Source organism: Scardinius erythrophthalmus (genome assembly GCF_964197995.2).
Source record: "Scardinius erythrophthalmus genome assembly, chromosome: 25".
NCBI classification, from domain to species: Eukaryota; Metazoa; Chordata; class Actinopteri; order Cypriniformes; family Leuciscidae; genus Scardinius; species Scardinius erythrophthalmus.
This window is the reverse complement of record NC_138245.1, coordinates 2,981,312-3,034,543: the sequence shown is the minus strand read 5'-3', so window position 1 is coordinate 3,034,543 and position 53,232 is coordinate 2,981,312. Positions and strand designations below refer to the sequence as shown.

The following is a 53,232-nucleotide window of genomic DNA, read 5'->3' as shown; positions in this document are numbered from 1 at the left end:
CACTGTGACCTACCCCTGCACTTGATGGCCAATTTCACAGGTATTTTGTGTATTTTCAAAATACAAAATACTGTATTTGTATTTAAATACATTTTTTTCACACAGTATTTTGTATTTGTATTTTAAATACATTTCCATGTATTTATGCCCATCTCTGCCTACATTTTTGATCAGGCTATATCCCTGTGTCCCTGTCTCCCAGCCTCTCTGTCATTATAGATAGGAACCGTCATTTTGAGGGAAATGTGTTCAAAAGTCTGAAAATCTGTGTGTAACTTTAAGGGACGTCACTACCAAACACCTTTTCTGCAATTAAGCAAACTTTTTTGGGGTTAATTCCATCAAATGTAGTTTTTATGTGCGTACGACTGTTCAGAACTGTGCTGGTTAATCATGTGCTGGCTATCATCTTTGAGTTAGGCTCAAAAGTATCTAAAATTGTCACTACCGAAACTGTCATGACCGAAACATGTCATCATTGTTTTGATAGTGACAAAAGGGAACACATAATCATTTATTTGGGGGAAATAAACAACATTTTTGTACAATTATGAAAATCATTAGTATCTGAGTATGTTTTAGTGTTTTATTATGCGAGTTAAAATCCTGTAATGTGATGTGGTCACTACCAAAGCATTACTGTCACTACCGAAAATGTGCCGTCACGACCGAAACATGGATGTTTGGTCTAAAATAAAGTATACTGAATTATCAGTTAAGATGTTATTATAGTGTTTGATTCAATGTATATTCAAACTAATGAATCCTTAATTTTGAAATCTGTATGATTAACTTAATGTCTTTTACAAAGAAAGATTGGGTTCAAAATACAACAAATCTTATAAATTACACTTGAAATATTGTTAAAATTGTTATTGATTTACCTGTGAAAACTTTTTTTAAATAGCAAAAAAATATATTTACAAGGTAGATGTAAACAAAATATGAAAAGGTCAATATAAGCCTTCTTATTAAGTTATTTATTATTGTGTTTCGGTTATGACAAATTTGGGGAGAGGAAAAATATTCCAAAACTTTCTGAAAATACAATATGATAATTAACTGCACAATTACTAGAAATGTGTACCTATTATACAATTTGGATACATGAAAAAATAAGTTTTTTAAAATGTTTCCAACTCTGACTTTGAACCAATTCTGTAGAATGGCTCATACAGCAGAAACTAATCGATGTCTTACATGCAGAGATCAGGGTTATTATTGTTAACTGAAACTAAAAGCATAAAAAAAAAAAATCTTTGTTACTTGAAATAAAATAAACCATAAAAAACTTAAGTTAATATTAGGTAAACACGATTTCTCAGTTTCATTTATCTTGATAGGCTACTAAAATAACCAAACCTGTAATAAAAACTATTTAGACCTACTTTTGACTTCTACAAAATGTACTTACGATCGAAGGTACTCGATGAATCTTTTGTCCCTCTTGTGGTGAAAAACAAAACTGCATGTATTTTGCAGAAGAACATTGTTGTGGTTGTGCTTCGGCTCTGAGCGGATGAATATGATTCTCCTGCTGATCATAAACCATTCACTGCCTGAGATATAACCAGTTTAGATGAAAGATCTGAAGCTGAGCTGAAGAGTTACTGTAGTTTTACTCATTAATAAACTCCAGCACAACAACCATAATGAGATGATCTTCACAACAGATACTGCTTTACAGTGAACTCTCTGACAGTTTATCTGTTATATGTGTTATCTTACTGACCTGTAGAGTAATAAAACACACGTCGCTTGCACAACATCACAAACCCCTCAGTTCTCCATCTCCAAAAGCCAAGCCGATGCTGATTCTTGTTTTATTACGAGCTCGGTCTCGTTATCTTTTCTACAGCAGACTCTCCTCTGTTCACACACACACACACACACACACATAGGATCTGATGTTGATTCTTGTTTTATTATGAGCTCTGTCTCATTCTCTTTTCTCCAGCAGACTCTTCTCTATTCACACGCACACACACACACACACACACACACACACACACACACACACACACACACACACACACACACACACACACACACACACACAGGATCTGATGTTGATTCTTGTTTTATTATGAGCTCTGTCTCATTCTCTTTTCTCCAGCAGACTCTTCTCTATTCACACGCACACACACACACACACACACACACACACACACACACACACACACACACACACTCACTCAAGTAACCTAGACACATGTACGCAATTTCCCTGTGAAAACCATCCTGTCAGGTCGACATATAAACGCTTATAATAAGCTTACTGTAGTGAATCAGGGTAAGACATAAACATGTTTTGGAAGAGGGTTGATGATGTATTGACTCATTATTTCAATTTAGTTGATTTTGAACCAAAAAAGTTACAAAATGTACCTTTAAAATGAGAAGAAAAAATACAAATAGGCTAGAAATAAAATAACACTGGCAGATATTCTACCCCGGTTTTATAACTTCTACATATGTGTGAATGTCAGATCAGCACTGGTAATGCGAGAGCATCAGATGTGTTTAATGTTTCAACAATCACACATTATCTGATGTGTTCTCAGTCCACAGGTCTGCTGGCAGAACAGTAGATGTTCAGCATGCTGATTATATTACTGACAGCAGGAATGATGTGAGGAGTGATTGATGTGTGTGATATAACACACAGCTTGAACTGATGAGTGATGTCACTTCCTGCCGTGGCCTAAAGGCCTAAAGACAAAGACACACAGTGTAAATGTAGAATAGGGGTTTACGTTCTCAGCCATAAACCTTTTCACTGCTATCATCAATTTAAAATCCCTCCTGAATATAATGAGATCTGCATCTAACCTCCTCTTTTATATGCGCTTACAATCTAGTTATTTGCACGGAATGATTAATATTAATGAAGACATTTAAAGCTCATGCATAAAAAATTACCTCCTAAAATGGGTCAGCCTCCTTTCATTGGAAAAACTGGACGCCTGAGCCACTGAAGAACAGGCTAATATCTCTCTGTCAGGGCATTGAAACGCGGATCTTTCTTGCAGATGCAAATACAAAAATGATATTTGCCGTCGTCTCCAGTTCAACTACCCAACTATGACGACTTCCGCTTCTGAGAACCCCGGGGGCCGGTTTCACAAAGATAGACTTTGACTATGGCTTAGATATAGTAGATAGTCAGACTTCAGATAGACATCTAAATCAGACCGTTGCACAAAGCACTTAAGACTCTGACTATCTTAAGTAGGACTACACTGCAATGCATTCTGGGTAAAATAAGACACTTATCAAAACAAAAAACATGGCGGTAAGCGCATTCAACCGCTCAGTGCAGTTTACCCCGGCGGAAAATGTGTTTGTTGGAGGAATATAACAGTTACAAGGACATTTTACTTGGGAAATTTAGCGGAGAATGTAGTAACAAAAAGAAATGTTTAAATTATGAGCCATTTTCCCTTTTCTTTTGGCTGTTTGTAATGTAACTGATTGTTTCTGTTGGTTGCCAAGGTAACAGAGTCTTAGACCTAAGTTAGCCTGGGGGTAAGGTGTCTAATCTTTTTGGTCTAAATTAAGTCAGTCTTAATTTTTGCATTAGACTAGTCTATGAGCAAATTTTAGACTTGTCTAACACTATAGACCGGTCTAAAATAGCTTTGTGAAACCGGCCCCGGAAATGTGAAAAGGGTCCATTTGTTTATTTCACACACATAAGCTGGCAAATAAGGTCACAGTTTGTCATACAGATAGTTATTTATAAAAAAAAAAAATAATAAAAAAAACCTACACATAATAAGTAGTGCCTATGAATTTGTAATATTGCACATTATCCAACATTGATATTCAGATTTAAAAAAACAAAGCCAACTAAACTAAACAAGAAACAAAATGACTGTTCTGAGTTGTGGACATCAGTCTGCCTTTATCGTCCTTTTTTAATCACATGTTGAAGAATTGCTGATTCACAGCGCCACCTAGTGTTCACTCACAGAAGTGCTTAAAACCAGAGATGCTTTCTTTGAGGATCAACAACCTCCTCCACAACTATTCATTCTTATACAATTAAAGAAATGAAATAAATACAAATGAAGTGTAACATTTATTCAAGGACAATAACTCTAGATATAGCTTTTGTTTAATTAAGTTATATTGCAATAGAAAACACAACCTACATCAAATAAAGAATGTCAGATATGCACTGCAACTGTCCGGTTATGTGTCAAAGGTGCACTTACAGTAGTGTTGTTATTGGTTTAAAGACGATGTATATTTTTAGACCTGACCTCTCGTTTCGATCATGTGCTCTTCCAGCTGTAGATTCAGAAGCGCATTGATGGCCTTCCTCGGATGCCATTTACTGATACACAAATCTCTGTCGGGCAAAGGTCAATGCAAGAGTCACATAAACAATGATCACTCAAATGTATCCTTCTCTAAATATGCAAACTTTAAGAGCATAAATAACTTTGTGGGGTGAAACGAGTAACATCGGAATCGAATAAAGATAAGTGCATTATACAATAACTTGCCAAGTCAGCTTGTGCATTACATGATCACTTTAATGTCTATTGCACATATCACACCTGGAAAAGTTGTTAGACACAACAGAAAAAAATGTACAAAACCTCATTGGATAATTGGTTACACTTTTTCAGGCTTTGGGAGTTAGATTAGGTCTGATGCTGTAAATGTAAGTGATTTGCTATACGATGGACGATTTATTGGTGTTGTGCCTTACTGTTATTCTATGTTTGTTTGATTTTTAGAGTTATATGCTATTTATGTATTGCACTTTTTTTTTTTGTGTGTGTGTGTGTGTGGGGGGGGGGGGGGTTGAAAGTGCTTTATAAATAAAATCTGAGATGAGTTGAGTTGAGTAAACATTAATGCAATATGAGCAAGATATATTTTTTTACAACATTTATTAACTTTTGTTAAACCACAATTGTTCAGTGTTTGTGTTAGTTCACCGTGCGTTAGCAGATACAAGTTTTGATTTTAAAGAATGTATTAGCAAATGTTGAAATTAACGTTGCTGTATGGCTCATTGTTAGTTCATGTTAACTAATGTTAACAAATGTAACCTTACTGTAAAGTGTTGTCATATAACCCAAATAAATGTTTAGTGTAGAACTCATGCAAGACAATCAAATCACACACAACAAGACCGTCTCAAAGAGATGCTAATGATTAAAATAGCGCTCACGGACGAGCTCTGAGTTCTAAAGGAATTGAAAGAATGTGCATGAAGTTCGTTCTATTTTTGCAGAGACAATTACAAAAGTCTCCTGCAATAATCACACTGAAGCGATCAGCTAATTGTTCTTGGGTGGTAGTCAGTCCTGAAATTAGAGCCATTTTAATGGAGTAGTTCACTTCAGAATTAAAATTTCCTGATAATTTACTCTCCCCCACGTCATCCAAGATGTTCATGTCTTTCTCTCTTCAGTGGAAAAGAAATGAAGGTTTTTGAGGAAAATATTCCAGGATTTTTCTCCATATAGTGACTTCAATGGGGTCCAACGGGTTGAAGGTCCAAATGTGAGTTTCAGCTTCAAAGTCTCGACACGATCCAGCCGAGGAATAAGAGTCTTATCTAGATAAACCATCGGCCATTTTAAAACAAAATAAACATTTATATACTTTTGAACCACAAATGCTCGTCTCGCACTAGCTCTGCGATGCATTGCGTAATCAGGTTGACGGTAACCTGACATATGCAGAAAATGTAAAGTAGTGTGAAAAACTCCATCTCATTTTCTCCAACTTCAAAATCGTCCGACATTGTTGTTTTAGCTTTTATCTATTATTATTTTTCCAAATGGCGTTTGACTCAGTCTTTGCACGTTTGCTTTGTAAACACTAGGTCGGTATTTCCCGCACGTCACGCGTGACTTTTCAACATGATTACGTATCGCAGAGCTAGTGCAAGACGAGCATTTGTGTTACAAAAGTATATAAATGTTTATTTTTTTTAAATAAATGTCCGATGGTTTGTCTAGATGAGACTCTTATTCCTCGGCTGGATCGTGTCGAGACTTTGAAGCTGCGCTGAAACTCACATTTGGGCCTTCAACCCGTTGGACCCCATTGAAGACACTATGTGGAGAAAAATCCTGAAATGTTTTCCTTTCCATTTCTTTTCGGCTGAAGAAAGAAAGACATGAACATCTTGGATGATGTGGGGGAGAGTGAATTATCAGGACATTTAAATTCTGAAGTGAACTATTCCTTTAATGATAACTTCCAACTTCGCATGCTTGTGCAAAAGCGTGGCTCTATAAGAGATCCATCAGATGATGTGTAAGTTTATATCTCTGCAACGAGGTGAGAGTCAAACGAAATGCACCAAACTATCTTCACACTCTCTAGGCACCGTTAATTTATACGTCTGGCAGGTCAGTTTATAATTACATCCAGCATTATTGTCCCAGTACTCGGATCCTGCAACCCGGAAGCGGATGGCGAACTGCAGCACGGCTCCGGGAGTCATGATGAACGGAGGGACAGGCAGGCGAAAACGAAACACATCAGACTCCGGATCAGACCCGTCTCTGTGGACAGTGGAGATCCAGCTCGCTTTACTCTCCGCACGGCTCTTCCAGTCTGTGAACGAGTAGATCACCGTCACCTCTTTCTCATACGCCAGATTCAACACCTGCACAGTTCCTATAATCCCCAGCTCGGAGTAAAACATCTGCTCCAAGGAAACTCTCTGCTGGATCAAGCGCTCGAGGAATCCAGACTCGGCACTTATATTATCAGGGAAGGCCGGTTGGAAGTAAGGAAGCTCCAGCTCCAGCTTTTTGCTGGATGCGAGCTCAGAACTGGCCATAAGTCTCGTGATGACGTGGACCGGCACTCGCGGATCCTCGCTGGCCGTGAAGAACTTCACATCTTCCAGCTCGAGCCCTAGGGAGTCCACGAAGCGGACCTGCATGTTCCTGCACGAGTGCGCGTCTGTGGAGGACGAGAGGGATCTCGCACGTCTCCTCATAATGGGCTTCGGCTCCGGCTCGCAGGACGGCCTGCGACGGCCCACGGGACACTGAGCAGGACCTGGGTTTGGGCTCGGGGGTCGTATTGCCACCGGGGTCCTGTGTGGAAGTGAGTTGGAGATGTTCGGAAGGTGAAAGCTCTTGACAGGTCTTGATGTTTCATTAAAAACGCTTGTGAACTGCAAGGCAGGTCCAGATCCATGCGGATGAGACTCCATTCTCACTGTGCTTACTATGAGCAAAAGGAGAATATGTAAGAAGATATGCAATACACAAGTTATGTAGTTTCACGTATAAGTCACAGATGAAAATATATGAGTGTTGCTGTACTTGACAAGTAGCAGCTTTCCGGAACGGAAATATTTTTTAGGCATTTCTGCAAAATATTGACCACTCTTTTTTGACAACTATAAAGTGTACAAATACGGAATCTGTTTTATAATTTAAATTTTCAGTTACACTTTATTTGAAGATGTCTTAACAGTGTAATTATACATTTAAGTACTGAGTAATATTAACTTAAAGCTGCAGTCCGTAGTTTTTCCTCTTTGTCGCCATCTCTGTTCGAAATCTGCAATTGCAGTTATTCGCGGAATTATCAACATTACGTGGGTTGTGTACGGTATGGATACTGGATACTTTTGGAAGTATGACCAACATAAGAATTTACAACACCAGAAAATGTCCTCTGAACAAGTAAGTAACATCCACTTTTGTTTTGACCAACTAAGGGGAAAATCACAGAAAATTTGCAGTAAATCGCGCAGATTAAATCTATCGATCGCTTCCCAGCAAGCAATTTCAAGTCATTTCACCATCTAGGTTAACTATAGACCTTATATTGTCCGGCTAGTAACACACTTCTAACCAGAATAACCTTGAATTTGGTTACATGTCGTTTTTGCCAAAATAATGGCAAACTTAAAGACAAGACATTCAGAATTTTTTTTTTCAACTTTGCCATAAAGTGTCTAAATCCTTTTTGGACACACTAGCCTAATAATTTCTTCATTATGCTATATTCACCTAGCCTAGAAATCTAGACGCACCCTAGCGGCAGCAAAATTTATTTTGCAGCCAGTGTAGTCTAGCAACTCTCCGTTGACTTTCGAGCTGGAAAAACCAAACTCTAGTCAGGCCAATCACATCGTGTATAGAGTCGGTGGGCGGACTTTACATAATGACGGCAGAGTTGCGACGGTTCCGTGTGAATTCCCTGCTACTTGAAAACAAAGAAGAGCTGCTGCTGCTGGCGAACAGCGGTCTTACAAATCGGCTTTGGCCGCGACTCTGGAGGACTTGGAGTTAAGCTTTTCTTTGAGAAAAGAGCAAAGAACTTGAATTTGCGAATTTGAAAGACAGCCGTTTATCCCGGCCCTCGGATTGAGCCGTGACATTGGTGAGTTGCTAGCCTGGCAAGCCAGACCTACATCAAGATGTTAAGTCTGGCAACTCACCATAGACACGGCTCAATCCGAGGGGCGGGATAAACGGCTGTCTTTCAAATTCCCTCTGCACTCAATAGGACAGCGCTACAACCAACCAGTAGCCTAGAAATCTAGACGCACCCTAGCGGCAGCAAAATGTATTTCGCAGCCAGGGTAGTCTAGACACTCTCAATAAACCTTCTAGCTACAAAAACCCAAATTGGGTCAGGCCAATCACGTCGTGTATAGAGAAGGCGGGGCGGGCTTAACATATGACGACAGAGTTGCGACGGCTGCCACTTGAAAACAAAGAATGGCGGCTGCTGATGGAGAACAACGGTCTTTCGAATCGGCTTTGGCCGCGACTCTGGAGGACTTGGAGTTAAGTTTTTCTTTGAGAAAAGAGCAAAGAACGGCACTTAAGTCATTCTTAAAAAAAGGAAGATGTGTTCGTCGGTTTGCCGGCCAGATATATGGCAAAAGTTGAATCTATCAACTAGCTCCGCTGTAGGGAAAACGCTCTGGTTGGTTGAAGCGCTGTCCTATTGCGTGCAGAGGGAATTTGAAAGACAGCCGTTTATCCCGCCCTTCGGATTGAGCCGTGACTATGGTGAGTTTCCAGACCTAACATCTTGATGTAGGTCTGGCTTGCCAGGCTAACCAACCAGAGCATTTTCCCAACAGCGGAGCTAACGTTAGTTGATAGATTCAACTTTTGAATCTGGCCAGCAAAACTACGAACACATCTTCCTTTTTCTCAAAGAAAAACTTAACTCCAAGTCCTCCATAGTTGCGGCCAAAGCCGATTCAAAAGACTGTTCGCCAGCAGCAGCAGCCATTCTTTGTTTTCAAGTAGCAGGGAACCGTCGCAACTCTGTCGTCATTATGTTAAGCCCGCCCCGCCTACTCTATACACGATGTGATTGGCCTGACCCAATTTAGGTTTTTACAGCTCCGAAAGTCAATGGAGAGTTGCTAGACTACCCTGGCTGCAAAATAAATTTTGCTGCCGCTAGGGTGCGTCTAGATTTCTAGGCTAGTGAGTTGCCAGACCTAACATCTTGATGTAGGTCTGGCTTGCCAGGCTAATGTTCACCTAATACTAAAGCCTAAAAACATAAACGCGTAACATGTAACGCTTAGAGGAGAGTGGGGCACAACCTAACATTTTTTGACTTTCTCAGTTTGTGTAAATTCACTTGGGGTTCAGAGTATGAATTTTTTTCAACATTAATTTCACAGTCTACAATTATGTGGTTTTGTTTCATTAATACAGTGTATACTTTTTTCTTGATTTACCCCAAAAGAATGGAAGTGAAATGTGACAACATGCCCCATAGGTTTGTAACATGACCACCATATGACAGATTAAAATGTTATCTGATCTAATAAAAAAATATACAAGACAAACTAAAATATTTTGTCAATAAAATCGAATTATTAACTTTTTCATATAAAATAATGCATTTTTTAAATAATTAAAAATAAAGTATTTTTTTAGTGGCAACAAACACACCACAAAAAACAACTATAGGCTACAGCATAGTTCAAAACATAGGCTAATAATAATGAATAATTTCTGAATATTGACTCTCAGGGCCCTATCTTACACCCAGCGCAATGCAGTGCAAGGCGTGATGCAAGTGTTTTTTGTTAGTTTCAGCCCGACGCAGTTTTCATTTTCATGTCCTGCGCCACGTTGTTTAAATAGCAAATGCATTTGCGCCCATTTGTGCGCCCATGGGCTGCTGGACTGAAAATGAGGTGTGTTCTGGCGCACTGTGGTCAGGTTGCTATTTTGAGGAACTGACATAGACTGAGCCATTGACCAACTGAAACCTGGTCTAAAGTCAATGGTGCAATATTTAATTTTTTGTTATTTAAAGAGCACATTAGTAATGTGCGCCTATAGGCGGGTCCACAATGCGCGTACACTCTGCTTATTACACACACAGGGACGCACAGCAGCACACAAACATGCCGAATATTTAAAATAAAAGGATTACAATGTAAAAGATTATTATTGTGTGCATAAAGATATGGTGGAATCTGGCTTGTCCCGTAGATGTTCTGCTTGTGCACTTTTACCTCGCGCACGAGCAGATCTGTTTGCGCTCTGGAGACGCATTCGGTCTTTCCACTATCAAATTCCGTCATGTATTATAGCAAATCCGCCATGGCGCGAGCGCAACTGGTATTTAAATGGAATGAGAGATGATACCCTAATTGGTTTAATGCACGTAAATCCCAAAGCACACTCATTACTCATTATGAGAATAGGGACAACCCTTTTAGACCATGCGCCGGGAGCGCCGACCATTTTTCCCGTCGCTAAACTAGCAAAAGTGGATTCGGACACGCCTTGTGCCCTGTGCTTTAGACCATGCGCTTAGATCGTTAAAATAGGGCCCTCAGTCTTTATTCACCCTTTTCCTCAATAAAATTGATAAAAGTATAGAACAGAATATCATAGTTCTAAAAGGGGCACATTTGTAACACAGTGTGACAACATGCCCCACCAGCACAACTGGGATTTAAACCCGGCTAGTGTCTTCTGCTGGTTATATCTGCATTAAAGAACTACTGTATCTTAACTGTTAAATAACAAGATTAAAATAATATCAGATTTGTCAGATTTTAAATACTGAGATGAAAAATTAACTTCAGTAAGAAATGTACTTACTTGCTATGCTTAAATAAATGTTCAGTGATATCTTCCAGACTTATTTTTAATTTTGACGATTTTTTTTTTCTATATAGTGTTGATATGGCAACTAGTAAATATCCACTAAGTTTCGTCATGCTAGTGTATGAAAAGTTTTAAAACCATGTGTGTTACCACGAGCTTACTTCTGATTTAGGCTAGTAAGCAAAGTTGACAGGTCTCTTATATATATATATATATATATATATATATATATATATATATATATATATATATATATATATATATATATATATATATATATATATATATATATATATATATATATAGCCTATAATCAAGATGTTCAATGTAAATCTCTAGATCTGGCAACAGATTCTTACCTCAGTTACGGCAACTTTACGAAGAACGACCTCGGAAAGATTAATAAACACACAACATATTATAATTTTAAGGTGGAAAAGACCTCTGCACCCAGAGTGTCTGTAATAACATACGCAGAGATCAAGCACCTATGACATTTAACTGATCTCATAGGAGGAGTAGTCGAAACTATCACACCAACGATTATTATTAGACCACTGTACAGAATATGACATTCTCACGTCCTGCATGTAGCCTGTAAACAATGCATAAGCTAACACGTCAATCTACATTCACGAGAACTAGAACTGCTCAATATCGCGCTTCGGGTTGTATTTTTGTCGCGTCGCTCGTTTGCAGTCCACATAGTATCGTGTAGACTACAGCGACCCTGAGCCTGTGACACTGTATTATAACTACATTTCCCACACAACAATGCGCCCTTCAGCATCCTCACATCTGGAAAACACGCCTGCGTAAATCCTCATTCACAGGATTCAGGTTATTAACCGCATATCGATTAGATCAGTGCACGAGACAGAATCGAGAACGCCTATATCTGTCCGATGAATCTCATTACACACAGGCTCTCCGGTGTTGTGCTGAATTATTTACTACAGAACGGGACAGATGCACAGAGGATTAAAGGGACAGTGGGAGTAAACCTCGCATGAACGAGAAAAAATGGACGAGCCTTAAATCAAAAGACTCCGTGGCTTTAATACAGGAGAATTCACCCGTTCAGGAGAGTGATGGGAACAGTCTTACAGGAGAGCACTGTCCACAACAGTCAGGATAAGCTTCGTTCTTCAGATAGAGCAAAAACTAAAGCTTTGGGACATGCACCGAGGTAAGAAGAATAAATAACTGTAGGCTAAATTAAATTCAGGTCAATGTTTTATTTACCTGCCAGGTCATTCATTAATGATTAAATAGATAGGCTATAAGTGGCAAAACATCTTTACATTTTTAACCTCATTCTTGGTGATTTTGAATGTATGGGCTGTACTTCAGCAATCATCCATTTATTTCTGATCTTGACCAACCTCACTTTTTCATTGAAAGCAAGAAAACCACAAAGGTGCCTTTGCATCCACCACTGAATAGTGGCATCAGCCTGTCATCTGAACCTGTAAGTATTTGTGTGTAAACTTAAATAATAATGATATAATTATATAATAATAATAATTCTATTTAATGCAATTTGATGCAATTAAATTCACCACACACTTTTCACGTAGTGTGTAATAGAGCTGTATGTGAATGTAAAAGGTCTGCAAAGTGCAGATAAACCGAGTTAGGCTATTAGTCACATGACTAATCATATATTATTATAATCATGTATTTATTTGGTTTCATGTTTCATCTGTGTTCTGGACTTATGCAATGCACCCACTTATGTCATAAATTACACATACTCCAGTTAACTCGTATAGTAACTGTTGCTGACAGTGGAATCGCAGCTTGATTTTGGCCTCTGCATGATGTTAACACTGGCCCGACAGTGGAAAAGTGGCTAAAAAGCAAACCGATTCTGAACTGAAACGAGTCGTCAGTAACTCCAGTCTCACTTCCTGCTGAATCTGCGTAGGTTTGTAACAGATTTGCATAATGCCAGTCTATGTTCTTCATTGGCTGCCGTGAACAACGTCTACTTTGACCCTCAAACACTGTAGTGTATCTGAGACTGGAAGAGTTTGGTTTGTGTTGTTCATGTGGAGAAGACGCTGTTTCTGCTGACAGAGCAAATCCACTTTGGCCACATTACAGCTGGTATTAAGAAACATTTTGGTTGATCGCATTACAAGGGTCGACACTAAATGCAGGTGTAAACGGGGTGTAAAACGTTTTGAGCTTGTCCACTTTCAGCCACTTTCCAGAGGTAGTTGAAAACGCATTCGACCGGATTGCTTTCATAGTGTAAACGCTCATGTGTTCAAACAGCCACAAAAGACTGTCTTCTCTGACCGAATGCGTAAACTTTATGGGAAGCGCATTGGCTTTTGTCGGCTGGAGACCCAAGTTTGGTTTGAAGATGGAAAACGTACCAAGCACAATGTTCTCTCACCATTCCTGATTTCTAACACACACTCAGCGTGTCAGAGTAGAAACGAAAGTACGTTTTCCGTTGTCTCCAGTCGCCTATTCAAATGTGAATTGAACAAGCTTATTTTGTCCATTAGATCGAAAGATCTGATAAAAAACATGCATTTACCCACCCATAGACCCTCCCCTCGAAGAAATCAGGACAGAAGTGGTCGAAAGCAGACAGAAGAAACAGAAACGTGTCTCCCTCATCTACTTGTGATCCGATCCACCAAAACGCTTCTTAATACCAGGCCAAAACAGGGCCATTGATACACTTCTAAAGGATGAGATTGCTACGGTAAAACTGACACCATCAATACTGTTCGTATCACTGTGTATCAAGTGCTGAGGAAGAGCTGAAATTCAGATATATTGACGGGCGTTTGGTTTCCAACACAAGCTGTAGAGGTCGACCAATCACAACAGACTATCTGACCAATCAGAGCAGAGCATGCTCTCGGAAAGGCGGGGTTTAGACACTGTATTTGGATCCGTATTTGGGGCACTTTAATAGAACATACCAGTAGATATTAAACACATCATGTGAAGTATAAGTGCTTTTTTCCCTTTGTGTCTACAGGACTCTCAGCAAAGGTTAAGAAGGACAAGACCTGACACAATGTTGATCATGGCGAACACCACACACAGGTTAGATATGGCACATTGATCAAATGTTGTATTTTACAGTCTACATGTTACTAGAATGAATTATTATAATAAGACAAGAACTAGTGGTTCAACGGACCACAAAACTCACGGTTCGGATCATATTACGTTTTTTGAGCCTCGGATCGGATAATTTTTTCGGATCAGCAAGAAAAAATGTAATTTTGGGGATGGGTAACTTTGCTTTCCATTTATTACTTCAAGCACACTTTAAGTAGGTACTCCAATACCACATTAAAAACTACTACTCTAACTAATAAAGTTCAGACATTATTGAAGGCAAGTGACTAAAAAATAAGAACAAATACATAAATCACAAGCAACTGTAGTATTGATTTTAGGTACAGAAATGTAATAATTAAATGTAAAATAACACTATGTTCACTGTATACATTTGATATAGATTAATCTATGTTAAATCTGTGTAGTGTAGTGTGATTAACATCAATGACATATAGACAACAGCAGATGTTTATAGGCTACTGTCACTTTAAGACCGAATGCACGGATCCATTATAATGATGCACATGCTTCTCTTGTTCTCTTTCTCTTGAGACGTAACTGACTTTGTTTACAAGAATGGTATTTTGTCATAATTTTGTGTGTATAAGTGCATGAAGATGCAAAAGAGGAATCAGTTCGGAGTTTGTGTGCTCTCTGAAAGTACTGAATTAAATTCTCTTTTGCCTCTTCTAGCACTGGAATGGTTTAAAATCGACTGAATGTGCAATCTAGCAAGACAAAACACGTGCAAATTATAAGACTATGGCGGTTAAACTTTAAATTAATCCGCAAATCACATGCGTGCGTGCGTACGGATCACGGATCAACAACAATCTGTTTAACCCCTAACAAGAACATGTACATTATTCATGTCAATACATGAACACTTTAAAACAAAGTGTGTCCAGATGTTATATCATTTTCTAAGACTTGACTTTTGGTTCCTCAAGGCAACACACCTCCAAGATCAAATCTCACGCGACTTCCAAAAATGGACAAAAAGAGAGGCGACAAAAACAAAACAGCAGTGGTGCAAAAGAGATTGGCAATGGTGGCAGAGGTAAAAGCTCAAGCGTAAGGCCTGTGAAAGAGCAGAGAGAAGACGAAGATGAAGGCTGCACGCTGCAAGGTAAACCCAGAGAAGAGGACAGCGCCAGCGACCTCTCTGATTCTGAGCGATATTCAGTGTTTCCCGCTGAAATCTCTCCGCCTGACCTCGACCTGCGAGCAGAAGTCATCGATCCGTCAGACTTTCAGACCTCCAGACCTGCACAGGACAAGTTCAGACGATCCTATCCCGATTTCCTACCGCCTCCTTTCAATTCTTGGAGTCTGAAGCAGTTAGCAGTGTACTTGAACACCGACGGCAAGAGCGTTCCTCGGCCCAAGCCCGTCGGGAAGCTCGAGAGATACTTGGACCGGCTACTGCAGATTGAATGGCATCAGATCCAAAGTGTCCAAGAAGACAGTAGCAAATCCAACACCCCGATGCCTAAAGTTCGCCACTCGTCTTCTCATCTCAGCCTCAGCTCTCCGAAATGTATCCTCCAGTGTCAGCGCGCGTTCCCTTTAGCGTTACTCTCCTCTTTAGCCACCCGTCAGCTTTCAAGCTGCACTTGTCCACAATGCCAGAGCCAGTATCTCATCTTGAACGGATCGTGCCGCTCTCATGCCTTCCATCACCACACACTCCTGGAGAAGAAGCGTCAGGCCTCAGGTTTGCCGAAACGCAGCAGCAGTGAAAGCAGAGCTCATCCGACGGAGTCGAGACACAGATCCCGGGAGCACAGACTCAGCGATCCTCTGAGCGAGAGCAGCCACTGGAGGCGCATGCAGGCCGCCGGGAACATTCGCAATCCGGCGGGATTCACGTGCAATCCTGACCGGGCCACAGCAGCCGGTGTGTGCGATGTGAAGAAGAGAAGGCCGGGGGAAAGGAGTCGCTCCTGTGTCGGCGTCAGGGAGATCGGCTCTACGGCGCGAGGACGTGGTGAACAGTGGAAGAGCTGCGAATGCGACTCCACACTGTCCTGTGCTGCAAGTGCAGAGGCTTTACAAACATCCAGAGACTCTGCAACTCGGCGACTGACCGGGAAGCAGAAACACGTCGAATTTGTCACAATGTAACTGGCCGGGAAAACACTTTCTGTAAAATGAATGAATTTCAATGCATTTGATAAGAAAATATCAAACCAGGTTATGTATTTTCTGAGAAATCTGTGCAATGACATTTACTGTAGGCAACTGATAACTGTGTTATTTTAGTTAACGTATGAAGTCAGATCATCACATATATAGACATGACGTTTTGCAAACAGAAAGTTGTCTTCATTTCCAACAGTATTGATTTATCATTTAAAACCTTATAGTGAGATGTTTTGCTTTAAAGATTGTAAATGATATTTGGTTTGATGTTTTTTTTTTTTTTTTTTTCTAATGCAATGGCACTAAGGGCCCTATTTTAACAATCTGAAACGCAAATATCAAACGCGAAACGCAAGTAACTTTGTGGACAGATCTCGGCGCTGTTGCTATTATACCGGCGGGATAATGACTCTTGCGCCCGACGCAAATCTAAAATGTGTTGGTCTGAAGTCGCTTCATTACTCATAGGTGTGGTTTGGGCGTAACGTGAAATAAACCAATCAGAGCGTCATCTCACATTTCCTTTAAGAGTAGGCGCGCTTGTTCCATGGCGGATTGCTATTATAACGGCGGATTTGCCAGGAGCGGTTCACAGCCGAGGAGACCGACGTTCTCGTCAGGGCCGTAAAACACAGAGAAGTGACATTGGGGATGGAGAAACACACCCAGATTAGCTTCGGTTAAACAGGCGTATGATAATTTGGGTAAATGTGTAAGCTAGATTTATGCCTATTTATTCACATCTTCATGGACACCACAATGATTTCCCTCGTGTGGAATATTTTTCCTTGTAATTATGTATGGTTTGCAAAATGTGAACTGCGTCTGTGTAGATGAGAGAAGCAAAGTGTGTGTGCGTTGTGCACACGCTACATTATGGCCAAGCATGCGCCCTTAAAATAGCATCTGAATAACGCGCCACTGACTTTAGACGAGGTTTCTCCTGGTCTGTGGCGGAATTGTTTTCTGAAACTGCAAAATAGCACCAGGGAACGTTTGCGCCGGAACACGCCTCCTCTCTTCCCTGATCCGCCCCCGGGAGCGCAAGTTCATTCCCTAATTTACCGACGTGCGTCTGTGGAGGGAAAAGTCCGCTGTGCGTCGGGTGCAAAATAGGAATGATACATGCGTCGGTGTACAAAGTCAATTGTGCTGGGTGCAAGATAGGGCCCTAGGTCTCATTCTCTTATCGTGCATTCGCACTGATTTGTGTACGAATGTTTTCATGAACAAATCATGATTCATTAAATAACTTTTGTTCTAAATTTTATTCAAAATTTACAGAAAATGTTGGAACAACTGACGTACGCAAAAATCGCATACTCTGGGTGGTCTTACACTATACATATACATGTATATACACACATATTTCATCACAAACACACACACACACACACACACACACACACACACACATGTCTGGTGCACTATCTTTGTGAGGACTCTCCATAGACGTAATGGTTTTTATACTGTACAAACTGTATATTCTATCCCCTTACACTGCCCCTATCCCTAAACCTACCCATCACATTCTGCATTTTTACATTTTCAAAAAAACTAATTCTGTATGATTTATAAGCTTTTGTACCCATGGGGACCTCTATTTAGGTCCCCACGGTGACACGAGTCCCCAGGAGTCTGTGTGCATTCAGGTTTAAGTCCCCACCGGTGTAGAAAAACATGTCCACACACACCACACACACACACACACACACACACACACACACACACACACACACACACACACACACACTAACCTACCCATCACAGAAAACTTTCTGCATTTTTACAGTTTAAAAAAACATCACTTAGTACGATTTATAATCAGTTTTCCTGATGGGGACCAAAAAATGTCCCCACAAGGACAAGGATTAGGATATTGGTGTGGACTCTGCTATTCTTTTATATTTAGAATGATTTTTATAAGTACGTCTGTATCTTATCGTTCTCGTTGTGAACGGGCCTTTAAGCCTCTTAAGTTCAGCACAATCATTTTGTCTGTTTATGACAGCATTATTTTAAAAATGAAATTTAATATGTATTGTAACACTACGCATGCTGTACCCCATGTTTATTTTTGTTTAAAATCTTATTTTTAGTAATTGTTCTTTTATTGTTGCTGTGTAATAGCAATATATATATACGCCTACATTCATTTCTCTGTAGCAAATTTTATGCAGGTGAATAAACAAAAAATATATTTTTTTTTCTGCAATATTTCTATGTATGCAGATTATACAGATTATTCTGTTACAGTAATGTGTGTAATGGTAAGACTCACTGTTAATTTTGAAATACACCATTACCCTCGACTTGACTGTCCCAGTGTGCAAAAATTTAGACATCTTATATCATATAACTTATTATTTTTTCTCATTCTGTGCCTGATTCAAAAGTTGAATGTGATTGCCATAAATAAAACATGTTTGTAAAGCTCCTCTTGACACGGGAGGAGTTTGTAATAGCCGTATCCAAAGTAATTCCAGATGTTTTGGGAACAGATTCTTACCATCACTACTGCTATAGCATAGCATTGTATATTTGTATACAATATAAATAAGTTAATATCATCTACTGTAAGTATAAATCATGAATTAGGGAAGAAGTTGTCACAAGGGCGATATGGCATTGATGGTCAATGCTTGTTCAGTGGTTTTGAATTCTGAATACCTCAAAATTGTTTAAAATTAGGATATTTTTATGAATGCCTTCCTCTTAACTAAAATCCATTAGTTTTTTCCCCCTTCAAAATATTTTGTGACTCATGATTGTTCTACTGTTTAAATTTTGTTTTACAATGTTTCAGAAACAGTGTTCTGTTCAAATAATTGTTGTGAGAACAGAGGCCATCATAATTAAAAGGTTATTCATCTATATATTTATATATGTATGATGTGATGGATGTGTCTAATGTTTCATGAATGTAAAATATTTTGATTGTTAAAAAAAAGAAAATAAATTGTGATTATAGTCTGGTCAGAGATTTAGTTATTTTTCAACACTATTTTAGCTAATTATTATTTGATTTTTTATTTTTTCACTGATGTTACAACCCTTAATGTGTAAAATAAAATAATAAAACAAAGAACAAAAGTCGAGTTATCCATTATGAATAGTAGGTTAATAGTAAGTAATAATATAAATGTTAATAAATAGGCCTACTTACTACTTTTATGGGGGGAAATGTACGGAGCTGAATTGAAAACTTGTTTTTGGGAATGGCGCTTAAATGAACTGTAATATTTTCCATGGTCAGTGAAAGTGGAAAAGTTAAATAGCTATTTTTGTGTCCCTCTCAGCAAGTCGATTGTTCTACTCATTGCTATTTTCAAATGTCAGTAGGATTTATGTTAATGGGATGAATGTTAATTGTTTTTACTTGCAAAATATTAATAAAAAAAAAAAGCTTTTTGTAGCGAAGACGAAGGTTTACAGGAATTATTATCTAAAGCTTGCATAAATTATACACCTTATACTAACATACTACTATTCCTATCTATTTTTCCCATATCTTTCTTTTCTATGACAAAAATTGTAAGTATAGTATGTGGTTGCGAATTCAGCGGCTAGCAGGGCGGAACTGAAACTGAGCAGAGCTTGTTTCCGTCATCAGCCGAGCCTATTTTTCCAGCGCACAATACACAGAATCATCAAGCATGGACGAGAGTGCACAGCAAATATTGGAGAATTTGACTGAAGTAGAGGTTGCTGCAGAAGACATACTTGCTGACAAACAACAGGTACGTATGAATTCATATATTTGTTGTAGTAGTCGAATGTATAAGAAGAAGAAATGTGTCTTAAATCGGGTAAATTAATGAGTCGTCGCTTAAATATTGACAGATTGTGGATCTGGATTTGCGGAGGAACAGAAACCGAGAAGCATTCAACGCTTTACGAAATCATTCCTCAAACGGCAAGTCCCAAATATTGTTCATATTATTACTACACGCGGTATTAGTCTGTCAGAAAATGAGATCTCATTGTTGTCCGACAGTCCATCTTTATTTATATATTTGCATTTATATCTTCAGTGTTATTTTATTATTAGTATTATTATTTTTATTTTAAAATAGGGTTACATGTATTTCTGTTTGTATACAATTAGTGTCTGTATTTGATAAGCATTAAATCTATGTTATGAAATATATTACATGATGATTTATATATAGTGTTGTATATATTAATTTGTTCAATTTCTGAAGTTTCATAAGAATATCTTATATTTATGTAATAGGAATAGTTTTAATTGTAAACCAAAAACCAAGTTATCATAACCCTAATCCCCAAACACATTTGACCAATTAATGTGTTTAATTATTTAATTATATAGTTTAACATTTAATTATTTGACTAATTAATATGGTATAACAGCCCTATAAGATGGTATCCTATAAAAACTCAACGCTGATGCATATATGATGATCTAAGTCGAAAAGTTGATGATCTCAGAAACCAAACAAATGTCCTCTACAGATCTCAGGAGGCTCTACCTGATATTATCTGCACCATAATATTATTTAAACAGCTTATTGCTATTTGCCTTTGAACATGACAATAATGTGTAATCCAATCTAATCTAGACAATGTTAAGGTGTGTTTTGGAAATATGTTCATCAAATTCCCCCAAGAGAGTGCCAGATCCATGATCCTTAAAGGTGAGCATGCCGTCTTTAACCATATTTCTGTCTTAATAATACATATGCTCTGTGTTTACTTTGCCTCTGGCTGTTATTTGTGCTCAACAGACCAAGAAAACCTTGACAAGGAAATAAATGACCTCCGCAAACGACTAAAAGCAAAAGTAAATCGTCTCAATGAGTTACAAGGTAGAGTTGCCTTACCATCCTGATTCATTGATACTTTGGCATAGGGGTGTGAGATATATATTTTGTCTACGATGATGTCATAATTGTTGTTTTAATGATGTGCAATCTGACATTATTGAGTATGTCCTTAACTTCTCAAAAAACAAACAAAAACACACCTAGAGATTGGTAAGGTTAGGCTACTGCGTGATTTACTCTGTTAAAATGCAGTAAAAATGAGTATTTGTCTTTTAGGATATATTGATATCATGTGATATAGTTAACCAATCACACAAAGAGTGCAGTTTTTCCCCCAAATATAAGTACAACTGCAAATGCAATATTGATTTCGTACAAATCATTCAACAGTAGAGCTGCACGATTAATCGTTAAAATATCGCGATCTCGATTCAAACACCCACGTGATATCATTCCTACTTGGAAAAGATTAATCTGTCCATTAAACCTTGGACAAGTACAGTCGATCACAGCCCAGAGAGTCATAGTTATGAAACAGCGTCACTAAAACAGTCTTTTCAGCCACACAGTATCAGTATTTAAATCTATGTGTTACAATAATTCAAGTTATCATAGAAGAAGTGGGATAAAAGTTTATAGTTAGGATATAAACACTATGTCTATGGAAGTGATCAAAGAAAGTAACTTGGTGCTTCAAATAACGATCAATTACATCGTTACATCAGTAGGTGTCGACAAGTGACTGTTAAAAATGCATTTGTCATTTAATCATTCATTCAAAAACACTGATTCATCCAGTAATGAAACAAGTGAAGTTTATGAGTCATTCAATTAGCCTTTAAAAACAAATTTTGGTAACACTTTATTTCACAGTGTCCTTGTTACATGTACTTACCATAGTAATAACAGTAAATTGTGCATAATTACATGCAATTAACACTAAACCAAACCCTAATCCTACCCTAACCCTATAGTAAGTACATGTAGTTAATTAATATTACTCAATACTTAAATATACTGTAACAATGACACCTTAAAATATAGTGTAACCCACTTTTTTTAAATAGTTAATTGAAATTAATTAAGCATTTTAAATACACGGCAGCAAAGAACAATTTGACAGAACCTCCAGTAAATTACTAGTTTTTTGTTTAGTTCAGAGTTGTGATCTCTATTTGAAACAAAAAAATTGTGATTCTGAATTTATCCAGAATCGCGCAGCTCTATGCAATAGTTTAAGGCGAGACACTATGGAAGCTTGTTACCGCCACAAAATAAAAAAAATAAAAGATAATTGCGACTTTTTATCTCACAATTGCGAGTTTACATCTCGCAATTCTGACTTTATTTCTCAGAATTGCGAGATATAAAGTCAGAATTGCGTGAAATAAAGTCAGAATTCTGAGATATAAAGTCAGAATTCTGAGATATAAAGTCAGAATTGCGAGATATAAAGTCGCAATTGCGTCTTATAAAGTCAGAATTCTGACTTTTTTTCTCGCAATTGCGACTTTATATCATGCAATTCTGACTTTATATCTCCCAATTGCGTGATATAAAGTCAGAATTCTGAGATATAAAGTCAGAATTGCGTGATATAAAGTCGCAATTGCGAGAAAAAAAATTCAGAATTCTGACTTTATAACACGCAATTGTGACTTTATTTCACGCAATTCTGACTTTATATCTCAGAATTCTGACTTTATAACACGCAATTGCGACTTTAAAACACGCAATTCTGACTTTATATCTCGCAGTTCTGAGAAATAAAGTCAGAATTGCGAGATGTAAACTCGCAATTGTGAGATAAAAAGTCGCAATTATCTTTTATTTTATTTTATTTTGTGGCAGAAACAAGCTTCCATAAGACACTAAAATTTTAAAATAATAGATATCACCATGAAACTTCCTCAGTTGATTACTTACACAAGAATATAAAAAAGTTTTAGAAATTTGTATATTTAATTATGCAAATTAGGCATTATCTGCTTAAATATGCACGATTTTGCATATATTTTCGGTAGATAGATCTGAACATATGATAAAGCCAGGTGCCAATTTCTTTTTTCATTTTGTTTACACACAAGATGAAAATAAAAATTCAGAGGGATTTCAGGATATATGCTTTCATTACCTAGGAAATCAAAATATACTGTCCATAGCCTTAAAAAAATCTATTTTCGCCATATTTTTGGGATAAAAATGTCACATAAATCAGGCCAGGAATGATTTATTAACAAATCCCTCTGAAAATATCTTCAGAATACTGCTAAGTGTATAACTGGAGAGTTTGGTGTACATAGGCTGAGATGTCTTTACTGGAGAATGACAAAAAACTCATTTTGAGTAAACGTCAGTTAAAGATTTAAATAGCTCTAAATGAGATTTCGTCATTAGCTTTAAATCCCCCTTTGGACATTCACGATTGGTTACTGATAGAAAGGAAATGCACATATTTGGGTTACATAGCGTCTCTCAGGAGACTCAGAGCTTTACAATGACAGACGGATCCCGGTGTATCGCGCTGGAATGCTAACTTCTTGATAAATTCGGGAGAAATGTACTGCTGCATGTAAACAAAATGTAATAAAATAAACATCTTAATGTATATTTTCAACGTTTTCTTTATAACAGCTTGAAAGAACACATATTGAAGGAGTAAACTAGCCCACAATCTCAAAACTGACCACTGCATGAAAAATCGATGTTTTTGCCTGCCGTGTCTCGCCTTAATAAGCAAATAAGTGACTTACATTTTGGACACAATATTGCCTGTTTTTGCTCTATTTGACAGACAAAGCCACGGCAGAACTGTTCGCATCTTTGAGCAACACAGCGGTTTCAGAACTGAATGAATTAGTCTATTTGAACGAATCGATTGAATTAATGACTCTGATTCGCTCATTAACGGTCACCTGCCGCCACCTACTTGCAGTGCTAGTTTCATATTAAAGTTTCTTTTCAATTGTAAAATAATTTCATATACAAACAATGTTTTATTTTTAAAACAACAAAACATTATTTCTGCATTTGTAACTAGTTAAACACATTCATGTCCCTCTGATCTGCATTAAACTGTGTAAACGCATCGAAGCGAGTGAGATAATATTATTCTAATTTAATTTATTGATTAAATGTAATAATTTGACATTATAAATGATTATAAGTCACTGCTGGGAACTAACAACCACACAAAATATGAAGAATATCAAAAGCTTTATGAGTCGGCCGTCCATAAATCTGCCGAGACACCGGCGCTATATCGTCTGATCCTCGTTATCAACAAAATCACAGAAATTATTGATATATATTTTTCGTCAATATCGCACACCCCTACTTTGGCACACCTAAAACCCTCATCTTTAGGTCAGTGTGTGTAATAAATATCTACAATGTCAAAAATGTGTCGGGTTACTGTCATGAAATATTAATAGATATGTGAGCATCTAATATTGTGTGTTTCTTCCACAGGGAAGCCTGAGCTGACAGGATATAATCTTGCTCCTCTGAGCAATGATGAGATGAAGGCAATTAACAGCCTCATTAAGAAGTGAAATTCCTTCATTTGTTCTGAACCAGCGTGACTTTACTGACTCAGCAGAAGACCAATGCAAGTGTTTCTCTTCTTTCTTTCTGTTTGGTGGACTTCTGGTGTCAGACTCAGACACAGTCATCGTTCAGTGCTTTTACTTTGATTGTGTTTAAAAGCCTTGCTTGCGTTTTGTGGAATGAGAAACACTGAAAACTGTTGAAGAGTGTAAGCCAAACATAATGCAGATTCAAACTCAGCACTTGTCGGCAGTGTCTGAAAACCCTTTAACATCCTTGTTTATGGTGTTGTTGTAAAATGTATTGTTTTTGCTCAATAAACTCAATGTTTCATCTGTAGCTCCGCCTCTTTTCATCTCTGCGCTCATTGTGTTCTGTCTTCCGATTTATGAATGAACTGCTCGTTTTAAAGTCCCCCTGTGGTGAAAGTGTTTAATGTTGTTTATGTGTCTATGTGGTGTTTTTAATATGCTTTAAGACAAACCATGTGTAAATTCATAAGTCGACACCATTGCTGAGTATTTCCTCCTTAAAACTGTCCAATCAGATCAACGTGTGATCGTCAACGAGTGGATCTCTGAGCTGAGTGAGTGAGTGGAGGAGGGGCTCATTTGCATATTCATAGAACCGTGCATACTAAATGAGGCAAGGGTGTCAGGTTACATTCAAGATATTTGCATGAAGAATTTTTCAGGGAAAAAACATAAAATGTGTAATTTTAGTGATCAAAGATGAGATCAAAGATTATTAAAATGTTCTTCACATTAAGAAAATAAAATGGTTCTCTTGAGAGCTGTTCCCTGAAAGGTTCTTCTGAAATGGTTATTTTATGACATGATGGAAACCCTCTTTTCAAACCCTTTTAAGAGTGTAGTTTGAGGTTTACAGTTCTATAAGCCTTGGAAAGTGAGAGAAAAAAGGAAATCAAGCTTAGTGATCAATACATTCAGTTCCATATAGAGAAACTGACCAATATAGTCAAAACACCTGGTTTACTAAAGTGCTATGGAATAAAACTGAAGACCTCACACATTACTTAAGTGATTATGAACCATATTAAACATCTCCCTTCCCTGTTTGAGGATTCTCTGACTCTAGATGGCAGTGTTTCTTCAGTCTTTATCGTGTGTTTACGGTTGATGCAGTGTGCTTGTGTTAACGGTGATCATTTAATGGACAGCTGGTCACTGTAAAACTCTCCACTCGGTTGTTTTGAAATGATCTAAAATATCGGAATGAGAAAGAGGGGTCACGTTTTAGCAGTACTAAATCAATAAAAAGTTCGGTCCGTTTAAATGTGATGGTTTGCCAGGTTGCGTGCAGTGGTACAGTCCTGGATGTCGTCCAGTGTGATGAATTTATGAGTCAGAATGAGGTGGGAAACAGAAGTCTGTTCTCACTTATATAATCTCCAAAACAAGACATTCCACTAGAGGAGAACGACATGTGAAAACACATTCATTCAACAGGTTCATAACATTCAGTTATGCAAAGCCGGCCTAATTTAATGTGCAGAAGGACTGCGGTGATGTTTAATGGACGGAGGAAGGCCAAGACCAAATCATCTCTCGTGTTGTGCGTACAGTCATAATGATCGAATACCATCAAGTTTGCACAGAGATGAGTCAAAGCTCAAGCTGTCTGTTCCAGCTTTTTTTGTGCCCCATTATTACAAACATATAATTTAAACACTGCACTTGCCAGAGGGCAACTTTGAAAACAAACCCGCAAAAATGTACTTTGCGTGACTCAACATTCTAGAGACTCAAATCGTGCTTGAAGCAAATTCTCAGCTTTCTATTAAATGATATGGATGGTCCAAATAAGATGGCAGTATTTCTGTCTGATAGTAAATGTTTTTTTATTCTGCAGCATTTATTCTTAGTTTCAGTTTATGACTTGAACACTGTTGCTTTTGGCTGCTGAATTTTGCAATTTTATTTTCCTTGCGACTGTAGTCAACAGTTCTGTCAAAACTTTGACAAGTAAATTACAAATCAATTCATCATCTTCCATACAGCTTATTTTGGATCTCTCTTCAGTGGTTAAGAGCTCGACAGCTCTCTGCTTGTCTGATGTGCCTGAGAAATCTTTTCTTTTATTAAGCATATAAAATTCAGGCCAAACTAATTTTTCCATAAATTCACTAAGTGGCCAAAGGTATGCGGACACCAGCAGGCCGGGCCAATTAATTCTAGCAGTCGAATCTTACACTGGTCTTGTTTTCCAGTACAAATACCTGGACATTCTTAGATTCAAAATAAGTACGTGAGAAGCTAAATGACATAGATAACAAGGCTTGTTTTAGTTTTTTTAGTTTTTTAATATATCAAAATTAAGTGATTTTATGCTTAAAACAAGAAAAATGTCTACCAGTGGGGTAAAAAAAAAAAGTTTACTTGTTTTCACTTCAAAGTACGCTTATTTAGCTGGCCCCATTGACAATTATTATGACCGCCGCTAGCGTAGCCTGCGAAAGCGGTCATATAGGGATTGTCAAAGTTTTTTTTTTTTTTTTTTTCGTCACCTTACTGAATTTTTCGTCAACGATACCAGGGACACCGAAGCACCGGGGAACATGAAATTTGGTGGGCATGTAGCCCCACTAGACTTCTAAGGAAAAATTTCGTTTGGTCCCCGGGGGCCACTCCCCCCCCGCGCTGGGCCCCCGCAAACCCCAAAAAATGCAGTTTTTCCTAAATAACTACCTGAACCGTGGCACAGAGGATGAAGACATTTTTATGGTATGTTGGTCTACTAGACTTTTACGGAAAAATTTCGTTTGGTCCCCGGGGGCCACTTCCCCCCCCCGCGCTGGGGCCCCCGTAAATTTTTCGTCAACGATACCAGGGACACCGAAACACCGGGGAACATGAAATTTGGTGGGCATGTAGCCCCACTAGACTTCTACGGAAAAAATTTGTTTGGTCCCCGGGGGCCACTCCCCCCCCCCCGGCGCTGGGCCCCCCCAAACCCAAAAAAATGCAGTTTTCCTAAATAACTACCTGAACCGTGGCACCGAGGATGAAGAAATTTTTATGGTATGTTGCTCTTAAGGGCCCACATCAACCTAGCCCATAATCACTCATTTGTGATTTGCGCCCCTCCCATAAAAAATGAAATGCAATATTATTCTGCTTTAATCGCCCCTATCTTCAGTGGAGATGTTCAGAACTGCACCATATTTCATGTGTATGATTAACTTGACATCCTCTGGGGGTATCCTCTGCTAAGTTTTGTAGAATTTCATCCATGGGGGGGTATAAAATAAATTCATTTATGTGCACATTTAGTGACTGTACACTCATCGGCCTGTAGATGGTGCTGTTGAGCGAAGGGTTGCTGGTTTAGGATGATACTGTCACACACACACATGCAGGAATACAAACAAACGCAAGCATGCACACATACTGACATCCACACGCACAGACACACACCCATACACACACATACAAATCCACATGCACAGACACACACACACAAACACACACGCGCACACATGTACGCACACATACATACACGCACAGACACACACACACACACACACACAGACACACACATACACAACACACACACACACACACACACACACACACACACACACACACACACACACACACACACACACACACACAGACAGACATGCACATACTATTACTTTATTTAGGTATATACATAAACACGCAATACAGCCAAATTACTCCACGTCATTTATTTTTGTGGAAAGCCAGTGCAGGCCTGAGCGGCGGTCATATTTTGTACCGCGATGCGGTACATCTAGTTTTGTCTTGTTTTAAGCATAAACTCACTTAATTTTGATAAATCTTTTCATAAAATTTAGAGTTAATATCTTAAAGGCACCATGAAATCAAAATGGGCCATTCTTGTTTTTTTTATGCAATATTAGAAATGATTATAAATGAATTATCCATGTGTTTTATTATTATTATTATTATTATTATTAATTCATGTTCCTCATAATCTTGAATCAGAATAACTCCCTCTTGCAGCATCTCTTCTCTGATGATGAGGGCGGGGCAACCTGTCACTCACACGAGATCCACCAATAGCAAACCACAATCAATCTCAATTCCCCACAGACAAACTCAAGCCCCGCCCACATTTGAAGCCGTTTCACTCAGATATACATTACAATAGGGAAGAAAAGACTAGCACAACTTCTGTTTCAAACAAACTTTAAAGTCCCCCTGTATTCAATAATTATATCCCTTAAAACTCACCTTTGATCACCAAAATTACATATTTAAAAGTTTTTTCCTTGGAAAAAAAATGTCTTCATGCCTTAAAATATCTTGAATGTAACTCGACACCCTTGCCTCATTTAGTATATGCGGCTATGAATATGCAAATGAGCCCCGCCTCCACTCACTCACTCAGCTCAGAGATCCACTGGTTGACGATCACACGTTGATCTGATTGGTTACAAGGTAGTTTGTAACGTCAGAAACACCAGCGATTTCAAAGTGTGTTTTTGAGACTGTCTTTGGTTCACTGCAGTTTTAAGGAGAAAATACTCAGCAATGGTGTCGACTTGTGAATTTACACATGTTTTGTCTTAAAGCATATTAAAAACACCACATAGACACATAAACAACATTAAAAGCTGGATTTTCACCACAGGGAGACTTTTATATTTATATTTGCTTTTATATCTTGATAATGATATTGAAATAGTTCACATTACAATGACATTCTAGAGAATCGTGTGCTTACAACTTTGTTAAAAAGCTTTCAGAAGAGTTTCTGTTTCGGTATGTCCCTGTGCACAAAGTAAGGTCCATTAAGAAATGCTTAACTGTGTGTGGTGTTGAAGAGCTCGACTGGTCTGACCGAACACCTTTGGGATGAATGGAGACGGTGAGCCAGGCCAGAGCAAATTCCCACAGCCCTGTTCCAACATCTAGTGGCAACAAGCCTTCCCAGAAGAAGAAGCTTATGACATTAACCAGCGCACACCACTAAAACACTGATGCTATTTGTGGTAGTATGAGGAAAAATATTGCATTTTCCCTTAAGATTAATCATAAATGAAAACGAGGATCTGCACCTTCTCAAGCGAGAATAGACCAGTGTGTTTCAACTCAAACGCTTTGCATTTCAGGCTATTGGCTCGTCTTGTGCTGTCATGGTATTTGGAATGGCAGTATTTAGTTTTACACCACGAAGAATGCAGATTATCAGACGGTGACCTCCGTCTTGAATGCATCATAGGTGATCTGAATGTGACTCCTAAATCAAAACTTGGATGACATTCTAATAACACAATACAGCCTCTGAACCAGGGGCGTAGCAGCCATTATAAAAGTGGGGGGGACAAAAGCTGTATGTGACCATAGGACGTGACCCAAAGGTGATGTTCATTTTCCTGGCTCAAAACGAGGCGGAGGTGGTAAAATCCTAATAATGTTTAATAATAAGATAATTAAATGTGTATTTTTTTGTAGATCATCATATACCCTAATGTGTTTCCCACATTATTTTTGTTGGTGGAGCTTGGTACCTCTAGGGGGGTCCGGGGGCATGCCCCCCCGGAAGAAAATTTTGTACATTTTAAAGATAAATTCATTAATCTGGTGCACTTTGAGTCACCCGAATCCACTGTTAAAAATAAATAATCCACCCGCAAACCGCCCGATGATATTCTCTGATTTAGATATCTGCATCTGATCATCACATTACAATTATTCAAATTCTGGTATCAAATTATTCAAATTATGGTAACATATCACACTGAAGTAGGCTGATTTAAAATGAACATTTATTTAAAATAAAAGTTCTTCTTTTGGCAAAATTACATTTCCTTATAGCCTAAACAGAGGCTTTACTCCCTTCAAACTTAAATTGTCAATGTTTCATTACATCACTGTTTGAAAACACAATTTTTTTTGTACCTTTTATAAAGGCATTTTCCCCCTAATTTTATGCTCCATCTTTCATTTTAAATTCTTAAATTTGATCAATATATTCAATTAAAATAATAAGACACTAGGCTGTTACCAATCAAATTAAATAATTTACATTGAAAAAATATAACTGTATTAAATTAGATTATTTTAAATATTTTTGAATATACAAATAAGGAATGTTGAAAAGAATGATACTTTATGAAACTAAACCGCCAGTAGGAGGCGGCAGGCGACCGTCTTAATGAGCGAGTCATTGAGTCATTCATTCAAACGATTCGTTCAAACGGCTGATTTATTCAGAATGAGGCAGTTTATGAATGGGTAATTGAATCTTTGACTCAACCGATTTGTTCAAAACGCTGAATCATTCAGTAATGCAACGAGTGTTGCTGTGAGATGCGCGTTCTGCTGTGATCTTTGTTTGGGACTATTTTCGCTGATGAAACAGAGCAAAAACAGTCATTGCGACTAAAATGTAAGTGAGTACATTTTTGAGTACATCAAGTAAAATTATTGTAAGTTAATTTTAACTGTTTGTTTATTGAACTGTTATGAAACCAGTCACGGTTTCAATCTTGATGGCATTCAGGAAAACAGCTGGTCGTGTGTAGCCTAGCTATATATTGTTTCTTAACTAGGCTATATTGTTTCTAAAATGTTATAACTTCACGAGCCTCGACAGCGCACATTAGGCCTATATTATTATCAACTATAGGCTATCAATCGCCACTTACATCAAATGAAATAAAACAGAATCATCCATTCCTCCACACGCATCCATCCATCCATCCATCCACACACGTTTTCGGTGATTGCCTGGTTATTTTTTATTTTTATATTAAAAATTGTTTTAATCAGTGCATTTGTCCGAAAAAAAAAAAATGCGGGGGACAGAATCACCGGTTTCTAAAAGTGAGGGGGACGTGTCCCCCCCGTCCCCCCCGGTTGCTACGCCCCTGCTCTGAACGAAGCCAAACCTTGAGTTATGGTGAAAGCATTATGCATGAAAACAGTTCTTTAACTTTTTCTTCATGCTAGACTGAAAATGAGATGAAAATTAAATTGCATTTCAACGTTGGTATGCATCTAACAGGTCTCAATAATCACAGTTCACGTTGCGGGGATGGACGTGGGTTTGATCCTTGTGTTTTGGTTGTATTTCTTTAACCTGCAACTCCAGCAAATTCTTGAAGGACCACCATCCTGGGATTCATATGTGCAAACAGGAGGCTTGTAATTGAAGTAATTGAAAAAATTCTTTCTTCATTTCGTCATTCTCCTTATTATTCTTAAAGAACAAGAAAGATAGCAAGCAACAAAATTAAGTAAATAACACCCAGCCACTGGCTTTCACGAAGAACGCTGGTCTGCGCTGGTTCTCGGCAGAAGGTTTATAGTGTTGCGGTAGTTTAAATGCTTTTCACCTCAGTGTGAGGGCTTGTGAAAATGTAAGATGAGATGTTTATTGTGGATGTGTAAACGTAGGTCTTGGCTAGTCTTTATGAAACACTTAAACACTCTTGCCCCTTGGTTGCCCCTCAGTGGCATTTATAGCTGCTAGATCCTTTCTCACCATGAGTTCCCTTTTCCAATGCCGCAGTCCAAATACTCTTGGTGCCTGGGGTGAATACCTTGTTATTCGTCCCCACCCGCCCGACAAAACTCTAATATCATTCCTGCCGAGAGCGTTTGCTGTTTTCACTGTGCCATGGTACTGGAGAACAATGTTCAACATCCAATATAGCAGTGTTGTTCAAATGGCGGACCACAGCTTGGTTCCATCCGGACCGTGGGACATAATTGCGGCATTTTATGGTTTCTACATTAAAGTTTGCAACGCGTCAAAACATCAAGGCTGTTCACTCCACAGGCACTCAGGGTTGTTTATGATAATGATCTTTTGAAGCTATAATATTTTTTTCTAGAGCCAAAACTGCTTAATCCAAGCCCTTTCTGCTCTGTGTGCGTTGCTTCTTTCTCCCTCGCAAAAAACATAAGCTCTATTCGCACTGGATTAGTATTATCTGGGGACCTCGTGTGATTTAGAAATTACCCCCCCCCCCCCCACACACACACACACACACACACACACACACACACACAACTGAATTTCGTGTGGCCCTTTCGCACGGGATAAGCGAAGCCTGTGATTTAACTCGAATTTACTGACTTATCTCCCGGATATGATGTCAATATGCTATTGCTTGGAAATGTCTTTTAGTTATAGGTCTAGCTGTATGAAATATCATAAACAGAAGAATGTTCCTCACCGCATGCTGCTATACATGTCATTCATCTCCATCTAATCATTCTTTTTGTTTTCGCTCTTCTGATGGTTTTCAGCTTTCTCTTTCTGTAAATTGTATAGGCCTAGTTGTATGGTGTAGCCTATAGCGATATGACCCAGCACCCAAAACACTATCAAAACACTCAAACCTCCTTTCTTCACGAAAGATGGATAAAAATAAATAAAAAAAATTGAAAAAATGATATAGGGCCTACGACCTGCCAAATCACAGAGATGCCGATTCACACGGGACTAACATTATCACAGGACCTCGGTGTTCGGCGAAATCTGGTAGGTCATTTGTGGGAGAATTTTTACTTAACAAATTACAGACATGGCCGATTCGCACTGGATTAAATCACAGACAACCTCCGCAATTATTACAAATTACACCATAATACTTATCCCGTGCGAATAAGGCTATATTATTTTAACAACAGTAGCTGAAACACGGTGAACAGCAAAATAGATACTTTCGCTGAAACACTGCAGAAAACGAGAATCCAGCGAATACAATTCTTTTTATCTGTCAAACAAAGACTCTGACCGTTTAACTAAACCAGGTTTAAGACAAGTTAATGTGTGGTGTTTTTTCCCCCATATATTTAGCATTATTAATCAGCATATGAGCATTTCATAATAAACAATGTTAGAATTTGGAAAATTTTTTAGAGAGATTAGAGAACTTTTAAATTAATTGTTAACTTTGTTTTGTCCTCATGATGAGTTTTGATTATTAGATTATGTACATTGTTTGCTTTAAGCAAAATATAAAAATGGTCCATACTTTTCTTAAGAGGTAAACCCTGCACCCCCTGTGTGTTTTCTCAGTCCCAAGGCCTTCTATGTGCCATACGCATATGTGTCTAAATGTAAAATAAAAAATAGCCTGTTAAAACATCTGATCTATCCTTTTTATATTAATATCCAGTTGGGAGAAATATTAACTTTTTTTTGGTCAATTTTGGTAAATATTCTTAGAAGATTCTCATCTTTGATGACTATTTTGATTGTTTAGGGTTTGTTATTTTACGTTTTAAAAATAAAACATAGGAAATGTAGAACTGTTCCAAAACAGTATTGTCCGGACATCCGCTGGGAAGGAAATATAGAGACCAGGGCCTCATTTATAACCGTTGCGTTGCACAAAACAGGCCCTGAAAGAGCCGTACGCCACTTCCAACGCATGAGTTGTGATTTACAAAAACAAACTTGACAGGAAAATTGCGCACCTGCACGCAAACTCTGACCCATGCGTACGAACGTTTTGGAGACGGAGCAGTTTGGCGATTGATAGCAGATGAATGAAATTAAACATATTGAACTTGAAAAGTTGCGCATATAGGCCTATCCATATTACCATAAACATACAAATCACTTTCATTATGCGTCCTAATCATAAATACATGCATGTTCACAATAACAATTTAAATAAATAAATGTCAATAAATGATCAAATAAAAGTGCATCAATTGAATTTCCTTAACTTTTAAGTTTACCACTCATTGTCTGATTGGTATGACAAGGTGTAAAGGATTGAATGTGATCATTGTAAACATAAATACTACGGTGACACCTCTGCATGTTGTAGCGTATTGCATGATGGATGCGCTGGCATTGCTGGAGGACTATGCCAATGGCAGACTTAGGAGGGAAAGAGTGTTCAGAGATCATGAAGATTTCCTGGCCCACGATGAAGACTAATACGCCGATTTAGGTTCCCTAGAGCCATGCTCTTGGATCTGTGTGCTGAATTGGGGCCAACATTACAAAGGCCAACTACACAAAACCGCGTCATCCCGGTACCAACCCAAGTCCTGTCAGTTTTAGGATTTTTGGCAACCGGGAGTTTCCAGTGGGAGTTAGCCGATAGGCAAGTTTACAAATATGATGATGTGATTTTTTTTCTGCGCAAAGCTTCTTGTGGAAACTTATAATTCTGTTCATTTGACATAGGTCTGGGATTTCACAGCCATCCATGAGCTCCTTAATGCCGGCTGTTTTGAAGGGGATTATTACAATGACACATCGATACATACAGTTTCCTTACACTATTTGGGAACAGGCCAATATCAAAAGGCAATTTGCAGCAATTTCCGCATTCCCAAATGTAATCGCCGCAATTGACTGCACTCATATTGCTATAAGAGCTCCACATGAGAATGAGTTAATTTATGTCAATCGAAAACATGTGCATAAATGTGCAAGTTGTTTGTGAGGCCAACATGATTCTTACAAATGTCGTGGCGCGATGGCCTGGTTCAACACATGACTCGTTTATTGTAGTGCACAGCAGTGTAGGGAATAGACTTGAGGCAGGTGCCGCCGCGATGGGTGGCTTCTTGGAAAGTGAAAATTACATATAATGGTATGTTTTCTAACAGTTCAAGCGTACTGTAAAATGAATCTGTCACACTGACAGGTGACAGTGGTGACCCCCTGAGACGTTGGCTCCTCACCCCATTTCCAAACCCTCAGAGTGCAGAGAAAATGCATTACAATGATGCCCACAACACTCGTGTGCGCTCGGTAGTTGAGAGAGCCATTGGCCTCCTCAAGTGTAGATGGCGTTGCCTTGATGTTTCTGGTGGTAGACTTTTATATCAACCAAAAAAAGTCTGCCAGATCATCATGGCATGCGTTATTCTACACAACATGGCACAGAGGAATGGTGTCCTCTCCCCCCTGACCTTCCGTACCTCCAGCATGAGGAGCCTGACCCACACCCCCCTCCCCGACATGAACGGCATCATCAGGGAGCAATGATCCACGAGGAAGTAATGCGGCATTTGTGAAGGGACAACAGCACAAAGGTTCATTTTTTTAACAAGATCTTTTAATGTAGAAGCAATGTCGCCCAACACAACCCTTATTTGTTTAAGCTCATCTGCTATAACTGTATTTGCCTCAGTTGTGTCCCTCTGTGTCTGAAGGACAGCCTCAGTCGACACCCGGCCACTTCCAACCGTGCCATGGGGTCTGGACGCACTCCTGATGGGGACCGCCGGACACTCCACAGCTGATGCAGACTCAGCACTGGGAGTCTCCTCATCCACCAGTGCTCCCATTCCCTCTGGAAAAACAAGACCACAATAACATATTGTGCTATTTCTATTTTATTTAATTGTGCTCCTGCAATTAAAATGATGTACCTGTTTCCACTGTCTCCACCATGTCTGTGTCTCCCTCCCTGTCAGGCAGAATGCCGCACACACTGGTTTCTCCAATGATAGAAGCCAGCCGGGTCTGATCGGGCGTCCCAGGACCCCCACCAGTCCCAGACACCTTTTTTTGCCCCCACCTTTATGTCGAACCACTTCTTTTTTATTTCAGGAACCGTCCTGTTAGCCGAACCAACTGCATTCACCGCTGCAGTCACATGACGCCATTCCACACTTTCTTTTTTTTTTGTTAGTGATGCCAATGCTATGGCTATACCAAACAAAATCATTTTTCTTTCCTCCACCTCCGTCACAAGAAACAAATTTCGTTTTTTTCGCCTTGTTCTCCATTGCTGCCATTTTTAAGCATAAAGAACCTTTTGCTGGCTCATATTAATATGCACGGCCATTCATGAGGTGATTTGCAAGGGCTATATATGGTTGAATGTGGGCAGGTAAAGGGCGGTATGTCCATTTTATTTCACGTGCGCAAATTATCAGGTACACTGTGATTTATAAATGGAAAATTACGTGCAGGTGTGCTTACGCATGGTTGTATAAGTCTCAATTTTTGTCCACTTTGTGGGTGCATGTCCACTTTTAGTAAGGATCCTACGCACAGTTTTATAAATGAGACCCCAGACCTCTTAGAACTTTAATTGAATACCCCTGCAATATAATGTTTATGGTGTATTTATTATCTTTATTATTGTCACAATGTGTGTGTGAACTCTTTTCAGAGACACCAAATGCAAATGACCTCAGAAGACAATGTGGTGATGGCATTTACTCTACTACAAACCAACCAACGGGGACAACTCTTTTAAAACTCTGCAATAACCTTTTGATTTCTTTTATTTTGACCTGTAGGATTTATTGGTTCTTACAGAAACCTAGTTTAAGCCTCAGATAACCAGTGGCTCAACATCTGATATATAAAGGCCCTTTCACACTGACCGATAGGTGGCGCCGACCAAGAATACATTTCTCATCATCTCGTAGCTTTTGCCAGTTGGCTTTAACCTCGTCCACTGCGCAACATACAGCACTAAATTAAGATAAAGTTTGGGTACTACACAGAAACCATTATGGATTTGTTACATTAACTGTGATTCTGAATTTTCTGCTTTGGCTATTTTTAGCTGGAAGTAAACTCACAGTTATAGTACCTGGTATTAATTTTAGTTTAGGGTCCAATTCTCACTTTTAACTAGTTGCTTATCAGCATGCATATTAGGAAATTGGCTCTTTATTAGCACACATAAATGCCTTATTCTGAATGATCATATTCTACATCCCATAATCCACCCAATACCTAAACTTAACAACTACCTTGCTAACTATTAATATGCTAATTAGGAGTTTATTGAGACAAAAGTCATAGTTAATAGTGAGAACTGGACCCTAAACAAAAGTGTGACCTAATTTTTATTTAAACTACATCTCAATTACTGTTATTAACGCTTTTTAAGGAGACCATCGAGATTATATTTCTGAAAGTTATAGTTACACCCTAGTATTGTGATGGTTGCATAGACAAAGACACTCACATTTTTCTTCAGGTTTTTAGTACTCATACACAGTAAAATAATATCTTTAAACATTATGAGATGATAGAATAACAACAAGAATTGTCAAAATTTACAACACAATGTATTTCTCACTGTGATAAATCAGAGCAGAAGCTAAAGGGCCACGCTTTAAGAAAGAAGGGGATTTCAGACATGTCACAGTCCAGACATGAACTTTCATCATCCACATGAGCACCGCTGCGGAAAATGGGATGCCTGTTTGAAAGTTCATGTTAGTAAAAGTGCAAAAGATGTTTTGACAGCTTAGTTACACCACCAAAAAAAAACTATCTAACAAGCTGAAGAAAATGAACCAAGAAATGGGTTGAAGCAGGAACATAACAATTAAGGGAAATAATGTTAACCTTTCTCATCCAGTTGTATAGGAAAACACAGCTGGAACTCCATAATAGAGACTGCATCTCTTCAAACAATTTTAATATTTCCCAGACCTGCATAATCTCCTTGGATATGCTTATTGGCAATGGCATTCTCATTACAAACTGTGTGAGCTGTGCTGTAAGCCTGTAATGTGCTCCAAGAACCAAGTTAGAGATCTAGATGCAGATAAAAATGATGTTTAATGGCTCAAAACAGTCATTCATGGCTTGAGCGTAGAACACATGATATAGAGCGTAGAGCTTCACCATAACAATGAGTCCATGAAGAGCATGTTCACACAAACATTACAACACACTTACATTCAGACAATAATCCGTACAGGGAAGAATGAACACCATGGTTAAATAACAGAATTAGATGACACGAGACACCTGAGTCTAATTGGCAAGAACAAAAGAACTACAAAGACCATGAACAGAACTACAAAAGGAACATGAACTCAAATGACATCTTTCACAATTAAAGACGGGTTCCTTACAAAGCCTTTGTGGAGACACATAAAGACCCCAGGAAAATGTACAGTCCCTTCTCAGCATTACAATGATCATTCAGGATTTATGAATTATATTTAAAATGACAAATTAAGTTGGGGTAAGGGTAAACAAGTTTGGTTTCTGTAAAGAATGGACTCTGTGATCAACTCAAGTTGTGATCAACTGTGTTGCTTTTCATCACTGTTCACTTCATTAAGCGGAGAAACTCCCACAAGTGGGAATAGACCTACAGTCAAGTCAAGTCTCTAATGTCATAACTCTACAGAAACATAAATTGTAACTCTCTCCCAGTATTCCTGCTGTGATGAACAACCAACCTGGGAGGATTTTTTCACTCAAGAAAATACCATTTTAAACTTCTGCCTGCGGGACATCAGCCTTTCTCGCTCTGAACGCCAAACTCATAGACCTAATTAACTCTTGAAGTTAGAGATTGCTATTATTATTATTTTTTTAAATAAAGAAGTTATGCACCTCTCATGTAAATAATGCATTATGCACTTTAATGCGTTGTGGTTTGAAATGTGCTCCTGTCTTTTTTCCAAGAACCTACAGTAAGTCACAAAGTAAAGCCATTTTAACTGCACCTGTGTGTCAAAAAATCCTCCATATTAATGATTGTATTGTTCTGGTATGAAACATCTGAGGTCTAAATCACTGTTAAATCGTTGTACATGTCTGTGTGTGTTTAGCTCTTCGGGGTCACTGCCGGATCGCTGGCTGATGCTCAGTGTTTTGACCGACTCTGTTTGATGGGCACTTTGAATTGTAATAAATCCAGAATGTAAATATTCACATCAGGTGAAGTTCATACATATTTTAGGTCACACTGTTTCCAACATTTGTATGTTATCAAATTATATATATATATAAATCGTTACTTTTTAAGAATAGTTCGGCAAAAATAGTAGCGTGGAGAGAAAGCAAAAAAGGAATATATTTATGTGTGTGTGTGTGTGTGTGTGTGTGTGTGTGTGTGTGTGTGTGTGTGTGTGTGTGTGTGTGTGTGTGTGTGTGTGTGAATTTGAATACTTTTATTTGGATCTGAAAGACGTTACAAAGAAAACAAGATCCAAATACTCTGGGAAGAGTCTTTGACAAGGTGTCAGATCTACAATTCATTCATGGTTCACATACTTGTACAGGTCCTTCTATTTATGATACTCAACACATTAAGGATAAACAAAACATCTCCGTCTCCATATTTGCATGCTCCCTATGGTGGCTGAAACTGAGAAAAATTTTGCAAGCCTTTTGCTTCCTTTTTTTGCAGCCCCTCTTATGGACATGGCCCAAACTTCCAAATACCAGAATTATTAATCTACAGTTATATCCAAGTTGGAGAATGAGATCTACCAGAGGTTGATATTTCAATAGTTTGGAAAAGTAGTAAGTATCCATATACTGGTCAAAACAGCAGCCCACCTCAAAGATACATACAGATTTCATGACCTCATTTACAATTACATTGTATTTGGAATGTTTTTAAAGTAATTACTGTCAGATACGAAACCAGTTAATTCGTACAGTGCTATGCTTGTAAATCCTACCATGTCCACAGATTACCTTTTGCAAAATTACCTTTTGTTTTCTATGTGAATATATGTTAAAGTGTAATTTATTCCTGTGATCAAAGCTGAATTTTCAGCATCATTACTCCAGTCTTCAGTGTCACATGATCCTTCAGAAATCATTATAATATGATGATTTGATGATCAAGAAACATTTATGATTATTATCAGAGTTGAAAACAGTTGTTGCTGTTGAAAACAGCTGGTAAACAGTTATACGGTAAAAAACAAAAATCAGTATTCTTTGGTAATTGGAAAGTTAGAACAAACTGTTTTTTTTTTTTGTTTTTTTTTTTGTTTTTGTTTTATATGACCTTAATGCACTTTTGAACAATGTAATCCATAAAAGTATTATTACAGTATATATTGAAGAATGAATTGGGTGAAGGGGATTGGGAAATGACAGGAGTCAGGATCATTCTCACATTGCCTGAGAATATACCATGAAGCTGTCTAAATCTCTGATGATGTCATCATTTCTTATTTTATTCATGATATTCATAAATCATACGTCCACTTAAAACATTTTGCAAACCTGGACGCTAATTTTGACCTGTAAAACATTCAGCTTGAGCTCCCTGCGCTACAACAACAACATTGTGTTTTTTGGATGTCAATGGCGAATGTTTAAACTACCAACTCTTGTAGATTTTGGTTCTCAAGAGCGAAACATTCCTAATTTACTGTGGAAGAGGATTTATTTCATAGGCACTCGAGCCTAGGAAGAGAGACGCCTTTGCTAACCTCAACTGTTCCTCTACTTTTTAAGGATTAAAAAAAAAAATGTTACCTAACAATTGTTCTGAAGGTATTACAGTAGTGCATGTGGGAATAGTTTTGGTTTTAGCCGATTCTCAGCTGCACACGGCTAAACATTTCTACAAATGTGTTTGCTTGAAAAGCACAAAACATGCATGTTTCTCTCCAAAAAAAACTTTATTTAAACACAATACATTTAATCAAATGTTGATCTTACTCATACCATCCTACAACAATCACAGTGATAACAATGTAATCACATTCACAACGTTTAAAATAAATACGCCAAACAAACTGGAACACAAGTATGTCAATTCTGCTTGTCTATTATGATATAGTCTGGTTTTAAAAGTCAAGCCAACAAGCACATTGTCACGGTGTGGGTTTTGTGTCTTGTTCTTGTCTGTCATGTGTTCCCCTGTCTTTGCATGTTTAGCTTTCCCCTGTTATGTTGATTAGTCTTCCCAGGTGTTTCTTATTTACCACACCCCCTTGTTATCTTGTTTAGCTTGGTTGTCTGTGTATTTAAGCCCTGTGTGTTAGTTCAGTCATTGTGAGTTATTGATGTTGTGAGGTTGCATGTTCTTTGTTCTGTTCTGAAGTCTGAGTTTATGTCAAAGTTCTAGTTAATTTAATAAAAACACCGTTGCACTTGGATCCTGCTTCTTGCTTCCTGCTCTGCATCGTAACAGAATAACTCACCAAAAATGGATCCAGCAACTGTGAGTAACCAGGCCCTAAGGAGATTCCTTGCTACTCTTTTTCAAGATGGCCAGCCCATGGAAAGGTATGTGAAGGACTTCTGGGCTTGCTGCCATTTAGCGTCACTAGATGACGTCCAGCTCATGGATCTGTTCTGGAGCGGTCTGGACGAGGATATTGCTCAAATGATGCCAGAGGACTATACCGGCTGGACGCTAGAAAGGTATATTGACCTGGCCCTTTTCCTGAGTAATTCGTCATTTGCTGTGGGCATGGAGGAGAAGCTTCGTGAACCCGCAGTATCTCTTCAGCCTGTTCTTCACGTCACGCCAGCCATCAAGCTAGTCACCGGATCGGTCTATTATCGTCCAGGACTGGTATCCAGTGTGGCCGATTCCCCGCTGAGGTCAGTACGTGTTGCCATAAGGGCCATCGTGCAGGAGTCTTGTCCTGCCGAGACTATCCTGCATAAATCATGTTTCACCGAGACCTTCCTGCCTGAGTATCTTCCTGCCGAGCCTGCACTTCACGCCAGTCCAGCCGAGCCTGCACTTCACGCCAATCCAGAGCTGTGTTCACCGCTGGTCCTGCCCAGCACAGAGCCTTCACCGCTGGTCCTGCCCAGCACAGAGCCTTCACCGCTGGTCCTGCCCAGCACAGAGCCTTCACCGCTGGTCCTGCCCAGCACAGAGCCTTCACCGCTGGTCCTGCCCAGCACAGAGCCTTCACCGCTGGTCCTGCCCAGCACAGAGCCTTCACCGCTGGTCCTGCCCAGCACAGAGCCCTCACCGCTGGTCCTGCCCAGCACCGAGCCCTCACCGCTGGTCCTGCCCAGCACCGAGCCCTCACCGCTGGATCTACCCAGCACCGAGCCCTCATCGCTGCCCAGCACCGAGCCCTCTTCCCCGCTGGTTCCGTCCAGCTCAGAGTCTTCAGAGTCTTCTTCCCCGCTGGTTCCGCCCAGCTCAGAGCCCTCTTCCCCGCTGGTTCCGTCCAGCTCAGAGTCTTCAGAGTCTTCTTCCCCGCTGGTTCCGCCCAGCTCAGAGCCCTCTTCCCCGCTGGTTCCGCCCAGCTCAGAGTTTTCTTCGCCGCTGGTTCCGCCCAGCTCAGAGCCCGGGACTTTACCCAAGTATTTTTTGGGGGGGGGCCAAAGGACTCCGTCCTGGCCACTCGAGGGGCCACGGTCACCCGAAGGATCATCTCCGCCATGGCCACCTGAGGGGTCGTCTCCGCCCTGGCCACCTGAAGGTTCGTCTCCGCCCTGGCCACCTGAGGGGTCGTCTCCGCCCTGGCCGCCTGAAGGTTTGTCTCCTCCCTGGCCGCCTGAAGGTTTGTCTCCGCCCTGGCCACCTGAGGGGTCGTCTCCGCCCTGGCCGCCTGAGGTTCGTCTCCTCCCTGGCCGCCTGAAGGTTCGTCTCCGCCCTGGCCGCCTAAAGGTTCGTCTCCGCCCTGGCCGCCTGAAGGTTCGTCTCCGCCCTGGCCGCCTGAAGGTTCGTCTCCGCCCTGGCCGCCTGAAGGTTCGTCTGCGCCCTGGCCGCCTGAAGGTTCGTCTCCTCCCTGGCCGCCTGAAGGGTCGTCTCTGCCCTGGTTGCCTGCACAGCCTGCGCCTCCATGGTCGTCTGCACAGTCTGCTCTGTCCTGGCCGTCTGCATGTCCTGCTCCACCCTTGTCGCCCACGCTCCATGGCCCAGGCCCGCCTTGCCTATATCCTGTTCCCGGTTCCCAGTGCGGGCCTGACCCTCCGCCCCTCCCCCAAGACCGCCTCCGCTTCACCGCCCTCCTGAACTTTTTTGTTTTTTATGGGCGTCGGGAGCCGCCCATAGGGGGGGGGGGGGGGGGCTATGTCACGGTGTGGGTTTTGTGTCTTGTTCTTGTCTGTCATGTGTTCCCCTGTCTTTGCATGTTTAGCTTTCCCCTGTTATGTTGATTAGTCTTCCCAGGTGTTTCTTATTTACCACACCCCCTTGTTATCTTGTTTAGCTTGGTTGTCTGTGTATTTAAGCCCTGTGTGTTAGTTCAGTCATTGTGAGTTATTGATGTTGTGAGGTTGCATGTTCTTTGTTCTGTTCTGAAGTCTGAGTTTATGTCAAAGTTCTAGTTAATTTAATAAAAACACCGTTGCACTTGGATCCTGCTTCTTGCTTCCTGCTCTGCATCGTAACACACATATACTTAATTTAGGTTTTAAAACTGATTTAAGAATTTTCATTTTAAGTTTTACCAACAAAATTCTTGCAAATTGTTCCCTATATTAAAATGGTTTTAAATAAATCAATAGTGTGTGTATATATATATATATATATACACACACACTATTGATATATATATATATATATAGTGTGTGTGTATATATATATATATCAAACATAATTGCATTTTTCTTAAGGGGGGAATCATAAGACTCTTCCCCTACCATAAACAACAATGCAAACTTTTAACGTTTTTTTTTGTTTATGAACATTTATTTGTTTGTTTGTTTGTTTGTTTGTTGGACATATTCTGGACATATAACATCTTATACATGACACTCATTGGTGTTAAATTGGAGGAATTTTCAAATCCACAGCTCATTTCCGAAGATTTCTGCAGATCGCATGGCAAGCCAAAACAGTGTGCAGTAATTAATCTTGTAAAATGAGTTGAATCAATGCCATCTTGGCTTAGTTGACAGTCCAAAATAAATCATGATTAAGTGTGCTACACATCATATAAAAGTAAAGTAAGTGAAAAACATTGGCCTGGCATCTATTTTATTCTGTCATTGATGCTGTTTCAAATCTGAACATGCTCTACATCATCAAAGCCTGTTTCAACCATGACCCAGAAGCGCTGGAATGTTTATCTCCCGCTTTATTAATTATCATCTTCTCTTATCCGTGGCTGTGAAAGAGCAGCACATCTGCACACGCCAGGGCAAGACAACCCTGCACAGATTCCCAAAGAACCCAGCGTTAAGGGAACAGTGGATGGAGTTTGTTTTTTCGAAGCATCAACAGAGGTTGTGCAAGACTGTTTGTTCCCTGCATTTCGACGATGATTGTTTTATAAACAAAGCCCAGATCGACGGATTTGCAGATCGTCTAATGGCTAAGGATCGAGCAGTCACAATGATAAAGGTTCGCTGTCGCATGCGGTGAGTAAACTGCTTCCAATGTCTCTCTGTGTTGTTTTTAGCTCGGTTAGCACAGCTATTGCACACCGCCCACACGGCCCGCCCCCAGCCGCTCGTTTTTTTTTTGGAAAGACTCGGTACAGCCTATCTTTCTTTTATAAATATAATAAAACTAAAGACGTTTTGGAGATATGAAGGATGCAATACTACTCTATAGGTACTCAAGATTAACAGGAGATTGAGTGATAATGAGCATTTCACCCCCCCTTTAAGCTATTTGCAATATATTTTAATATATAAAATTTTGCTAAAATGGAACCACTTCAAGTACATTTAGTGCATTTAAGTGTATTTCTTTACAGTTCATTTAAAATATACTTTCACATGTCTTAAACTACAGTTATGGGGCCCTATCTTGCACTCAGTGCAATTGACTTTGTACACCGACACATGTGTCATTCCTATTTTGCACCCGACGCACAGCAGACTTTTCCCTCCACAGACGCACGTCAGTAAATTAGGGAATGAACTTGCGCTCCCGGGGGCGGTTCAGCGAAGAGAGGAGGCGTGTTCCCGCGCAAACGTTCCCTGGTGCTATTTTGCAGTTTCAGAAAACAATTCCGCCACAGACCAGGAGAAACCTCGTCTAAAGTCAGTGACACGTTATTCAGATGCTGTTTTAAGGGCGCATGCTTGGCCATAATCAATGTAGCGTGTGCACAACGCACACACACTTTGATTCTCTCATCTACACAGAAGCAGCAGTTTTAATGTTTGCAAACCATACATTATTACAAGGAAAAATATTACCATACGAGGGAAATCATTGTGGTGTCCATGAAGATGTGAAAAATAGGCATAAATCTAGCTTACACATTTACCAAAATTATCATACGCCTGTTTAAGCGAAGCTAATTTGGGTGTGTTTCTCCATCCCCAATGTCACTTCTCTGTGTTTTACGGCCCTGACGAGAACGGCGGTCTCCTCGGCTGTGAACCGCTCCTGACAAATCCGCCGTTATAATAGCAATCCGCCATGGAACAAGCGCGCCTGCTCTTAAAGGGAATGTGAGATGACTCTCTGATTGGTTTATTTCACGTTACGCCCAAACCACACCTATGAATAATGAAGCTACTTCAGACCAACGCATTTTAGATTTGCGCCGGGCGCAAGAGTCATTTATCCCGCCGGTATAATAGCAACAGTGCCTGAGATCCGCCCACAAAGTTACCTGCGTTTCGCGTTTGATACTTGTGTTTCAGATCGTTAAAATAGGGCCCATGATATATATGAAGATTAATTTAAATGTACTTCAAGAACATTTAAATAGCATTTCAGCTCATTAAAAATGTATTAGCATTACACTAATAGTTTATTATAAAGCTGTTTTATTCAGTATTCACAATGGTATATTAAAAGCACATGTTGCATATAGTGACAAACAGAACCTTGAGGAATGCATAAGCTTACTATTTCTTTGAATAGTCTGTTCAGTCTGCCTGAATGTCCTGAAATCATGACCTGTTTGTCTGCTTCTTAAACCACTATTGATGTTTCTAGAGATGCTCAGACCCGTCACACAACATGCAAGTTTACGACATTCACAAGAGGTGTGCTTGAAAGAAGAGAAAAATCTGAATGATTGGATGTGATATTATGTAACATTTGCTCAATGACCTGTTAATTAGGCTTTGATTGTGAATGAAAGGAACCACGCCAACATGTGTTTTATTGGTTTATGTTAAACACATTTTATGTCATGCTTCCACCTCACTCCACATCTGCGAATCAAACTTCAGGAGAGCCAGCGCTGAATCTGCAAGACCTGTAAGACCCTGAGCCAAGAAAATCAACAACAGCCAAATGCAACAGATGCAAGTTCAGCATTTGAGCCTTGCTACATATGTTGACAAGAGTTATTAGAATCAGCAGTTTAATATGTTAAAGGTGATGTGCGTAATTTGTGTGCAACTTCATCTGAGACTGTTTCTCTGAGTGACCAGACTCAGAGGGATTTAGCAGCATTGTCTCAACTCAGCCTTTGACAGTTGTGTGTGTTGCTGCTATAGAGGCACAGACATCACACACTTCACACTGAAAGGAATTCACCCAGCTAACAGGGAACATTCTGGCAATGTTCTCTCAAAGTTATGAACAAATGTTTTTCCAGTAACGTTACTTATCTATACATTGTTCATGGAATGTTTTTCTGGAATGGTTTAATTGGAAGTTCATCTAACTTTTTTTTTTGTTTTTAATGTTGCTACATGTTTCAGAATGTTCTGGGAACACTCAAAAGTAACATTCCCACAATGTTTCAAAATGATAAAATGAAAATTCCCATAACCATTTTTGTTAGATGGGCAGGTGCCCATGAGATTATTGCTGTTTGAATCACCTGATGACATTAGGGAAAATACATTTAATCAGTGACTGTAAACATAAACCTTTAAAATGTTCTAGTTTATTTGCTGCCTCAAATTGTTTAGTAAAATCAAAGGGGTGCCAATGTTACTCCTGCAGTGTGTGGCAGTCTTTGGAAATGAACTCTTTCCCCATCAGGGTTTTTCAAACAAAGTTGCCAGCATTTTTTATCAATCTCGTAAAATATTTCATAGCCCTAGAATATTTTGTTGGATGAATATCTGAATATGCAATATATCAAAAGAAAGAACAGAGCCTCTGCTATTATGCCTTCATGCAATCCTTTTTTATCAACATTTAAATGTGGGTAAGTTGCATTAAAAAAGCGGTAACACTTTATAATAACGTTCAGTTGTAAGGCATTTATAAGTGGTTAGTTAATGATGAACTAATCATTTACAGAACATTCATAAATGATTAGCAAGTGATATACTAATATTTGATGTATGTTTTGTAAATTCCGTTACAAGTCGTTTACTAGTGATTAGTTAATGATTAATTAATTATTTACGAAACATGACTATGCATTCATAAATGATTAATAAGTGATATATTAATTATTGTATGTATATTTTGTAGATTCAGTTAGAAGTCATTTACAATTGATTAGTAAATGATTAACTAATCATGTACAAATGTTTAATAAATAATGTATTTTTTGTATGTATGTAGCAATTAGATGGTGCAGAAAGTGCTGTAAATGCCTTGAATACATGTACAGATCATTTGTAACACATTTACAAGTGATGAATAGTTTACACTTTAGATTAGGGGATGCAGAAAGTGTTGTAAATCATTTATAACACATTCTGCATCCCCTAATCTAAAGTGTACACTATTCATCACTTGTAAATGTGTTACATATACATTCGTAGATTCGATTCGTTGATCTTATGCCTTTTTGATTCTTGAAGTGGTAATCTACGAATGATGTGTAAGACATTTACAAGTGTTGAATAGTTTACACTTTAGATTAGGGGATGCAGAAAGGGTTGTAAATGATTTATTCATGCGTTTACACATCTATAACAGGTGTTGAACACTGTAGTGTGTGGTGTAGTGTAGTGTGTACTGCAGTGTAAGTGCTGACTGGTGAGGGTATAGACAGCTGTCTTCTGTAGTGTAGTGTGTAGTGTGCACTGCAGTGTAAGTGCTGACTGGTGAGGGTATAGACAGCTGTCTTCTGTAGTGTAGTGTACTGTAGTGTGTAGTGTAGTGTGTACTGCAGTGTAAGTGCTGACTGGTGAGGGTATAAACAGCTGTCTTCTGTAGTGTAGTGTACTGTAGTGTGTAGTGTAGTGTGCACTGCAGTGTAAGTGCTGACTGGTGAGGGTATAGACAGCTGTCTTCTCTGAAACACATGGAGTCTTTAACCACTGTGCACCTGATGTGAGCAAAACATAAAAAAAAGTAACATAATTTATTAAACATTTATGAAACGCATAGTCATGTTTTGTAAATGATTAGTTAATTATTAACTAATCAATTGTAAATGACTTCTAACTGAATCTACAAAACATGCATAAAATAATGAACATATCACTAATTAATCATTTATGAACGCATAGTCATGTTTTGTAAATTATTAATCATTAACTAATCAATTGTAAATGACTTGTAACGGAATTTACAAAACATACATAAAATATTAGTATATCACTTGCTAATCATTTATGAATGTTCTGTAAATGATTAGTTCATCATTAACCAACCACTTATAAATGCCTTACAACTGAACATTATTATAAAGTGTTACCAAAAAAGCAAACATTTTAGCAAAACACTGAGAAAATCGCATTTTTGTCAAAGACTGTGCAGTTCAGATTAAGACCGATGATCAAAACACAGATGGAGTCCTTCAACACTCAAAACTCCACAGTCCTGTAGCTCGTCCTGGGTCAACATTTCATTCAGTAACATTAGGCATCTACTTTTGTATGATATTCTTTGTTTTTGCTTCTTCTTCACCGGTGTTTTGATCAGGAGATTCAGTACTCTTTCAGAAGATGCCTAATAGCGCCCCCTACCGTATAACAGTGAAAACAAGGAAAGGCGGAAAAAAACATCAATGATGGGGAGGCGGAAATATCCGTCAATGGCGGGAGAGTAAATGAGGGAAATCAAGACTCTAAAAAATGAGTACAAATGACACTAAGTGTTGTGACACACTAAATGAATGGAAGATGTTGAAATGAGGAAATGGTTCCTGTGGCAAGCAGGGCGGGGCCGAGAGCCGTGGGAATGGAGCGAGTCTCACGGAGAAACTTCCGGAGGATAAAAGAAGGAGTGACGACAGTGCAAGACAAGAGAGGACCAGGCATGGACTATTTATGTTGTGCTTTATTATGTTTAAAAGTGGCTGTCGTCTGTGAGGGGCTGGCGCTTTACTTTCGCTTTGTTTGTTTGTTTATTTTTGGATTCAACTTTAGTTTGATTGATCGTTGGTTCCCACCTCCTCCTTCCCTGAGTCTTGAACATTGTTTCAATTCCATTTTAGACTGTTTCACAACATCCACAATTCAGAAGACGACCTTGAGTCATGTGTGCAGTTGTTTACTTTAATTGTAGAGCATTAACCACAAGTCTTGAAAACTTGTCAGGCAGCATTTAAATCAAACCATTCTTACTGGAAACAAAACAAAACATCAGGTGTATTCTGTGTCAAGTGCCAGGCCTTTTTAAGCTTTCAAAGTATCAAACATAAATTTAATCCAAAACAATTCAATTGTATAAAATTGTGTCTTGTATATTTCACCGAAACTAATATCAATATTGAATTCTGTCAAATGCAGCATTATGTATTATATCTCTGCAGATCTATCCTGAACAGCTCAAACTGTTTTCATGAGTCAAAACCACAACCAAATTTGTAAACTGAATGTTTTGGTGAAAACATTGTTTTCGATAGTTCGAACGTTAAGGTTAACATGAAGTTTCTGTTTACCTGTGTTAGGGGCCTTTAACACAACACCATTTTCAAATCAAAACAGAAAACATTTTATGTGTTTTAGGCTGTTCATTTACAACGTTGTCATCTGTACATGAAACTATTCAAAAAGGAAAAACATTTTTTGTACATTGTTGTCGCGTAAATGTTCCCCAGGTCGGAGAGATGTGCTACTCTAATCCTTCCCAGATGATGGTACTCCTCTCATAGTTCTTGGAGACTTAAACATCCACCTAAAAAAACCTCAGGCTGCTGATTTCCACACTCTGCTTGCCTCATTCGACCTCCAACTAATTGGACCTTATTTACACGCGCTACTGCTCCACTGACCATACACTGGTCATTCCACTGCACACCTCAAATCAGAGCACAACACACACTCCTCCACAGGTCACCTTTCGGCGAAACCTACACTCACTCTCACCCTCTCGTCTATCCTCATTGGTCTCATCCACACTTCCTCCACCTGATCAGCTCTCAACACTAGATACTAACAGTGCAACTGATACTCTTTTCTCCACTTAAACATCCTGCTTGGACAACTTCTGCCCCCTTTCCTCCAGGCCATCCCGCGCCACACCCTCTGTGTCACGATCCCACACAAGAACAGAGGTAGATCCAATTTGCAGTAAGTTTTTATTGAAGGTAATCCGAATCAGTGGTCAAGTCCAGGCATGGGTCAAATTCCAATAGAGCAATCCAAAACACAAGACAAGAACAGGCAAGAAACAGAACACTGAAAGGGCGTGATAAATGCAAGGACTCCGTGACACACACTAAAAAGACAGGGCTATATACACAGGGAATAGACAATGATAATGGGGAATGGGCTGGGTGCAATGATCAGTGAAAAGGAACAGCTGAGTGCAATGATAAGACGAGGATCGTGGGGAATGTAGTTCATAATGTGAATGACACCGTGGGGAAGGAGGACATCTAGTGGACACCTGGAGAACACAAACCCGGCACTGTGACATAACCCGGCCAGGGTGAAGCAGACAGTCCATCGGGCGGCCAGGGCAGAGACTTTCCCTCGTGCGGCCAGGGCAGAGCAGACAGTCCACCGGGTGGCCAGGGCGGAGACGACCCTTCGGGTGGCCAGGCTAGAGCAGACAGTCCATCGGGCGGCCAGGGCGGAGACTTTCCCTCAGGCGGCCAGGGCGGAGCAGACAGTCCATCGGGCGGCCACGGCGGAGACTTCCGCTCAGGCGGCCAGGGCGGAGCAGACAGTCCATCAGGTGGCCATGGCGCAGACGACCCCTCGGGTGGCCATGGCGGAGACGACCCCTCGGGCGGCCACGGTGATGACCCCTCGGGCGGCCATGGCGGAGACGACCCCTCGGGTGGCCACGGAACGGGGACATGCATCCGCTCAGGAACAGGCACCGGCACCGGCTCAGGAACAGACACAGGCTCAGGAACAGGAACAGACACCAGCTCAGGAACAGACACAGGCTCGTCGACGGCCATCTTGTCCGGAGACACAGGCTCGGCAGACGTGATGTGAACAGTCTCTGGCTCGGCAGACGTGACGTGAACAGTCTCTGGCTCAGCAGACGTGACGTGAACAGTCTCTGGATCGGCAGACGTGACGTGAACAGTCTCTGGATCGGCAGACGTGACGTGAACACTTCTGGGAATCTCTAGGATCTTGAATAGTGTAGAAAAATAATCCAATAAAGTTTCAGCGGCCATGGCGATAGCGGGCAGTTCAGGGACGGCCTCCGGGATGCCAGCGGGCTGTTCGGGCACAGCCTCCGGGAAAACAGCAGGCTGCTCGGGCACGGCCTCTGGGAAAACAGCGGGCTGCTCGGGCACGGCCTCCGGGAAAACAGCGGGCTGCTCGGGCACAGCCTCCTGTTTGGCACGGCCTCCGGGAAAACAGCGGGCTGTTCGGGCACGGCCTCCGGGAAAACAACGAGCTGCTTGAGCACGGCCTCCGGGGTGTGATCAGTCTCCGGATTGGCAGACGTGTGTTTCTTCCCCCTTTTCCGTCCGCGACGGCGAGATGGTGGCTCTGATCTGTCCCTCACCAACCCAGGGTCGAAGGGGGACCAGGGTGGAGAGTGGTGTTGGACTTCTTCTCGACCACCTCCTCCTCTGCGACCTCCCTGGGTCCCACGAAAAATGACTAGGCGGGTTCCCTCAAAAAATTCTCTCCTCTCCCGCTCGGTGGCTGGGGAAGAGAAGTTTGAACACATACCGCTGGATCTAGGAGTTGACGGAGTCCTTCTGTCACGATCCCACACAGGAACAGAGGTAGATCCAATTTGCAGTAAGTTTTTATTGAGGGTAATCCGAATCAGTGGTCAAGTCCAGGCATGGGTCAAATTCCAATAGAGCAATCCAAAACACAAGACAAAAACAGGCAAAAAAAAAACAGAACACTGAAGTGGCGTGATAAATGCAAGGACTCCGTGACACACTAAAACAGACAGGGCTATATACACAGGGAATAGACAATGATAATGGGGAATGGGCTGAGTGCAATGATCAGTGATAAGGAACAGCTGAGTGCAATGATAAGACAAGGATCGTGGGGAATGTAGTTCATAATATGACACGTGGGGAAGGAGGACATCTAGTGGACACCTGGAGAACACAAACCTGACACTGTGACCCTGGTTATTTGATGTTCTCCATGAACATCGTTCTAAACTGCAGAGGGGTGCAGAGGGGAAGGGGCGTAAATCGAAAGATCCTACTGACCTTGGTATTTATCAATCCCTCCTCTCTTCCTTCTCTGCTAATATCTCTAATGCTAAAATGACATACTATCACAACAAAATGAACAATTCTTCTGACTCTTGCATACTTTTCAAAACCTCCTTCTAAACGCAGGGGTGCAGAGGGGAAGGGGCGTAAATCGAAAGATCCTACTGACCTTGGTATTTATCAATCCCTCCTCTCTTCCTTCTCTGAAAATATCTCTACTGCTAAAATGACATACTATCACAACAAAATGAACAATTCTTCTGACTCTTGCATACTTTTCAAAACCTCCTCCTCATCCCTAACAGCTGACGATTTTGCCACATTCTTCATAAATAAAAGCCATCGTGCAACTCTGTTGTTCTTAGAAGAAAGTTTGTGTTCGTCATCAACAAAGAAAGAATGAAAAAAATGTCTGCAAATTGGAATGAAGCGGAGACCAGGGAGCTCCTTACTATCCACGCAGAAGCTGAGATCGTTCGTCAG

At 39.7% G+C, this 53,232-nt stretch overlaps 3 protein-coding genes across 4 annotated transcripts; 2 read left to right on the top strand and 1 right to left on the bottom strand.

Moving 5' to 3' along the window:
• Positions 1–4,197: 4,197 nt before the first annotated feature.
• ppp1r3db (protein phosphatase 1, regulatory subunit 3Db) lies at positions 4,198–11,686 on the bottom strand. The gene is made up of 2 exons (XM_081357909.1): positions 11,459–11,686; positions 4,198–7,215 (listed from the first exon to the last, which is right to left on the bottom strand). The coding sequence occupies exon 2, from the start codon at positions 7,199–7,201 to the stop codon at positions 6,320–6,322; it is 882 nt and encodes a 293-aa protein (XP_081214035.1). The 5' UTR covers positions 7,202–7,215; positions 11,459–11,686; the 3' UTR covers positions 4,198–6,319.
• Positions 11,687–11,870: 184 nt separating this feature from the next.
• On the top strand, positions 11,871–19,324 carry fam217bb (family with sequence similarity 217 member Bb). 2 transcript variants are annotated; one of them, XM_081357908.1, is made up of 4 exons: positions 11,871–12,288; positions 12,508–12,570; positions 14,107–14,174; positions 15,146–19,324. In XM_081357908.1, exons 3-4 carry the CDS (start codon positions 14,146–14,148, stop codon positions 16,320–16,322), a joined length of 1,206 nt encoding a protein of 401 aa, XP_081214034.1. In that variant the 5' UTR covers positions 11,871–12,288; positions 12,508–12,570; positions 14,107–14,145; the 3' UTR covers positions 16,323–19,324. The 2 variants fall into 2 exon arrangements, with proteins under 2 accessions (XP_081214034.1, XP_081214033.1); XM_081357907.1 differs by having other exon boundaries at positions 12,504–12,570.
• Positions 19,325–19,904: 580 nt separating this feature from the next.
• Positions 19,905–25,015, top strand: pdrg1 (p53 and DNA-damage regulated 1). Its single transcript, XM_081357081.1, has 5 exons — positions 19,905–20,080; positions 20,184–20,256; positions 20,924–20,998; positions 21,089–21,169; positions 24,599–25,015. The coding sequence occupies exons 1-5, from the start codon at positions 19,997–19,999 to the stop codon at positions 24,679–24,681; spliced, it is 396 nt and encodes a 131-aa protein (XP_081213207.1). The 5' UTR covers positions 19,905–19,996; the 3' UTR covers positions 24,682–25,015.
• The last annotated feature ends 28,217 nt before the right edge of the window (positions 25,016–53,232 follow it).

Excerpts from the sequence above, each read along its gene's own strand:
- ppp1r3db (XM_081357909.1), bottom strand. The coding sequence starts at position 7,201 with ATGGAGTCTCATCCGCATGGATCTGGACCTGCCTTGCAGTTCACAAGC.
- fam217bb (XM_081357907.1), top strand. The coding sequence starts at position 12,191 with ATGGGAACAGTCTTACAGGAGAGCACTGTCCACAACAGTCAGGATAAG. Across the intron at positions 12,289-12,503 it reads GCTTTGGGACATGCACCGAG|CAAGAAAACCACAAAGGTGC; the intron begins GTAAGAAGAATA and ends TTTCATTGAAAG. Across the intron at positions 12,571-14,106 it reads TCAGCCTGTCATCTGAACCT|GACTCTCAGCAAAGGTTAAG; the intron begins GTAAGTATTTGT and ends TTGTGTCTACAG.
- pdrg1 (XM_081357081.1), top strand. The coding sequence starts at position 19,997 with ATGGACGAGAGTGCACAGCAAATATTGGAGAATTTGACTGAAGTAGAG. Across the intron at positions 20,081-20,183 it reads TACTTGCTGACAAACAACAG|ATTGTGGATCTGGATTTGCG; the intron begins GTACGTATGAAT and ends AAATATTGACAG. Across the intron at positions 21,170-24,598 it reads TCGTCTCAATGAGTTACAAG|GGAAGCCTGAGCTGACAGGA; the intron begins GTAGAGTTGCCT and ends TTTCTTCCACAG.